General features: G+C 43.8%; 1 protein-coding gene across 6 annotated transcripts; it reads right to left on the bottom strand.

Moving 5' to 3' along the window:
* Positions 1–11,996: 11,996 nt before the first annotated feature.
* LOC146716732 (uncharacterized) lies at positions 11,997–43,622 on the bottom strand. 6 transcript variants are annotated; one of them, XM_085467835.1, is made up of 9 exons: positions 43,365–43,402; positions 42,950–42,983; positions 42,702–42,877; positions 42,256–42,366; positions 37,215–37,282; positions 36,951–37,055; positions 34,255–34,359; positions 27,100–27,166; positions 21,905–23,487 (listed from the first exon to the last, which is right to left on the bottom strand). In XM_085467835.1, exons 3-9 carry the CDS (start codon positions 42,791–42,793, stop codon positions 23,286–23,288), a joined length of 750 nt encoding a protein of 249 aa, XP_085323961.1. In that variant the 5' UTR covers positions 42,794–42,877; positions 42,950–42,983; positions 43,365–43,402; the 3' UTR covers positions 21,905–23,285. The 6 variants fall into 6 exon arrangements, with proteins under 6 accessions (XP_085323942.1, XP_085323961.1, XP_085323936.1 ...); XM_085467816.1 differs by lacking the exons at positions 21,905–23,487; positions 42,950–42,983 and adding an exon at positions 11,997–12,781 and having other exon boundaries at positions 43,365–43,503; XM_085467810.1 differs by lacking the exon at positions 42,950–42,983 and having other exon boundaries at positions 43,365–43,622.
* Between the last annotated feature and the right edge of the window lie 28,467 nt (positions 43,623–72,089).

Genomic DNA, 72,089 nt, shown 5'->3' with positions numbered 1-72,089 from the left:
GTTTAAGAGTTGTTCTCAATAAATGTTTTGTCTCACTCCCATTTCTTCTTGTTGCATGTTGTTAAGATCCATCCATGGAAAATGTGATTTTTCTTTTTGCCATTTTTCAAGTGATCTTAAACTTTTGATCGGGACTGTAGTCAGTTCTGTCTGCCTAAGTTTTTCTGTCAGTATTTCATCTCTGTCTTCATGTGTGTTGTGAGTCTTCTTATGGTCGTGTTTGATATGTTCCTGTAGGCTGTTCCTTCATCGTTCTTTATGTTTCAGTGTTAATGTTTGTATCAGTCCTAAGTTTTACTTTCCATCCTGATTTCCTGATTGCTCTCTGCTGTTTACTCATCTGATTTCTATTAGCTCTTGATATTTTTTAAAACGAAAGGTTAAAAAAATGCCACCAGAAGCTGTTTTTGATACGGGCGACACGGCCGTTGCCCGGGGCGGCATCGTGGTGAGGGGCGGCATCACGGGCACCGGCCAAAAAAAAAAAAAAGCTCGTTCTCATGCTGGCCAGCGCATAGCGGGGATGTCACAGGCACCGATCGGTTTTCTATCGCCCATTTGCTGGGAGTAAGGGCGCCCTCCGTTTGCGAGGTGCGCCTGCTGCTTGCGGCTCAGGGAGGAGAGGGCGGGGCGGCGGGGGATTCTCTGAGTGGCTGGGGCAGCGTCTAATAACCAACTCGCAAAATAAAAGAAAATAAAAACAAAACAACAAACACGAAAACACCAGACATCATGATACAGACTTATAATTTGCACCGATGTTTTTTTCGAAATTCTATACGCGAAAAGTGAGAAGCGAGCAACAGATGCAGGTAAGCAGATGTGTGATTGGATGATGGCAGGTCATCCTGAAACAATCAGAATCAGAATACTTTATTAATCCCTAAGGAAATAATGTGGGTTACAGTTGCTCCAAGAAGAAATGGTAAAAATAGCAACAGTAACAGACTAAACTCCAAACATTATGTTACAGATGTTAATATTAATTAGTCATTGTCAGTTGTTGATTTATCATGTTTGTCCCGTGTGTAGCAAGTGAAAATAAAATAAACAATAAAGACCAAGGTCAATCAAATGGACCAATACGGTAAGGCCGCGATGACCCATTTGGTAAAGTAAATCCGTTGGGCATCTTTGCCAGGTTGGGCACCTGTGCTCAGATGATTCAGTGCAAAAAATATATATAATTTTTTACACTGGCTGAAAAGCTGCGATTTGATTGGCTGATTCTATGTTACACCTATATGCGAAGGACCCCGCGGGGACATGATAGATTACAGTCACTGAAGTAATTCAGCAGGAAAAGGACAGACGCACAGACTAGATTGCATGACATCACTGATATCCCTCTCAGGCTCAAATTAAACTTTTTGTTGGTAATGCACAACCAAGTCCAGCAGTGGTACTTCTGAGTAAAAAAAACTAATAAAATATGTATGTGGGGTAATCAGGGTGTTCGTTTTTTAACTGTTGCAAATCGGCAACGCCTGCCTGGAGAGGGATATAAACGGTTATATCTACAGAAATTGTAAGTCAGGATATGTGACACTTCACAATCTATGCACTGTGATCCTGAACATGCATCGGTGTAACTTTGTGCTGAACATTGGGGGGGGGGGGTTAAGATCTCTGTCTAAATAAATAAATCTGGGTAAATTCCCAGATGATTAAACATGCAACTATTTTGTTGGTAATAACTGAAATGAGTAAAGAAAATCAACAGCCTATTTATGTAAGATAAGATAATTTTATTGAAGAGGTTATATTGGTTGGGTCTGATTATTTGGAGGAAGACCTCTTACACTTAAGTCAAAGTCAAAGTGCTGTTTTGAACAAAGGATTTGAGCTGCATAATAGCTAATAGAAAACATTTAACATGCCAACAGTTGAGCATACAGATGCAGCCCCAAAAGTTCCCAACATAAGTTATTAATTTCCCAGCATAAGTTATTAATTTCCCAGCATAGGTAACGATGCAGATTATTTCAAATATCATCCTCCAAAAGTGCTTGTGTGAAGAAAAATTGCCCTGCTCCCTGCAAAGGTAGGGGTGGGTAGGGTGTGCTGCTTGGCAGCTCAGTTATGGTACTGTTGGGTGGAAATGAGCCAGGTACAGCGTGTGGTGGTGGTGCACATGCATAGATGTGCCCACCATGGTGTGGTGGCAGGTTGAAAGGTTGTGGTGGTGGATGCATGACTTGTCTTAGCAGTAAAAATCCATCTGCAACTGAACTTGTCTCTCAAGAGTGACTTATAATTTACTGTGATGTTCAGAAGCTCGCCTCTCAGATGTCTCCATCATATCCAGAATTCTTTTCTTCATCTGTATGTCCACCTCTGCAACATTACGCAAATGTGTTTCAGTTGAAAGTCTTCTTTCAAGTCTGTCCTGTCTGTGGCCCTTGAGTTTTGCCTTGACAAAAGGTAGAATAAAACAATGAAAAACTAATTAACCACAATAAATGTTAAAAATAAATCAGTGGTGGAATACCAAGATTAATATTTACTTAAGTGCTACACTTAAATATTTTAGGTTAAGTGTTCTCTTTTCCTATACTTGTAAATTACAAGGAAGACCTCTTACACTTAAGTCAAAGTGCTGTTTTGAACAAAGGATTTGAGCTGCATAATAGCTAATAGAAAACATTTAACATGCCAACAGTTGAGCATACAGATACAGCCCCAAAAGCTCCCAACATTCCTACATGCTTTTTAGTTCTCAAGTAAGAAGCCAAACTTTTTATATTTGTTGTTATTGTTCTTAAGAAATAAAGTTGGAAGTAAAAAAAAGTTCCACCGTCTTTGTTGATGCTTTCCCGCCCTGGCTTCAAGACTTCCGATTGGCCAACATTTCTGCAAGGTTAGGATTATATCGCCACCTGTTGCTTTGGCGTGCTCATTACAGCGTTTGCCTTTGTTTTTGTTTTGTTGGAGGGGGGGTTACGCGTGGACTGAGATATTTTTCTCAAAACTTCACGTGTGGACGGGATTTTTTTAAACGGAAACGGAAAATCTCTGTTTTCAAAAATACCCGTGTACGTGTGGACGTAGCCTAAACAGTAGAGATGTTTGTAGCTTTACGTTAGCTGGACTGACCGGAAGCAGGGTCCATGCGTCACGACTAACCGGATAGAGTTTTGAATCGGTTTAGTCCTGCACGTGCTGGCAAAAGGGAAGGCAAGAGAAACGATCTCCTGGCCGCATAAGGAAATCTATTTAAATATCCGTGATATCCAGTCATCATGAACTCTGAGTACGAGGATAGCTCCGCGTTATCCCCCGTGGAATCTGGGGACGAGGAAGAAGAGGAGGAGGTATCGGAGGCAGAAACAGAGCAGCTGGGGTCCAGTTCCGACTCGGATGAAGATGAAAGCGAAGAGAAAATTGATGAAGCAGCAGCGGCTGGAGATGAAAACGGAGAGAAAATTGATGAAGCAGCATGGACGTCAAAAAATGGAAAAATATCTTGGTCTCCCACAAACGCTGAGACGTTCCGCTACATCCCAGCAGCCACTGGTCTGACCCCGGGACCTACACGCTATGCCACTCTCCGAATCGTTGACCCCATATCCAGCTTCGCGCTGTTTCTAACGGATGAGATCGTGAAGCATATTGTGTCCATGACAAACCTGCATGGGAATCGCAAAATTCCCGGCTGGCGAGATATAGACACAGAGGAGTTTCGGGCTTATGTGGGGCTGCTCGTTTTGTCCGGTGTTTACAGGTCAAAACACGAATCAACGAAGAACCTCTGGAGTGAAAAATGGGGACGGAGCATTTTCCGGGCTACGATGTCCGAGAAGAGGTTTCACCACATCAGCAGAGCACTGCGGTTCGATGATAAGCTATCCCGCCCCCAACGCCATGTTGACAAGATGGCTCCCTTCCGCAAAGTCTGGAATATGTGGACGCACCGCCTGGAGATGCTGTTCAGCCCAGACAGAGATCTCTGTGTGGATGAACAACTCGTCGCGTTCAAAGGCAGGTGTAGCTTCAGGCAGTACATGCCAAAGAAGCCGGCCAAATATGGTATCAAGATTTGGGCAGCCTGTGATGTCAAAACATCCTACGCATGGAGACTGCAGGTGTACACGGGCAAAGCAGCTCCAGATCGTGTTGAAGTCAACCAGGGGATGAGGGTGGTCCTGGACATGACAGAGGGGCTCCAGGGACACGTCGTCACCTGTGATAATTTTTTCACTTCCTGTGCACTGGCAGATGAGCTACTCAAGAGGAAAATGGCCCTGGTTGGCACAATTCGCCAAAACAAGCCTGAGCTTCCACCTCATTTGCTCCAGGCAAAAGAGAGAGAGATCTTCTCCTCCATCTTCGCTTTTACAAACACCCACACACTTGTGTCTTACATCCCCCGACGGGGCAAGAATGTGCTGCTACTAAGCACAAAACACCGCTGCCCAGACGTGAGCAAAGAAGGGAAGAGAAAGCCTGTAATAATCGAAGATTACAACAAATGCAAAGGAGGTGTCGACAACCTTGATATGGTAGGTGTCATTACGAACCAGTTATGCATATATTTATTCATTCTTGCTCATATTCATGTCTAATATATATGTATGTTTTATGCTTCTTTTTTTGTTAGGTTGTTGGCACCTACTCCTGCAGGAGGAGAACAAATTATTGGCCACTGGCCCTCTTCCACAACGTCCTTGATGTTTCACTTTACAATGCCTACGTCCTGTGGACATCAATCGAGTCATCCTGGCCGAAGCAGAAAGGACACAGACGGAGGCTCTTCATTGAAGAAGTGGGAGAAATGCTGGTGAACCCACACATAGCAAAGAGAGAGCGCCTTCCTCGCTCATCAGCCGCTGCAGCAGTAGTCACAAATCTGACTGCAGCGGCTTCATGGACCGCTCCCATCATTCAATTTAAGGGCAGGAGGCAGTGCGAATTTTGCAAAGACAAAAGAAGAGTTGTCAACACCTGCTGCAAATGTGAGAAGTATACATGCAAGGACCACAGTCTGTCCATTTGTAACGACTGTGCCGTCTGAGCAGGACTCTCACACCCAGACACATACTACCTCTCTCCCTGTCTGTCTCTCTCCCCATCCCCAACAACATAAATGTTCATGTTTATCTTTCTAAAATAAATGTTTTTCTAGTTCAAACTGAGCTTGTAATTTTATTTACGTTAGCAAGGTAATAAACATTTAGTGTGGAAAAAGTGAAAAACATCATATACCATTATAGGTTATGATTATTACATTTACTGTGCCCCTGCAAAAAAAATAATGATGAATCAAAATCAACCTTGGTGCCAATCTAAAGGCCTAATTATAATAGCAGTGAAATCTTTCTCGAAATGTATTTTATGGAAAAAATTTTATTTTTTAAAAATAAAGGTTAAAAAATGCCAAACACGCTACGGAGAAGCAAGACAGTCATAAGAGTTAGTTGTCAATACCGGCCACCAGAAGCTGTTTTTGATACGGGCGGTTGCCCGGGGCGGCATCGTGGTGAGGGGCGGCATCACCGGCACCGGCAAAAAAAAATGCTCGCACTCATGCTGCCCCGACGTCATGCCAGCGCATAGCGGGGATGTCACAGGCACCGATCGGTTTTCTATCGCCCATTTGCTGGGAGTAAGGGCGCCCTCCGTTTGCGAGGTGCGCCTGCTGCTTGCGGCTCAGGGAGGAGAGGGCGGGGCGGCGGGGGATTCTCTGAGTGGCTGGGGCAGCGTCTAATAACCAACTCGCAAAATAAAAGAAAATAAAAACAAAACAACAAACACGAAAACACCAGACATCATGATACAGACTTATAATTTGCACCGATGTTTTTTTCGAAATTCTATACGCGAAAAGTGAGAAGCGAGCAACAGATGCAGGTAAGCAGATGTGTGATTGGATGATGGCAGGTCATCCTGAAACAATCAGAATCAGAATACTTTATTAATCCCTAAGGAAATAATGTGGGTTACAGTTGCTCCAAGAAGAAATGGTAAAAATAGCAACAGTAACAGACTAAACTCCAAACATTATGTTACAGATGTTAATATTAATTAGTCATTGTCAGTTGTTGATTTATCATGTTTGTCCCGTGTGTAGCAAGTGAAAATAAAATAAACAATAAAGACCAAGGTCAATCAAATGGACCAATACGGTAAGGCCGCGATGACCCATTTGGTAAAGTAAATCCGTTGGGCATCTTTGCCAGGTTGGGCACCTGTGCTCAGATGATTCAGTGCAAAAAATATATATAATTTTTTACACTGGCTGAAAAGCTGCGATTTGATTGGCTGATTCTATGTTACACCTATATGCGAAGGACCCCGCGGGGACATGATAGATTACAGTCACTGAAGTAATTCAGCAGGAAAAGGACAGACGCACAGACTAGATTGCATGACATCACTGATATCCCTCTCAGGCTCAAATTAAACTTTTCGTTGGTAATGCACAACCAAGTCCAGCAGTGGTACTTCTGAGTAAAAAAAACTAATAAAATATGTATGTGGGGTAATCAGGGTGTTCGTTTTTTAACTGTTGCAAATCGGCAACGCCTGCCTGGAGAGGGATATAAACGGTTATATCTACAGAAATTGTAAGTCAGGATATGTGACACTTCACAATCTATGCACTGTGATCCTGAACATGCATCGGTGTAACTTTGTGCTGAACATTGGGGGGGGGGGGGGGGTTAAGATCTCTGTCTAAATAAATAAATCTGGGTAAATTCCCAGATGATTAAACATGCAACTATTTTGTTGGTAATAACTGAAATGAGTAAAGAAAATCAACAGCCTATTTATGTAAGATAAGATAATTTTATTGAAGAGGTTATATTGGTTGGGTCTGATTATTTGGAGGAAGACCTCTTACACTTAAGTCAAAGTCAAAGTGCTGTTTTGAACAAAGGATTTGAGCTGCATAATAGCTAATAGAAAACATTTAACATGCCAACAGTTGAGCATACAGATGCAGCCCCAAAAGTTCCCAACATAAGTTATTAATTTCCCAGCATAGGTAACGATGCAGATTATTTCAAATATCATCCTCCAAAAGTGCTTGTGTGAAGAAAAATTGCCCTGCTCCCTGCAAAGGTAGGGGTGGGTAGGGTGTGCTGCTTGGCAGCTCAGTTATGGTACTGTTGGGTGGAAATGAGCCAGGTACAGCGTGTGGTGGTGGTGCACATGCATAGATGTGCCCACCATGGTGTGGTGGCAGGTTGAAAGGTTGTGGTGGTGGATGCATGACTTGTCTTAGCAGTAAAAATCCATCTGCAACTGAACTTGTCTCTCAAGAGTGACTTATAATTTACTGTGATGTTCAGAAGCTCGCCTCTCAGATGTCTCCATCATATCCAGAATTCTTTTCTTCATCTGTATGTCCACCTCTGCAACATTACGCAAATGTGTTTCAGTTGAAAGTCTTCTTTCAAGTCTGTCCTGTCTGTGGCCCTTGAGTTTTGCCTTGACAAAAGGTAGAATAAAACAATGAAAAACTAATTAACCACAATAAATGTTAAAAATAAATCAGTGGTGGAATACCAAGATTAATATTTACTTAAGTGCTACACTTAAATATTTTAGGTTAAGTGTTCTCTTTTCCTATACTTTTAACTCTACAACATTCTTGAGGTAGGGATTCAACACCAACACAGTTACACTGCAGATTCAGATGAATATAAATCTGTCATTATGATGACTTCGTGTAGGTTAAGCTACACAGTAGTTAAAGAAATGAAGCCGAGCTGTATCATTACTAGGTCAAACCTAAAGGTGCTAAAGGCATCTATAATTGGGCTACTGAAATACAGTAGGGCATTCGTTTATACATGTATGGTAGGCTAACCTTATTTCCCCTGACAAGTCTCCCAGTCCACGTTTTCTTGTTTTGTTTTTTTTGCTGTTTCATATTCCAGTGTGATATTGAGGAATAATTCCACCTCACTGTCTGTCACATGTACGACTCAGTTCTGCTTCTATGCGATGTCTTATCGGATTTTGTGCTTTTTTACCAAAATGTGCTATTTGGCTATACTGACTCTAGTAGGAAAGACTCGAATGCTTTTAAGTTCTCAAGTAAGAAGCCAAACTTTTTATATTTGTTGTTATTGTTCTTAAGAAATAAAGTTGGAAGTAAAAAAAAGTTCCACCGTCTTTGTTTATGCTTTCCCGCCCTGGCTTCAAGACTTCCGATTGGCCAACATTTCTGCAAGGTTAGGATTATATCGCCACCTGTTGCTTTGGCGTGCTCATTACAGCGTTTGCCTTTGTTTTTGTTTTGTTAGAGGGGGGGGTTACGCGTGGACTGAGATATTTTTCTCAAAACTTCACGTGTGGACGGGATTTTTTTTTTTTAAAAACGAATACGGAAAATCTCTGTTTTCAAAAATACCCGTGTACGTGTGGACGTAGCCTAAACAGTAGAGATGTTTGTAGCTTTACGTTAGCTGGACTGACCGGAAGCAGGGTCCATGCGTCACGACTAACCGGATAGAGTTTTGAATCGGTTTAGTCCTGCACGTGCTGGCAAAAGGGAAGGCAAGAGAAACGATCTCCTGGCCGCATAAGGAAATCTATTTAAATATCCGTGATATCCAGTCATCATGAACTCTGAGTACGAGGATAGCTCCGCGTTATCCCCCGTGGAATCTGGGGACGAGGAGGAAGAGGTATCGGAGGCAGAAACAGAGCAGCTGGGGTCCAGTTCCGACTCGGATGAAGATGAAAGCGAAGAGAAAATTGATGAAGCAGCAGCGGCCGGAGATGAAAACGGAGAGAAAATTGATGAAGCAGCATGGACGTCAAAAAATGGAAAAATATCTTGGTCTCCCACAAACGCTGAGACGTTCCGCTACATCCCAGCAGCCACTGGTCTGACCCCGGGACCTACACGCTATGCCACTCTCCGAATCGTTGACCCCATATCCAGCTTCGCGCTGTTTCTAACGGATGAGATCGTGAAGCATATTGTGTCCATGACAAACCTGCATGGGAATCGCAAAATTCCCGGCTGGCGAGATATAGACGCAGAGGAGTTTCGGGCTTATGTGGGGCTGCTCGTTTTGTCCGGTGTTTACAGGTCAAAACACGAATCAACGAAGAGCCTCTGGAGTGAAAAATGGGGACGGAGCATTTTCCGGGCTACGATGTCCGAGAACAGGTTTCACCACATCAGCAGAGCACTGCGGTTCGATGATAAGCTATCCCGCCCCCAACGCCATGTTGACAAGATGGCTCCCTTCCGCAAAGTCTGGAATATGTGGACGCACCGCCTGGAGATGCTGTTCAGCCCAGACAGAGATCTCTGTGTGGATGAACAACTCGTCGCGTTCAAAGGCAGGTGTAGCTTCAGGCAGTACATGCCAAAGAAGCCGGCCAAATATGGTATCAAGATTTGGGCAGCCTGTGATGTCAAAACATCCTACGCATGGAGACTGCAGGTGTACACGGGCAAAGCAGCTCCAGATCGTGTTGAAGTCAACCAGGGGATGAGGGTGGTCCTGGACATGACAGAGGGGCTCCAGGGACACGTCGTCACCTGTGATAATTTTTTCACTTCCTGTGCACTGGCAGATGAGCTACTCAAGAGGAAAATGGCCCTGGTTGGCACAATTCGCCAAAACAAGCCTGAGCTTCCACCTCATTTGCTCCAGGCAAAAAAGAGAGAGATCTTCTCCTCCATCTTCGCTTTTACAAACACCCACACACTTGTGTCTTACATCCCCCGACGGGGCAAGAATGTGCTGCTACTAAGCACAAAACACCGCCGCCCAGACGTGAGCAAAGAAGGGAAGAGAAAGCCTGTAATAATCGAAGATTACAACAAATGCAAAGGAGGTGTCGACAACCTTGATATGGTAGGTGTCATTACGAACCAGTTATGCATATATTTATTCATTCTTGCTCATATTCATGTCTAATATATATGTATGTTTTATGCTTCTTTTTTTGTTAGGTTGTTGGCACCTACTCCTGCAGGAGGAGAACAAATTACTGGCCACTGGCCCTCTTCCACAACGTCCTTGATGTTTCACTTTACAATGCCTACGTCCTGTGGACATCAATCGAGTCATCCTGGCCGAAGCAGAAAGGACACAGACGGAGGCTCTTCATTGAAGAAGTGGGAGAAATGCTGGTGAACCCACACATAGCAAAGAGAGGGCACCTTCCTCGCTCATCAGCCGCTGCAGCAGTAGTCACAAATCTGACTACTGCTGCAGCGGCTACAGGCCACTCTCCCATCATTAAATGTAAGAGCAGGAGGCAGTGCGAACTTTGCAAAGACAAAAGAAGAGTTTTCAACACCTGCTGCAAATGTGAGAAGCATACATGCAAGGACCACAGTGTGTCCATTTGTAACGACTGTGCCGTCTGAGCAGGACTCTCACACCCAGACACATACTACCTCTCTCCCTGTCTGTCTCTCTCCCCATCCCCAACAACATAAATGTTCATGTTTATCTTTCTAAAATAAATGTTTTTCTAGTTCAAACTGAGCTTGTAATTTTATTTACGTTAGCAAGGTAATAAACATTTAGTGTGGAAAAAGTGAAAAACATCATATACCATTATAGGTTATGATTATTACATTTACTGTGCCCCTGCAAAAAACATAATGATGAATCAAAATCAACCTTGGTGCCAATCTAAAGGCCTAATTATAATAGCAGTGAAATCTTTCTCGAAATGTATTTTATGGAAAAAAATTTATTTTTTAAAAATAAAGGTTAAAAAATGCCAAACACGCTACGGAGAAGCAAGACAGTCATAAGAGTTAGTTGTCAATACCGGCCACCAGAAGCTGTTTTTGATACGGGCAGTTGCCCGGGGCGGCATCGTGGTGAGGGGCGGCATCACCGGCACCGGCAAAAAAAAATGCTCGCACTCATGCTGCCCCGACGTCATGCCAGCGCATAGCGGGGATGTCACAGGCACCGATCGGTTTTCTATCGCCCATTTGCTGGGAGTAAGGGCGCCCTCCGTTTGCGAGGTGCGCCTGCTGCTTGCGGCTCAGGGAGGAGAGGGCGGGGCGGCGGGGGATTCTCTGAGTGGCTGGGGCAGCGTCTAATAACCAACTCGCAAAATAAAAGAAAATAAAAACAAAACAACAAACACGAAAACACCAGACATCATGATACAGACTTATAATTTGCACCGATGTTTTTTTCGAAATTCTATACGCGAAAAGTGAGAAGCGAGCAACAGATGCAGGTAAGCAGATGTGTGATTGGATGATGGCAGGTCATCCTGAAACAATCAGAATCAGAATACTTTATTAATCCCTAAGGAAATAATGTGGGTTACAGTTGCTCCAAGAAGAAATGGTAAAAATAGCAACAGTAACAGACTAAACTCCAAACATTATGTTACAGATGTTAATATTAATTAGTCATTGTCAGTTGTTGATTTATCATGTTTGTCCCGTGTGTAGCAAGTGAAAATAAAATAAACAATAAAGACCAAGGTCAATCAAATGGACCAATACGGTAAGGCCGCGATGACCCATTTGGTAAAGTAAATCCGTTGGGCATCTTTGCCAGGTTGGGCACCTGTGCTCAGATGACTCAGTGCAAAAAATATATATAATTTTTTACACTGGCTGAAAAGCTGCGATTTGATTGGCTGATTCTATGTTACACCTATATGCGAAGGACCCCGCGGGGACATGATAGATTACAGTCACTGAAGTAATTCAGCAGGAAAAGGACAGACACACAGACTAGATTGCATGACATCACTGATATCCCTCTCAGGCTCAAATTAAACTTTTCGTTGGTAATGCACAACCAAGTCCAGCAGTGGTACTTCTGAGTAAAAAAAACTAATAAAATATGTATGTGGGGTAATCAGGGTGTTCGTTTTTTAACTGTTGCAAATCGGCAACGCCTGCCTGGAGAGGGATATAAACGGTTATATCTACAGAAATTGTAAGTCAGGATATGTGACACTTCACAATCTATGCACTGTGATCCTGAACATGCATCGGTGTAACTTTGTGCTGAACATTGGGGGGGGGGGGGGGGGGGGGGGGGGGGGGGGTTAAGATCTCTGTCTAAATAAATAAATCTGGGTAAATTCCCAGATGATTAAACATGCAACTATTTTGTTGGTAATAACTGAAATGAGTAAAGAAAATCAACAGCCTATTTATGTAAGATAAGATAATTTTATTGAAGAGGTTATATTGGTTGGGTCTGATTATTTGGAGGAAGACCTCTTACACTTAAGTCAAAGTCAAAGTGCTGTTTTGAACAAAGGATTTGAGCTGCATAATAGCTAATAGAAAACATTTAACATGCCAACAGTTGAGCATACAGATGCAGCCCCAAAAGTTCCCAACATAAGTTATTAATTTCCCAGCATAGGTAACGATGCAGATTATTTCAAATATCATCCTCCAAAAGTGCTTGTGTGAAGAAAAATTGCCCTGCTCCCTGCAAAGGTAGGGGTGGGTAGGGTGTGCTGCTTGGCAGCTCAGTTATGGTACTGTTGGGTGGAAATGAGCCAGGTACAGCGTGTGGTGGTGGTGCACATGCATAGATGTGCCCACCATGGTGTGGTGGCAGGTTGAAAGGTTGTGGTGGTGGATGCATGACTTGTCTTAGCAGTAAAAATCCATCTGCAACTGAACTTGTCTCTCAAGAGTGACTTATAATTTACTGTGATGTTCAGAAGCTCGCCTCTCAGATGTCTCCATCATATCCAGAATTCTTTTCTTCATCTGTATGTCCACCTCTGCAACATTACGCAAATGTGTTTCAGTTGAAAGTCTTCTTTCAAGTCTGTCCTGTCTGTGGCCCTTGAGTTTTGCCTTGACAAAAGGTAGAATAAAACAATGAAAAACTAATTAACCACAATAAATGTTAAAAATAAATCAGTGGTGGAATACCAAGATTAATATTTACTTAAGTGCTACACTTAAATATTTTAGGTTAAGTGTTCTCTTTTCCTATACTTTTAACTCTACAACATTCTTGAGGTAGGGATTCAACACCAACACAGTTACACTGCAGATTCAGATGAATATAAATCTGTCATTATGATGACTTCGTGTAGGTTAAGCTACACAGTAGTTAAAGAAATGAAGCCGAGCTGTATCATTACTAGGTCAAACCTAAAGGTGCTAAAGGCATCTATAATTGGGCTACTGAAATACAGTAGGGCATTCGTTTATACATGTATGGTAGGCTAACCTTATTTCCCCTGACAAGTCTCCCAGTCCACGTTTTCTTGTTTTGTTTTTTTTGCTGTTTCATATTCCAGTGTGATATTGAGGAATAATTCCACCTCACTGTCTGTCACATGTACGACTCAGTTCTGCTTCTATGTGATGTCTTATCGGATTTTGTGCTTTTTTACCTAAATGTGCTATTTGGCTATACTGACTCTAGTAGGAAAGACTCGAATGCTTTTTAGTTCTCAAGTAAGAAGCCAAACTTTTTCACCTTCAGGAAAGAAGTTGAACTCTATGTGAATACAATCCTTTCTTCTCACACCAAAAAACCTTTAAAAACCATCTATTTGTAATATGTTTAATGTCTTTGTTTGATTATTCAATGTCTCGCACCCCTCTCTTTTCTTTGCAGTACCGCTGCACATTCTCTGTTTGATGTTTTATATTTGTTATTATTGTTCTGACTCACTACTAATTTTTATAAATTCTTCTGGAAGGACCTAAGAACTTTATTGTTTGATGCATTAAAGGAATGGATAGAGAAAAAAGATCTGATGCCAAGCATGAAACAAGGGTTGATAACCCTGATCCCTAAATCGGGTAAGGATAAAAGAATTTTAGACAATTTAAGACCCATCACCTTACTAAACACTGACTATAAGATCCTGTCTGGAGCTGTAGCTGAGAGGCTAAAGAAAGGCATCTCAAACATTATCAGTGAAACACAATCAGGTTTTTTGAAAGGAAGACTAATGCATAACAATATTAGGCTGGTTTTGGACCTCCTTGAGTACAGTGAAATAATCCAAGAGAGAGGATACATCTTGTTCTTGGATTTTTACAAAGCATTTGACTCAGTTGAACATACGTTCATATTTAAAACTCTGCAGTCTTTTGGTTTTGGAGAGGAATTTATCAATGTTATAGAGATGCTATATAATGACATTAACAGCTCTGTTTTGCTATAACATGGTACATGTTCAAGGTTTGAGGTTAATAGAGGGATAAGGCAGGGATGTAGCAGCTCACCACTTCTGTTCCTCATGGTTGCTGAGCTGTTGTCTATTTTGATTAAAAACAGTCACATTGACGGGTTAACTGTGATGGGTGAACAGATAATAATCAGTCAGCTGGCAGATGATACCACCCTGTTTTTAAAAAATGAGGACCAGATTCCTTTAGCCTTAGAGGTGATCAACCACTTCTCCAAAGCTTCTGGCCTACAGCTGAATATTAATAAATGCGAAATTCTAGCTCTGCACGAGTGTCCCCTGCAAGCAATAAATAATATACAGATCAAAAAAGAGGTGAAGTATCTGGGCATTGTAATTTGCAAGGATAAGACATCAACAGAAAATAAGAATATCTGTGCCAATATAGAAAAGTGTAAGTCTATTTTAAACAGGTGGCTGCAAATGGACATAACTCTGTTTGGGAGAATCTTGCTAACCAAAATGGACAGTCTGTCCAGACTAATCTATCCAGCCTTTTCTCTGCCCATATCTCCAAAACTAATTAAATCTATATATAATCTTGGGTGGAATAGACTTTTTGTTACGTTGTGACTTTGCAGTTCGTTACATGTTAAACTCTCAGGTTTCCATCAGCAGGTCCTTCTCTACTGGAAATTAATCTATAAACATAACTTTATTCCTCACAATACCCTATATGGAACAACAGGTATATCCGTTTGTGTAGGAAATCTGTGTACATGGATGAATGGAGATCTAAAGGGATTTGGGCTGTAGCTCATTTTATGGATGATAATGGGGTCTTATTAATACATGAGACGTTTTGTGAGAAATTTGATGTAAGATGTACTGCTAAGAGATATAAATCCCTAGTGAAAGCCATCCCAGTCCCTTTGAGATCAATGATAAAAGAAGATATTGTGCACTCTAAAATTTCTCCTGGACTGAGGCAGCTCTGCATAGCTGGAGTTGAATTTGGTGACAGCAGGTTTACAAACAAAGTGATCAGGAATATTTTGATAAATGAAATTTGCCCAAATCCGGTTAAAAGAAATTATATCCTTAAAGAATTTGAGACCATGGAGGTTAAGGCGATAAGAAAAAAGTATATTTCACTTCCTCTTTCTCCTAAAGTAAAAGAGGTTCACTTTAAAATCATAAATGAGGTTTATCCAACCAATGAATTCTTAAGACGGAAATTTAACGTAGATGTGAACGCATGCATATTTTGTGAAAATGATATTGAAAGTCTGGATCACTTGTTTTTCAACTGTGAATCAGTGCACTCCTTCTGGACTGACATGTGGAGCTGGCTACAGTCCAGGAGAATTCAGTTACCGCATTTGACGGTGACAGTAATAAAATTTGGAATATTTGCTGAGAATGCAGATTTTGACCTGTTGATTAGGACGTTTTTGTTAATGGGAAAATTTTTTATTCACAAATGCAGATACTTAAAAGCTAAACCATGTATAAACAGATGGCTGAATGACTTTAAACTCTGGGCTAAATTGCTGAAACTTGTGAATAACATGAAAGCCCATAAACTTGTTGTCAAAAGAGCTTGCAAAGAAAAGCGTCTGGACTTCTTTAAGTTACTTGAAGACGTTTCAGCTCTCATCCGAGAAGCTTCTTCAGTTCTAAGATCAAATGGTGGAGAGTCCCAGATTGACCTTAGAACTGAAGAAGCTTCTCGGATGAGAGGTGAAACGTCTTCAAGTAACTTAAAGAAGTCCAGACGCTTTTCTTTGCAAGCTCCTTTGACTACGATGACCTGGATGACTGAGAACCTTCACAGACATAAACTTGTTGTTTTATTTAACGAGTTTAATCTATGTTAAAAAAAAAAGAAACCTCCCTATTTTGTAATCATGACTGCCCTTTTTTGCTCATGTTATTGTAACGTTCGCAAGAACCAGATGGTTGGATCTCAGTTTGTCCGTTTATTCGGTAACACAGGCCGTTAACTCTGGGGAGAGTGCACTCGTACAACCCCTCACTTCAGCCCCGCACAGTCACACAACAACAAGGACCCCCTCCCCTTCCTGCACACATTAACTCCCTTTTTCCTGCAGCACAACCAAACATGTATCTTAAAGAAATAACAACAGTGTGCAGAGATAACCAACATGTCACTGTAAAATAACATTTAACCATCGTTACACTGCCCCCCCAGCAATAAGTTCCTCGTCCCCGAGGGAACAACACAGTCTCTGAGGCGTAGTTGCCTACGTTCCCTCCTTGACCTCCTGAGCCCCTGGGGTGTACACGGAGCTTCGGGGCTTTGAGGTGAAGAGTCCGAGGGAGGGGAACGCAGCTCTGGCCGGGGGCCCCTCTGAGCAGGGTCATGGGAGCTCTGTACACGTCCCTCAGGGAAGGAGGGGAGGGACTGCCCTCTGTAGGGGGCCATCCGGTCTCTGTGCAGCGCCACTTTCCTCCCTCTAGGAGGCAACTGCACCCTGTAAACAACTTCCCCCACTCGCTCCAGGACGCTGCAGGGCCCCACCCAGCTGCTATCCAGTTTAGGACACCGTCCTTTCTTCTTTTTGCTGTAGACCCACACCAGCTCCCTAGCACGGAAGTGCCTCCCCTTAGTGGTGATGTCATAATTCCTCTTTTGGCGCAGGCCTGCCTTCGCCAGCTGCTCCCGGGCGTAGGAATGTGCAGAATCCAGCCGGTCCTGCAGATTCCTTGCGTAGTCCCGGCCTGGTGGTGCCTCTGGCGCATCCGGGGGCTTCCCAAAAGCCAACTCTGCAGGAGTTCTCAGCTCTCTCCCTAACATGAGCAGGGCAGGCGTACATTGGGTGGAGTCTTGCACTGCCGACCTGTAGGCCATGAGGATAAGGGGAAAATGGTAGTCCCAGTCCCGTTGGTGTTCTGAGGTAAGGATGGCTAGCTGCTGGGCCAGCGTCCTGTTAAACCTTTCCACCAGTCCATTGCTTTGGGGGTGAAGTGGGGTGGTGCGGGTTTTCTTAGTCCCAAGGCGTTCACACATGGCAGCAAATGCCTTGGACTCAAAGTTACGCCCCTGGTCACTGTGGAGGGTCTCTGCTGTTCCAAAGCGGCTGAACATCCCCTCCACTAATACATCAGCGACAGTCTCAGCCTCCTGATCTGGGATGGCATATGCTTCCAGCCACTTGGTAAAATAGTCCATGGCCACAAGGACATAGCGGTTTCCTCTGTCTGTGCGAGGAAATGGGCCCATGACGTCCACAGCTACTCGCTCCATTGGGGCTCCTGCTGGTTGCTGCTGAAGCTGCGCCCGGGACTGGTCCTGTGGCCCTTTGTGCGAGGAACATGCATCACAGCTGCGGCAAAAGTCCTCCACATCCCTCCACTGCTGACCCCAGTAGTAGCCCTGGCGGAGGCGGCGGAGGGTCTTGGAGACCCCAAAGTGGCCGGAGCCAGCGCTCCCATGGCAGGCTTCCAGCACAGCTGACCTCAGCGACCTTGGCACCACAACCTGCCACCTCTCCTCCCCTGTGGCAGGATCCTTCCAAGCACGCTCCTACACCCCCTCCTTCAGCCTGAGAGCTGCAAACTTGGCCCACAGCCCCCTGGTACAGATGGAAAACCCAGTGACCACTCCCAAAGGGGTTGCTCCTCCCTCTCCAGCCACTGCAGGACTGGCAGCAGGTCAGTGTCTTGTTCGTGCCGTGCCCTCCACTCCACTGCATCCACCACCAGAAGAGCCCTGCAGGCGAGCTGTGTTGCTCCGTCTATTGTTGTAAGTTCCCGCTCTATCTCATCTCGCTTCTCACAGTAACGGCAGCCAGCTGCAGCACATGGGCGGCGAGAGAGGGCGTCTGCGTTAGAATGGTGCGTCCCTGCTCTGTGTTCCACAGTGAAATTGAAGGCTTGGAGCTCCTCCAGCCAGCGAGCCACCTGTCCCTCTGGCTCCCTGAAAGACATCAGCCACTGGAGGGCAGCATGATCAGTTCTGATAACAAATGATGTGCCACACAGGTAGTACTTAAAGTGTCTCACCCCTGCCACCACGGCCAGCAGCTCTCGTCGTGTGAGACAGTAGCGCCACTCACTCCTGTTCAGGACCCGGCTGAAGTACGCCACCACCTTCTCACCTTCCGGCCCAACCTGCGACAACACAGCTCCCAGCCCCACATTACTTGCGTCAGTGTCCAGGACAAAAGGCAGGGTGGGGTCAGGGGGGGCAAGGACTGGGGACTCTGTCAGCGATCTGCGGAGGGTGTTGAATGCCTGCTGACAGTCCAGATGAAGTTGTGGTCCTTCTGCAGCAGGCGGAAGAGGGGTGCAGCTATAGAGGAAAAGCCCTTCACAAACCTCCTGTAATAAGACGCCAGTCCTAGGACGCTTTTGAGCTGTTATGGTCTGCTGGTGTGGGCCACTCAGTAATGGTGTGAATTTTTTCCTCCAAAGTGCTGATTGCCTCATGACCCAGCTTGTGGCCCAGAAACTCCACCTCCCTCCTCATGAAGTGGCACTTGTCGGGATGCAGCTTCAGGCCTGCAGCCGCTACCCTCCCCAACACTTGTCTCAGGGCATCCAGGGCAGCATCAAAGGAGCTCCCGTGTACTAGAAGATCATCCAGGTAAACCAGACACCGTTGCTGTGGGACGCCAGCCAGCACACTGTCCATAAGCCTCTCGAAGGTAGCAGGAGCGTTGCAAAGACCAAAGCTCAGGACTTTGAACTGCCATAGTCCCCTGTTAGTGCAGAAGGCTGTCTTCGGTCTGGATTCAGGGGCCAGTGGCATCTGCCAGTAGCCACTCCGCAGGTCCAGGGTGGAGAACCAGGAGGATCCAGCTACTAAATTGAGAGACTCATCAATCCTGGGAAGGGGGTAAGAGTCCTTTTTCGTCACTTTGTTGAGTGGTCTGTAGTCCACACAGAAACGCATCCTTGGGCTTTTTTTCTTAGGCACCATCACCACAGCGGAGGCCCACGGGCTATCAGATGGCTCTATGATGCCCGCCTTCATCATTTCACACAACTCTCTGTCAGCAGCCTCCTCATGAGCCAGGGGCAGGCGGCGGGGGCGCACTTTAATAGGCTGGGCATCCCCGGTCTCAATGACGTGCTCTACCAAGTGTGTCAAGCCAACATCACTTTCTTTCAGGGCAAAAATGTCACTAAACTCTCTTAGTACCTGCCATAGACTCTCTTGCTGCTGTGGAGTCAGCCCCTCACAGTTCTTTGACCAGATGCTCCTCACTGCTGAGAGCCTCTCCTCCTCCCCCGCTTGCTGTTCTGCTGGCGGGTCTGCGGGGGTCTCCGAGGTGGAGGTGGACGCCGCGGCAGATGCTGGGCAGACCGGGGGAGGAATAAGCTGCACCTTCTTCCCATCAGGGAGTATGAGGAAGCCTTTGCCTAAGTCCAGTACACCACCAATGGCTCGCAAAAAATCCAGCCCAATGGTAAATGGCCTGTATTTATATAGCGCTTTACATATCCAGTCATCCACCCATTCACACACACATTCACACACTGGTGATGGCAAGCTACATTGTAGCCACAGCCACCCTGGGGCGCACTGACAGAGGCGAGGCTGCCGGACACTGGCGCCATCGGGCCCTCTGACCACCACCAGCCCAAGGATGCAGGCATCCTGCACGTCAGCCACCCAGGCAGCATAAGGCACACCGAAGTCCCCAACCTTAAACTGGAACACTCCCCTCCCTCTAATTGGGGCCAGATCACCGGTCACAGTCTTAAGTCGCACATTAGTTGGTTGCACAGCAGCTCTGGTTGGGACGACATCGGGTCGGACCAGCGTTGCATTGGACCCCGTGTCCAGAAGGGCCGTAGAGGACACCCCCGCAATCATCACTGGAACATGGCAAAAGTCGCCAACCTGGGTCCAGCCCACAGCGATGACCGCACCAGGTGGAAATGGCGGTGGTGTGGGGATGTCGATCTCCCTGGCCCGTGTACTCCCACCTACACGGGCCCTTGAGCGTTTCCCTGAACCGCTGCAAGCTTGGGGCACTGCCTGATGAGGTGTCCGACTTGTCCACATCCCCAGCAGCTCTGTGGTCGGCGGCGTGGTCCAGCCCGAGGGGAAGGCGAATGCCGAGAAGCCGTCTGAACCAAACTGCTCAGGCCCGCTGGCATCTCCATCTGCTCCACAGGTGCTGACATAGCCCTCACCACATGTGTCATCAGCGCCCCCAGAGGATCCTGCAAGCATCTCCCTCTCCAACGCTAGCTCCAGGGCTGCACTTAGTGTGGCCGGTCGAGCAAGCTGAGTTTGCATACGGAGCTCTTTAGGGCTCAGGGCCTGCAGGAACTGGTCCCGAGCTAACTCCGCCTGCACTGATGGTGGCATGCTGTCATACGCCCTCCGGCAAAGACACTCGACTTCATGGGCCAAAATGCGAAGGGGCTCTCCTGGCAATCTGCGTCTGTTGTGGAACTCTGACCTCAGCAGCACTGGTTGGTTATACTGCCCGAAACGTCTCTGAAGTGCCCCAACCAGAGCATCATAATCTCCCCTTTGTTCCTCGGTCAGCAGCAGCAGGCATGCAGCTGCATCCTCACACAGGCACAAAGCCAATTGGAAAGCTTTATGTTCCTCAGACAGTGCAATAAACACTTCCCATGGCGTCTTGCCGCTGAACTTAGGCGTTTTTATATTCGCCGCAGCTTGCTGGGCGCCGCCATGCTTGTTTACATCACGTGACGGTGCGCCAAGCGAGGTCGACTCCCTCCCACCGGAATCGCGGCGACTGTGCGAAAAGTTCCCGAAAAAATCCAGGCTCAGCAGACAGCCGCATCGCTGTTTCCCTCACTCTATGGGCAGGCGAGCGCGGGCGAACCTCCCTCTCCTCCGTCTCCTTCTTAATCTTGTCCGGCAACATCCTCGTGTCTCATGACGGTCAGCGTCGCCAGCAACAGGGTGTCGGGCGTTTTCTGCGTTTTTTTTTTTTCTTCACTTCTGACACCAGTGTAACGTTCGCAAGAACCAGACGGTTGGATCTCATTTTGTCCGTTTATTCGGTAACACAGGCAAACGGGCCGTTAACTCCGGGAAGAGTGCCCTCGTACAACCCCTCACTTCAGCCCCGCACAGTCACACAACAACAAGGACCCCCCTCCCCTTCCTGCACACATTAACTCCCTTTTTCCTGCAGCACAACCAAACATGTATCTTAAAGAAATAACAACAGTGTGCAGAGATAACCAACATGTCACTGTAAAATAACATTTAACCATTGTTACACTATTTTTTGCCTTTGGTTCAAATCCTTCAATGACTGTTCTTTCTTTTTGTACTAACTCTTTCAGTTCCACCGTCTTTGTTTATGCTTTCCCGCCCTGGCTTCAAGACTTCGGATTGGCCAACATTTCTGCAAGGTTAGGATTATATCGCCACCTGTTGCTTTGGCATGCTCCTTACAGCATTTGCCTTTGTTTTTGTTTGTTTGGAGGGGGGGTTACACGTGGACTGAGATATTTTTCTCAAAACTGCACGTGTGGATGGGATTTTTAAAAAAAAAAAACGAAAACGGAAAATCTCTGTTTTCAAAAATACCAGTCTAAGGCTACGTCCACATGTACCCGGGTAATTTTTAAAACGCAGATTTTTCTATTTTCTTTACACCCTCGCCCACACGTAAATGCCGTTTTTGGTCACTGAAAACTGAGATTTTTAAAAACTCTGGCCAGGGTGGATATTTTTGAAAGGTGTGCGCCTTTTTTGACGTCACACAGTGTTATTGTTTCAGTGAAATGAATTTCGACAATACTGTTACTGTTACTTGTACTCTCTGCAGTGTTTATATGCTTACATATAACCAAAATCAAATCAAATCAAATCACTTTTATTGTCACATCACATGTGCAGGTACATTGGTACAGCATATATGAGTGAAATTCTTGTGTGCGAGCTTCACAAGCAACAGAGTTGTGCAAAATACAATAATGTAAACAAGCAAAATACAAGAATGGCTACATCTGAAACTAATAAATATATGTACAATATATAATAGTATATGCATTTCTGGATGTGTATACTAAATATTTTTCTGTGTGTGTGTGTGTGTACACATATTTTACAAATTAAATAGAGTAAACAATAAATAAAATATATAAAATATACAAAGTGAGACATGTGCAAAACAGTGGCATTACTGTACAGTATGGAGTGCATAATGTTAAAGTTCCAGTAGTGAAGCTGAGGTGTCTATAACGTGTTCAGCAGTCTGATGGCCTGGTGGAAGAAGCTGTCTCTCAGTCTGCTGGTACGGGACCGGATGCTGCAGAACCTCCTTCCTGATGGAAGCAGTCTGAACAGTTTATGGCTGGGGTGACTGGAGTCCTTGATGATCCTCCCCGCTTTCCTCAGGCACCGCTTCCTGTAGATGTCTTGGAGGGAGGGAAGCTCACCTCCAATTATCCGTTCAGAGCACCGCACTACTCGCTGGAGAGCTTTGCAGTTGTAGGCGGTGCTGTTGCCATACCAGGTGGTGATGCATCCAGTGAGGATGCTCTCAATGGCACAGTGATAGAAGGTCCTGAGGAATCTTTTCAGTCTCCTGAGAAAGAAGAGGCGCTGCTGCACCTTCTTCACTGTTTTGTTTGTGTGTACTGACCACGTAAGATCCTCAGCCAGATGTACACCAAGGAACCGGAAGCTGCTCACTCTCTCCACAGCAGCGCCGTTGATGGTGATGGGGGTGTGTACTTCTCTGCACCTCCGGAAGTCCACTATCAACTCCTTTGTCTTTGCGACGTTGAGGGTGAGATGGTTGTCTTGACACCAGTGGGTCAGGGCGCTGACCTCCTCCCTGTAAGCCGTCTCATCACCGTTGGTGATAAGACCCACCACTGTAGTGTCGTCCGCAAACTTCACAATGATGTTGGAGCTGTTAGTGGCTGTGCAGTCGTAGGTGTAGAGTGAGTACAGGAGAGGGCTCAGTACACACCCCTGTGGAGCACCAGTGTTCAGTGTGATGGGGGATGAGGTGATGCTGCCCAGTCTGACCACCTGGCGTCTGTCAGACAGGAAGCTAAGGATCCAGCTGCAGAGGGAGCTGCTCAGTCCTAGATCCTGCAGTTTCCTGTCCAGCTTCGAGGGAACGATGGTATTGAATGCTGAGCTGTAATCTACAAACAGCATTCTCACATACGTGTCTCTCTTCTCCAGGTGTGACAGGGCAGTGTGTAGTGTCAGGGCTATGGCATCATCAGTGGTCCTGTTGTGGCGGTATGCAAACTGTAGAGGGTCCAGTCAGTCGGGTAGTGCAGAGCAGATGAAGTCCCTGACCAGCTTCTCGAAGCATTTGCTTACGATGGGGGTCAGGGCTACAGGTCGCCAGTCGTTCAATGAGGAGATGGTGGAGGATTTGGGTACAGAGACGATGGTGGCCATTTTGAAGCAGGCTGGGACTACAGACAGAGAGAGGGAAAGGTTGAAGACACATATACACACACAGTTACTGTCCCGTAACACAGCGGTCCCCAACCTTTTTTGTGCCACGGACCGGTTTATGCCCGACAATATTTTCACGGACCGGCCTTTAAGGTGTCGCGGATAAACACAACAAAATAAAACTAGTACCGGTACCAAAAAAAAGAAGATTTATTCATAACACACGTGAAAAGACCCAGGAAAACCGAGTAAACGATAAGAATGATAACAAAATAACGCTGAAGACCAATTAAAAACCCTGAAAACTATACATTTCACACCTGAGCCTCGACTCTCGCGGCCCGGTACCAAACGACTCACGGACCGGTACCGGTCCGAGGCCCGGGGGTTGGGGACGCTGCCTTAACACATATGACTGGGTTCTGCTTCTATGCCCCAGCTTTGTTTACTTTTTCCCGCCGAGGCTTCTAGACTTCTGATTGGCCAACATTTCTACACGGTTAGGACTACATCGCCACCTGTTGGTTTGGCATGTTCCTAGCAGCGTTTTCCTTCATTTCTGCCTTCACGTGTGGACGGGATTATTTTTTAAAACGAAAACGGAAAATCTCAGTTTTTAAAAATACCCGTGTACGTGTGGACGTAGCCTAAACAGTAGAGATGTTTGTAGCTTTACGTTAGCTGGACTGACCGGAAGCAGGGTCCATGCGTGACGACTAACCGGATAGAGTTTTGAATCGGTTTAGTCCTGCATGTGCTGCCAAAAGGGAATTCAAGAGAAACGATCTCCTGGCCGCATAAGGAAATCTATTTAAATATCCGTGATATCCAGTGAAGAGAAAATCTCCGTCCCGGTTTCCCTCCAAGGCGTGAGCACCGATAAGCAGAGTTTTGTCCTTTCCTTATAAGATTCCTAATTATTCAAAGTAACGCTCAAGTATGCTGTTCAGCTGGGTTAGTTACAGCGCCGGGAGTAGCTTGGGAGAACAAGGAAACACAGACTGCTTCAGGTTGCCTTCCCAAACCAACTCAAAGGTTTATTCAGTACAAAACAGCTTATATAGAGGAAAAAAAGGTTCGTGTGTCAGCAGGTTCTCAGTTCAAACCGGTACAGACCAAATAAGGAAACGTCTTCCTGCCTTGTGAGCAGAGAAGTATCCTTTGTATAGTTCAGCTTCAGTTACAATTTATGGTCATCCCAGCAAAATACACTCCTAGACATAGAATACAGAGTTCTTTCATTAGTGAATTCTGAAACAAACCACCTGGCCTTTAACAAGCTCTTTTCTAAAAGATAAGGAAGGGAGGATGGGAGTAAGGAAGTGGTCTCGTCTCTGTGGTATTTTCGACCTTGGGGTATCAGCCTGTGATTCTTACACATCAATTCTTGGGTCAGAGAGAAAGAGAAAAACAACTAGTAAATGGGCCTTATTGAGTAACAGTTTTCCTGTATAATATCACAATAAAACAATATCCTGTAAATGCTACCATGGTATCAAAATATCACAACAGTCAGTCATCATGAACTCTGAGTACGAGGATAGCTCCGCGTTATCCCCCGTGGAATCTGGGGAAGAGGAGGAAGAGGAGGAGGTATCGGAGGCAGAAACAGAGCAGCTGGGGTCCAGTTCCGACTCAGATGAAGATGAAAGCGAAGAGAAAATTGATGAAGCAGCAGCGGCCGGAGATGAAAACGGAGAGAAAATTGATGAAGCAGCATGGACGTCAAAAAATGGAAAAATATCTTGGTCTCCCACAAACGCTGAGACGTTCCGCTACATCCCAGCAGCCACTGGTCTGACCCCGGGACCTACACGCTATGCCACTCTCCGAATCGTTGACCCCATATCCAGCTTCGCGCTGTTTCTAACGGATGAGATCGTGAAGCATATTGTGTCCATGACAAACCTGCATGGGAATCGCAAAATTCCCGGCTGGCGAGATATAGACGCAGAGGAGTTTCGGGCTTATGTGGGGCTGCTCGTTTTGTCCGGTGTTTACAGGTCAAAACACGAATCAACGAAGAGCCTCTGGAGTGAAAAATGGGGACGGAGCATTTTCCGGGCTACGATGTCCGAGAACAGGTTTCAGAACATCAGCAGAGCACTGCGGTTCGATGATAAGCTATCCCGCCCCCCACGCCATGTTGACAAGATGGCTCCCTTCCGCAAAGTCTGGAATATGTGGACGCACCGCCTGGAGATGCTGTTCAGCCCAGACAGAGATCTCTGTGTGGATGAACAACTCGTCGCGTTCAAAGGCAGGTGTAGCTTCAGGCAGTACATGCCAAAGAAGCCGGCCAAATATGGTATCAAGATTTGGGCAGCCTGTGATGTCAAAACATCCTACGCATGGAGACTGCAGGTGTACACGGGCAAAGCAGCTCCAGATCGTGTTGAAGTCAACCAGGGGATGAGGGTGGTCCTGGACATGACAGAGGGGCTCCAGGGACACGTCGTCACCTGTGATAATTTTTTCACTTCCTGTGCACTGGCAGATGAGCTACTCAAGAGGAAAATGGCCCTGGTTGGCACAATTCGCCAAAACAAGCCTGAGCTTCCACCTCATTTGCTCCAGGCAAAAAAGAGAGAGATCTTCTCCTCCATCTTCGCTTTTACAAACACCCACACACTTGTGTCTTACATCCCCCGACGGGGCAAGAATGTGCTGCTACTAAGCACAAAACACCGCTGCCCAGACGTGAGCAAAGAAGGGAAGAGAAAGCCTGTAATAATCGAAGATTACAACAAATGCAAAGGAGGTGTCGACAACCTTGATAAGGTAGGTGTCATTACGAACCACAGGGCTTGCGATATCGCTAGCCCGACGTCCCGGGGCTAGCGATTTTTCCAGTCAGGGTACCAAAATCTATCTCTGCCCTGCCCGTCGGGCTGTCAGAGGAAGGAAAAATATATGTCAGTGCTTTTGCATTCTTTCGGAAATGTAGCTGGGTAATTATGTCATTGGGTGAGCCACTGTCAATATGTGACATATTGAAATCGCGTTTGAATTTGCGCTTGTTTTTTGCTTTCACTTTGCAATCGTGCGAACTGTGTATAGAGAGCGACAGCACTGATTGGTGAGTGATGATAATTTGTGCACCAATTCCTCTGACATCGTCTTATTAATCGTTAGCTTACTATGCAAACATTACAAGTGAAATCTCCCCCAGCTTAAAACCCTCAGAGGTCCTTAGGGACATTTATGGTATTTTGCATTTTTAATTTTAAACCATTTTCACTGTGTTGAGTGGAATATAGCCAAATTTGTCAAAGAATTTTCTTTTTAATTATATTTTATAATTGTGGTGTAAATTTAGTTTTAGTTTGAACTAGGGGCCTTAGAATTGTAATTTTCTTATTTGTCCACCGGGTGGCGCCCTTGCTTCACATTTGACCCCTGCTGGAAAACAGCGGGCTGCTTAGACAGACCTGCGGGAAAGGAAGCCTGATTCCCGGCGTGCAGCAGCGGCTTCGCCCGCTGATCGGGCGGGACCATTTTCGGTCCCTAGGGCCGTGAGACGGTGCATTTTTTTTTAATCAACAGGAAATGACGTATTTGTTGTCACGTGGTGTGTGCTGTAGAAAGGAGTCCCCAGTGATCGTGCCCTGGTGATCGTCGCGACTTACCCCGGGAAGATGCACTTCTTTCGGCCTAGAGCAGCAGCATTGGCCGCCTGGGGACCATTTTCTGGTCCTGAAAAAAAAAAAAAAAGGCGATCGAAATGAATGTTGGTGCCAATCTTTAGTCCATCTAAAGGCCTAATTATAATAACAATTGAATATTACCTCAAATGTTTTTTTTGGAAAATATTCAAGTTTTTTGTTTTTTGGGGCAAAAAAAGCAGTGCGCTCATGTGACGAAACCGGGATATAAAGGGTTAAAATCCGCGAAATGTAATTAAAACTTTATATGAATATTTCAGGGAGAAGTAGTTTTAAAAGACTGACCAATTTAAAGTGGAAAAAAATATGAATATATAAAGTTTTTATAGCACTTTTTGGGGAATTGTCCTTAGGCATAAAGGTGGATGCATTTTTTTTAAATCTGCTCCTACAAAAAAAATAAAAGTGGATCGAAAGGAATGTTGGTGCCAATCTTTGGTCCATCTAAAGGCCTAATTATAATAACAAACAAATATTACTTCAAATGTTTTTTTTGGAAAATATTTAGTTTTTTGTTTTTTGGGGCTAAAAAAACAGGACGCTCATGTAATAAAACTAGGATTTAAAACAACGAAAATATAATTAAAACTTTATATGAATATTTCAGGGAGAAGTAGTTTTAAAAGACTGACCAATTTAAAGTGGAAAAAAATATTAATATATAAAGTTTTTATAGCACTTTTTGGGGAATGGACATTTATGTCCATTAAAAGCAAAGGTGGATGTCTTTTTTAAGGATCTCCAAGGGTTAAACATGTAAGAGGTTGATGGCGCAGAGAATCGCTGACCGTTATGTGAGTCCGTGTGTAAATGCAGCAGGATATGTATTTTAGTTCTGCTGAGCCAAATAAGACAGGTCAGGGTGAAGAAGTGACAGCCAAAGAAAAGCTTACCACAAAACGGAAAAGTTATGACAAATCAGACTATAAGGCAAAAAGAAAGTGCAGCTTTATGGTTTCATGGACAAAATAATTTCTGTGGCTGCGATATGATGAGCTAAATAACCAGGGCTGCACATAAGTGGTCCGCAGGTGTGCATTCGCTGTCAAAATAAAAAACACGCACAAGATAAGAAGTTGCAACGCGTGTTTGCGTACATAAGATTTTCTGGAGGAGGACAGACATTTGTTTAGAACTTTTCAAGATGTCGAAGAAGCTCCTTTAAGCAATTGCTTTGGCGTTCCTCCACCTCCAAACAAATGTCAGAAGGAGTCCGAACCACAAAAGAAGCACGTATTCTCGGAAAAGTGGTTGCAGGAGGTGAGCTGGCTTCAAACAAATGATGAACGCACAGAGATGTGGTGCAGAATGTGCCGTCAAAATCCCACTCTAGCGGACAAAAACTGCTTTTTATATGGACGCAAACGCGCGTTGCAACTTCTTATCTGGTGCGTCTTTTATTTTGACAGCGAATGCGGCACCTGCAGACCTCTTATGTGCACCCGTGTAAATAACATAATGTTCTGCCGGGTGTGTTGTTGGTTTTCCCTGGAAAGGCCCCCATTAGAACCCATGAGAAATGCAAGAAATGCATTATTGCTCAGTCTGCAATATCTTTCCCAGAACAAACACCAATTGCAAATAGAACAGCGTACTATGTTGCAAAGAGTGAACTACCACTGGCACAATTTAGCAGTCTTTGCAAGCTTCAAAAAGCAAATGGCCTCGATCTTGGTTCCACTTGTCTCTTACCCGTGACTTCAGTGGAAATTTCAAATTCTGATCTGACACAGACTGATTCATGTCCTACACAGTTCTTACAAGTTCATAGAAATTTCTGTTCAATTAGAACCAAGTATTTGAGTTGATGATTGTAATTTTTATACAATGTTGTAATTTGTGTTTCAACAATTTTTTGTTTAATGTTTTGTTTCCGTTACAATATTATACTTTAATGTATAATATTGTAAAGGAAACTAAACAGGAAACAAAACATCAATCAAAAAATTGCTCTCTTCTTTATTCGGGCTACTTAAATTTATTTTGGGCTACCAAAAACTGAAGAGTCCCTGCCCGAAGGGCAACCGGGGATTTTGAAATTTTGCTAGCCCTGAACCAGTTATGCATATAGTTATTCATTCTTGCTCATATTCTTGTCTAATATATATGTATGTTTTATGCTTCTTTTTTTGTTAGATTGTTGGCACCTACTCCTGCAGGAGGAAAACAAATTACTGGCCACTGGCCCTCTTCCACAACGTCCTTGATGTTTCACTTTACAATGCCTACGTCCTGTGGACATCAATCGAGTCATCCTGGCCGAAGCAGAAAGGACACAGACGGAGGGTCTTCATTGAAGAAGTGGGAGAAATGCTGGTGAACCCACACATAGCAAAGAGAGAGCGCCTTCCTCGCTCATCAGCCGCTGCAGCAGTAGTCACAGATCTGACTGCAGCGGCTTCATGGACCGCTCCCATCATTCAATTTAAGAGCAGGAGGCAGTGCGAACTTTGCAAAGAAAAAAGGAGAAGAGTTTTCAACACCTGCTGCAAATGTGAGAAGTATACATGCAAGGACCACAGTCTGTCCATTTGTAACGACTGTGCCGTCTGAGCAGGACTCTCACACCCAGACACATACTAGGGCAGGGATAGCTCAGTAGGTAGAGTGGTGGCCCCATGATTGGAAGGTCGAGGGTTCGACTCCACTGAACGGCTACCCTGAGGTACCCCTGAGCAAGGTACCGTCCCTACACACTGCTCCCCGGGCGCTGCATGGGTTAAATGCAAAGGAACTATTTCCCTATGGGGACTAACACGCACAATTTACTTTACTACTTCTCTCCCTGTCTGTCTCTCTCCCCATCCCCAACAACATAAATGTTCATATTTATCTTTCTAAAATAAATGTTTTTCTAGTTCAAACTGAGCTTGTAATTTTATTTACGTTAGCAAGGTAATAAACATTTAGTGTGGAAAAAGTGAAAAACATCATATACCATTATAGGTTATGATTATTACATTTACTGTGCCCCTGCAAAAAAAATAATGATGAATCAAAATCAACCTTGGTGCCAATCTAAAGGCCTAATTATAATAGCAATGAAATCTTTCTTGAAATGTATTTTATGGAAAATATTTTAGTTTATTGGGTTTTTTTCCAGTTAAAAAACAGTGCAGCTATGTAAACATACTGGCCTTCAAAGGGTTAAACCCCCAAAATATAATTATACTTGATACGAATATCTTAGGCAGAAGTAGTTTTAAAAGACTGACTCATTTAAAGTGCAAAACAATATTAATATATAACAGTATTACTGCACTTTTTGGGAAGCTGCCAGTTTTTGTCATTAGGAACAATTCAGGATATTTAAGGATCTCCTTTGGGTTAAAGGGGACATGCAATGCTACACATAACTGACATAGACGTAACACCGTGTGTGGAGCTGGATTTAAGAAATAAGTGCTTAAAGTTTTAAAAACATGTTTACTGCCATTTTCTGTCAGTGGCGACCGTGACATGTGGTTTTTGTGGCTTACTGACTAGTGATGGGAAGTTCAGGTCTTTTCAGAGAGTCAGCTCTTTTGGCTCCAAAATGGCTCCTAATTTATTATCATCCGTAGCCTCATATTTTAGCTTTACTAGGTTAATATGAATGCTTTGTGTTTTGATAAACCCTTTTGCATTTAGTGTTTTTTATGAGAAGTCTTATAATTGCCTAATTTTGTTTATTTGTTCTGTTACAAAAGCAGGCATTCTTACTTTTGTTTAGTATTTTAATCAAACTTTTAATTTCAGTTCAACAGACAAACAAAACACTGCAAACAAATCCACAGAACAGAAACAGAACCAAACTCAGCAGCCAGACAGTCTGTCCTCAGTGCAGGTCTACATTCAGAAAGATCAAATGCCTTAGCTGATTACTACTAGTAAAAATTACTTAACAGTTTGGACATTCAAACTTGTCAAATTTCTTTCAACTAAATCATGAGTAAAAACCAATCAACAGCGTAAGTTTGACAATAGCAGTGGCAGTGTTATTAAGAACTCTGTTAGTGGAGGTTTTGTTGAGGTGTGGATTCTGACTTCTTTTCCTCCACAGGACACAGTTCTGTAAAGGGAATAAAGATTCACAGACAAACAGGAATAGATCGTTCTGGAGAAGTGACATCAAATGCAAATCCTTAGGTCCTCCCCACCTCCAAGTGTCCTTTACCCTCCATTAAATGCTAAATATACAGATTACCTTTCTCTCCAAGGGGTCATGTTCTTACACAATAGATGGCAGTGGCTGTAAATTCTATTGTTTCTCATCCTGTCTTACTTTAACTACAATGGCACAGATTCTTGTGATGAGATGAACTTTGGAGTCATTAACATTGTGAAACATGCAAAGATAAGTTTGCTGTAGTCTTTCTTACTTCATGTTTATATATGTTTTTTCTTTAACTTTCATCTTGTATTACCAGATACTGCTATAACATGGAAATCATCCAGCAACTAAACTGCAACCAACAGCAACCAGCAACTGCATGACAATCTTCTTGAGAAGCTTTGCAATCTTAGCTTGGATTGGGGACAAGCAGGGTCCAGAGTGGTATTTGAGAAAGCTGAAGTGCATTAAGAAATGTGGGAGTAAAACAAATCTTAGCTAGTCGGCCATTAATTCTGCTACCCAAAGAGCTCCATCTCCATTCACTGTGTTTTTCACTGCCTGTCCTTCAACATGATTCCCAAGATGTGTGACTGACCAGAGGGCCGACTGGATGTTACAGTGACTCACTGTAACTATCAGATTTGCATTGTGTTTGCAGTGGAGGTCGGTATAAGGATCAACATGCATTTGTGTGCACATTTCAAGTGAAAGATCAAATAATTGGGATGTTATGTTTTTCATGTGCAAGCAATTTATTTGGTAAGTCTTTCACTAGCTGGGCCCACGTCCTCATTATAAGTTGGACAGCGTTTTAGTAGTGAATGCTTTGACATGAATTGAGCTGCGGTTTGGGGAAGGCCTCGAAGGGGACTGGCAATGGCTCCCGGGCCTGGCAGATCCCCATGTACTAAATAGGAGTGAAGAAGTTGAAGAATGGAGTAGAAGGAGAGAGTGAGGGTGGGACACGTAAACGAGAATGATCAGATTGCAGAACTAGGGGAACCTATATAGATGGCAGCCGGAAGGAGCGTGTTTGGAGGTGTGGTCCTCCTCCTGAAATTCTGATACATAATCTCCAATTCTCGCTGGCCGTGAACTCTAACTCTGGTTGGAGTTGTTGGAGTGCAGACTATTGTCATTAGCTACAATTAAAGGTGGTGGAGTTGGTCCCTCTGTCTGGTTGCTCCCTTGAAACCACCACAACTGCTTGGCAAGTACATGTTTTTGTATATAGCGCTTTTCTACTATACCTGAGCGCTCAAAGCACTTTATAGAACTTGTCTCATTTGCTTTCTTTCTGTTTTTTCTGTATAATTACTTTATAACACCAACGGATCCATCAGAGAGTTATCACCTTGTCCAAGGATGCAGACTGGAGCAGGCATGGCTCAAGCCACCATTCTTGTGATAAGTAGATAACCTGCTCTACTGCCTGAGCTAAACCAACCCATTGAACCTTAAGCCTATGTGCTAACTGGCTAGCATGTTATTTTCATCTGCAAAACAATAAATCATCCATCAATTCACTTCCGCTTATCCTTATGAGGGTCACAGGGAGCCTATTCCAGCTGTCACAGAGGTGGGGTAGACCCTGGACAGCTCACTAGCCTGAAGCAGGGCTAACGCTTAGAGAAAGACAACCATTTAGACCTATGGGCAATTTAGAATCACCAATTAACCTAACCCCAATGACAGCATGTCTTTGGACTGTTAGAGGAATCTGGAATTTGCTGCCCATCACAATAAATCAACAATAAATCTTTAGAATTATTTTATTTATTATCCTAATGCATGGACAGATTCTTATATATAATCTCTACTCAAGCACTATATACAATATCCCTCACTGGATGCATCCCTCATGTATTGGAGAGCATTTAGTTTCTTCACCAAGGATACATTGCATAGGCTACTGATTAGAGCAAAAAAAAAAAAACCCTCCCAACTATTAGATGACATGCTGTACTTCCTGAGTTACAGCTACCAAATAATCTAACAAAGCTTACATTGTATTGTGCCTTTTCTTTATAGACCTCCTTATGTTAAGTTTTACTTCCTCACACTCAACCTGCCTACCCAAGAAGATAGATTACATCACAAACTGAGAAATTGTCCATGATGTATGAGATGATTTCTTTCAGCCAAAAAATGATTAGACCCCCATCTTCCAGCACCTCTGAAGCTTTATTGTACTCATGAACCGAAATGCTAAAACAAGTTCAGGGATAACCTGTTCTACAACACCATTTTCAGTGTGTGGTAACTGTCAGGTTTATATTATTAGGTTGTCATTTATGCTTAGAAATATTTACTCATATATGCTTAGAGTTTTATAATCAATTGCATATTGATAGAGGTTTGATCCTTAGCAGTCTGTAAAGACTCTGTGTGCCTTCCAGAGTGTTCTGGCAAACACACTCACATCCTGGGGTCACGAGAAGAGGTCGTACCTTCTTTTTTTGTTTCATGGTATAGCAAACACAAGTATATCTGTTTTAGTCTAACTGCCTTTTGTTTAGATGAACGGCTGGACTTCCAGACCCAGCAGGATTAGGGAATTCATTTATGGGGTCACATCTTGACCACACACACACACACACACACACACACACACACACACACACACACACACACACACACACACACACACACACACACACACACACACACACACGGTACTCTTTGTCTACATGTAAACATGTATACCTATGTAAGACTCATATGTTCATTCATGTAACCTCAATAAAAGAGCAGTGTTACGAGGGGGCAGACGAGAGCAACCTATGGTCAAGCGAAGGAACGGCGCTCGTCCAGTCCTCTCCCTCATGCATGAGTAACACAAAGAACTTTGACTACTTGTGTCTTGCTTTTGCTGTGTAGTAGAATTGTCTTGAACGTTCCAGCCAATAGGTTTATGCTACGAACCTATCAGTAACTTGCTCACTGGGCAATCTACTGCATTTAAGTTATGTAGCAGATTGATTTCATATTCTATTTCAATGTAGACGATATGTGGTGCTTACCATTGTTAGGGTTGTAGTTAAACTTGGGTGTCGTGGGAAACCTGAGGCATTCACCTTGTTTTCTGAAGGTCTCTAAATCAGAAGCTGTCACAGTCTTGTTCCTCGCTGCAGAGAACAACAGCAGGAAAAGCACCATTAGAATGTATTGTGCTCACACTAGTGTTCGAGGATGTTTGAATCCTAAAGCGTATTTTGTTTGTTTCGTGTGATCGGGCAGCTGCCTCCTTAAAGAACTACCTCCACTACTTAAAAGAGTTTACTCTATGTTGCACTTATTTGACAGCTTCAGTTAGCCTGCTGGTTACTTAAATGTTACAATATCTGTTACAATATAAACCTGCTACAATTAACACAGATGTGTTGTTTAACAATTTTATGAAATAACAACAAACAGAAGTCAGACATGTTAGCTAAATGTATTGGCCAGTACTCAGTCTGTATAGCACATGGAGGGCAGTCTGCACAGCCAGGTGTAAAAACAACCTTTTGTTTGTCCTTTTCTCACTCTTTTTTAAGTGCGTTGAGACAACTATTGTTGCAATTTGGCACTATATAAATAAAAGTGAATTGAATTTTGCTAAATAAAAAAAAAATGACAGGGAACTTTTTAAACCCAGAAATGGAATGTAATTGTGTTTTTGAAGTACTGTGACTGAGTATCGGGCACAAAGGGCGATGGTGACTTTTAGTTTTTATGTTTTTTTGTAACGGTATAAACAATGACAGGTGGTCGATTGGCCAATTGGTCATGATCGACTCTGGGCTGGAACAATTACAGCCGAGGAGGTCGGATACACTCTCCTCCTTGTTTGGGCAACGGCTCTGAAAGCAGTCTCATCACATTCAAACAGAAGAAAATGGTATTGAGGCGAAAAGGAACGCAGTTTGTCCCGTGCTTCAGCTAGAATAAAAAAACAGACACAAAACTGGAGTTAATCTGTGTCCTCCGCTGCACAGCTTCTTCTTCTCTCACTCTCTCCCCCTCCCTCTCCTGTTGCTACTTCAGTTATGAAACTGATCAATGATCAGCTGATCGGCTTTTCTGTCTCAGGTCCCGTCTCTCTTGTTTGTTTATCGCCCACTTTGCGCCAGAAAGAGGAAACCAGCGGATGTTGCGCTAAACATACATGCAGCATGTTAAAGCCTGATAAGTTGTTTATTTAATTTATTTATTAAATCATTTATTTAATTGATTTAATATTACTTTCTAGGATCTGCTGATGTTTGTTGGAGCCACAGCCGTAAAGCTGCTGGTCATGATGTCAGGTTGGTTATCTGGTGAGAGGGAAACATGAAGATGAAACCAGGAGATGTCCTTACTGGATCATCAGAGCTGAACAGGTGATGGAGAAACATGATAGGTGACATGAGTGAAGGGAAGTTATGAACTGTTTCTGAGAGACCAATAACACCAGCATCCTTTTTTTTAATGTAGCTGACAGCTGGTAACTGTGCAGGGGCGGGTCTAGCAAAGTTTTGCCAGGGGGCCAAGTAGAGCATTAACAGGGAGAGGAGGGGGGCACAAAGAAATACTTTTCTTTCTTATTCTCATTTAAAATGTCTGAATCTTACAACTGTGGGAGACAACGCTGCTCTCTCCGATCCTTTCGTGTTGGTAGAGATCATGCAGAGATGTTTCCAAGTTTCACACAATCCTTTTGTTACCCATTTTTCCTTACAGATACATCTGGAGATCAGCACACTGCAGTCCTTTGCAGTCCTATTCTAAAGGCTGATCTCAAGAATTCAACACAACAGCTACAGTTTTAGTCTCTGGTATCCTCCCCCTATAGTAAACACCCCCACAATGGAAAAACACTGGTACAGTAGCCAGGGGTGCTGACACCCTGACCCCCATCTCCTTTTAAGGTAGTGTCCTTTTGTTATTTGTCTGCCCCTCACCCTCAGTAACTCTTGCAGTAACTCTTGCTTCTGTCCTGGGGGTGGGGGTTAATTCTTCTCCTGCCCTGCACCCCAGTTCATTGTTCACATTCCAGGCCTTTTCTGTTTGTATTCTTACACACTAGCAAACTCCATATTATAATTTTGCAAGCCACCCTAAAATACAGTCTCTTTAGCTCTAATGTATATTCAGCAATCTATTATTCTCAAAACAACCAAAGTGGTCATCTGATGCAAAATGTATAGAAATCATACATATATACCAACAAGACAGTGTACATCACTGTCACAACAGCATTTGTTTTCATTCAAAGGTTTTATGTCTTTGTGGTTCTCTAGTCAAAATGCCCAGGACGATTTTTGTCCCAGTCCAGCCCTGATTGAATTCAAGCTACTTTGTATTCAGACATGGCTACAATTTAGATGGAAGACAATTATAGTCTAGTTGATGAATATTAAAATGATTAATCACTTGATCAGTTAACTTGTTGAAGAAAAATCCATTTGCAAAAATCCATACTGGGCTCTACAACTAGTTTCTCATTGGTTTGGGGATTTTTATATTCTTTTCTTACTTCTTCACAAATAGGAAAGTGAGATACTAAAAGAAATGATGAGTTGAATGCCAAAGTGGTCCACCCTTCCACCCTTATTTGAAATAGCCAAAGAATTGTCAGTTGACTACAACTCATTAGTTACAGTTAAAATATACAATGAATAGTCCATCAAGTAAATATTTTACTGTTTTACTTGTCAGTTCTTTTAGTAAATGCTCCATCACTGCTCATACTTACCAAACAAGTAGAACAATTGGTGATTGGCTACTTTATCGTAGGTGTGCATGAGCAGACAGTCAGGGCAGGTCTGCAGGAACCTGTGATAGGAACTGGCAATTTTCACTGTGCAACAAAACACAAGCATTCATGATGGGAGGATAACAATTCTGATCAACTGAGCATGCAAATTGTACTGTGACAAACATCACACACCTGAGTGACAGATGTAACTGATGTGATTACATGTGTACATGCTGTATGTTGTTCACTGAAGCAACTTACTGTAGAACTCTAAGTCTTTGCCATCAACTAGGGACATGTTCTGAACATTCCTGAGGCAGCGATCCTCCCTAAAACAATGATCAAGCAGAATGGAAGTGGAAAATGGCAACATTAAAATTTCATCTGGATTGATAATGAGACACCAAAAGAAATATTGACTTGCACACCATGACGTTTTTCTCATCTGAATGCATCCTTGACCGACACTTTCAAACCTGATTTGACTTTAATAATAGAAGACTGAGTTCTAAACAGAGTAATCTGTGGCATTTTTTAATCAACACAAATGAGGGCGGCATGGTGGCTCAGTAATGACCACCGTTGCTGTTGCTGTTCCTGGGTTACCCCAGAGTGGACCTCTTTGTGTAGAGTTTGCTTACGTGGGTGTTCACTGGGAGTTCTGGTTTCTTCTGCCACTGCTCTTACTATAGATACTCTTAATCTGAAGAGTTTCACTTTCTGATTAAACTAATATTTTGAAGAATATAAAAATTGCATGATGCAACCACACTAGTTTTTATATAAAGTTGCAATCAGTTCATTTCAGTATCAACCAGCTTTCTGCCAACAGTATAGCAAATTGGAAGTATTGGAATTTCAGGAGTGGGACCACACCTCCAAACATGCTCCTTCCGGTTCTGATCAATGTCCGGTCGTTAAGCGATGACGTGACGAATCCTACTTCCGGGCCTAAAGTAGTCTGCGTTTAATATGGCTTTTGTGTTGTTAACATGTTTAATGTTTTGTATTTTCTTCTATTTAATCTCAAAAAGCTCCTAAAACAGTCAGTGATCACCGTTGACCTCCCTCGGCTTTTATTACCTCTAATCATTTATTTAAGCTCAGTTTTTAAAACCTTAGGATGTAACTACAGCAGACTGAACGACCGGATATGTTCCCCCAGTTCACACCCTCCCTCGCCTTTTCAACTTCTTCTCTTCTATTTTGTACATCGGGAGCCGTCACCAGTCCCCTTCGAGGCCTCCCCCAAACCACAGCTCAATTAATGTCCAAGCCATTCACCTTTATCTACTGAAACACTATCAAACGTTAAATGAGGATGTGAAATTTGAGGTTAAAAAACCAGCAGACCTGTTGACGCAGCGCGAGGTAGGGAGTAACATGCTAGCCAGAATAAAACAGTGTAAATGCAGCTCTCTGAGTGAGAGTTGAGAAACAGGTGGAGAATAGGATATATCCAGAGAACAGCTTTGCTATCAAAAACTATTCCACCATTATCTCCGCCATTATGATTTGTAGAACAGCACAATACATCTCAGTTAATCTGATCACCTCTCAGATGAATGAGCTCCTCACCCTACAGTTAGGTCCATGATTGAAGGCTGCTTCTAACAGCTTGGACGAGTTTACGGACACTGTCACCTCCTATATCCACTTCTGTGAGGACAGCATTGTGCCATCACGCACCAGGGTGAGTTATAACAATGACAAACCCTGGTTTACTCCTAAACTCAAAAAGCTGTGGCTGGAAAAGAGTAAGGCGTTCAGAAGCGGAGACAGGGACTGCTACAGAGAGGCCAAGTACAGGTTCACTAAAGAAGTGGACATTGCTAAACATCAGCACTCTGAGAAGATGCAGCAGCAGATCTCAGAGAATGACTCGGCCTCTGTGTGGAAAGGTTTTAGGAATATCACCAACTACAAGCCTAAAACCCCCCACTCCACTGATGACTTGCTCTTAGCCAACACCCTTAACGACTTCTACTGCCGTTTTGACGAGCCATCAGGCAGCCTTCACACCTCCAACGGCCCCAACAATAGAGACACTTTGGACACTCATTCCCCCACCTCTCCCCCCTCCATAGAGCCATCACCCCCATCAAACACTTCACCTACAACACCTCCCTCCAAACCCCACACCAAGGAGGATTTCACACCACCTCCTCCCACCACAACTCTTCATATTCATGAAGCAGATGTGAGGAAGCAGTTTAAGAGTGAATGCTCGGAAAGCTCCTGGCCCAGACGGTGTGTCTCCTGCCACCCTCAGACACTGTGCAAACGAGCTGGCCCCAGTGTTTTCTGGCATTTTCAACTCCTCACTGCAGGCATGTCATGTGCCTGCCTGCTTCAAGTCCTCTACCATAATCCCTGTCCCCAAGAAATCTAGGATCACTGGACTAAATGACTACAGACCCGTGGTTCTGACATCTGTGGTCATGAAGTCATTTGAGCGCCTGGTTCTCTCCTATCTCAAGACCCTCACGGCCCCCCTCCTGGACCCCCTGCAGTTTGCATACAGAGCCAACAGGTCTGTATCTCGGACGGGGATGAGTCTGCCTACAGGAGGGAGGTTGAACGTCTGGTGTCCTGGTGCAGCCACAACAACCTGGTGCTGAATGCCCAGAAGACAGTGGAGATTATTGTGGACGACATCAGGAAGCACACAGCCCCACTCCTTCCTGGACTCATTCCGCTTCCTGGGTACCACCATCACCCAGGACTTGAAGTGGGAGCCCACCATCACCTCCGTCATCAAGAAAGCCCAGCAGAGGATGTACTTCCTGAGGCAGCTGAAGAAATTCAACCTGCCAACACGGACGATGATGCAGTTCTACACTGCAATCATCGAGTCCATCCTCACCTCCTCCATCACCGTGTGGTACGCTGGAGCCACTATCAGGGACAAACAGAGACTGCAGCGTGTTGTGCGCTCTGCTGAGAAGGTGATTGGCTGCAGACTCCCATCTTTGCAGGACCTGTACACCTCCAGGACACTGGGGCGTGCAGCTCGGATCTCAGCTGACCCTTCTCACCCTGGACACAGTCTGTTTGACCCGCTCCCCTCAGGCAGGAGGCTCCGGTCCATTCGCACCAGAACCTCTCGCCATAAGAACAGTTTCTTCCCCTCTGCTGTTGGACACATGAACAATAAACGTATGACTGTTCCCACCACTAACACATGACCCTACGCTGTGTTCACTGCATCATTCCATGTTTGGCACTGATCACCACCTGCACTCATGCATATATCTTTCTACGTAGCACTTTTAATTCTTATTTTTATTTTTATGTCTATTTAAGCGTAATTTATGACAGTATTTATAACAGTATGTTTTAGAGATGGCACGATACCACTTTTTTATGTCCGATACCGATACCGATATCATAAATTTGGATATCTGCCGATACCGATATGAATCCGATATAGTGTTTTTTAATCAACAAAACTGTTTTTTAAATATCTTGCTGCATTTTGTATAAGTTCATACTCAAGTTTAAAACAACAACTACACTAAAGCTATTCTGTTATACCTGTATGCAAAAAAAAAAAATTTCATATTTCAGCAATACTGATCAATCTAATAAACTTAAACCTACACCATCCTCCCTATTCTGGTATTTTAAAGAGTACTTAGCATAAATATTAAGCAACCTAACTAATAGGGTTCCAACTCCCAGCAACAACAAAAATAAATAAATAAAAAATAGGGAACCACCCCTCACGCTCCACCTCATGATGCTTAATCGCCGTAATCAACCTTAATTTGATGCAGTGTGAAAAAAAATGCACAGAAATCAATTATTTTTCAAGAAATATTAAATAGATTCAACATCTTTCTTCAACAAAATTGCAGACTGCACAGATGGTACCTTCCCAAAGGAAAAAGTACTATAGCTTACTAGGGTATATATATTAGACTTAATAGTCACTATATACAGTAATGGACTTCTATTCATTTTACATCAAATTAAAACTTTGGGTGTCAGATAATTATTTATTAAAAGCTCGACATTTTAAATGAGAATAAGAAAGAAAAGTATGTCTTTGTGCCCCCTTTTCCCTGTTAATGCCCTATCGGCCCCCCTGGCTAAACTTTGCTAGATCCGCCCCTGCACAGTTACCAGCGTCAGCTACATAGAAAAAGATCCTGGTGTAGAAAGTAATATTAAATAAATTCTAACAACAGCTGATCAAGCTTAAATGTGCTGCTGTTGTTCAGCCGCTGGTTTCCTCTTTCCGGTGCAAAGTGGGCCAAAAGCAAACAAGAGAGAAAAGCCGATCAGCTGATCGTTAAGCAGTTTCATGATTGAAGTAGCAGCAAGAAGAGGCAGTCGCTTGTTAAGCTTAACGCAGGAATGCTTTACAAACATTCAGAGATGGACTTACACACTTGCTTTACTTCTCTCGGGATAACTTTGTCGGAGATGAAATGCCGGGTTGCTAGCGAAGCTCCACATGCTATCCAGACCACCGACAGGTCCCGCATGCCACAGCCGCTCTATCACGTGATGCACACTGCTCCGACGTGCTAACGTTCTGAGGTGAGTTACGGCGTGTTGCAAGTTTTGTGAGGTGCTTTCGTGATATTTAATGGATCGGATTACATTTTTTATTTTTCTCCGATATCCGATCCAGTAATTTAGGTCAGTATCGGACCGATACCGATACGTAATATCGGATCGGTCCATCTCTAGTATGTTTGCACTGAAGCACCGCAGCAATTTCCTAATGTTGTAAACCTGCTCAACATTTGGCAATAAAACCCTTTCTGATTCTGATTCTGATTGGTTGGACAAAGACACAGTTTTCTTAGTTTTGCCTCTGTGCACACAGTGGGTTTTTAATTAAACAATCTACTGTTCAGCTACCTGTGTCTACTATGAGAACAGCTGTCTTACCTCAATTTTCTCCTGACTTGTGGTGGCTATGGTAGCTATGATGAAGCTATGCACAAACAACAACAACTCACCTGTGTATAACACATATCACCTACCTGCCTCATAACACCCTTAAAAAATCCCTCCAGAAATGTGACATTGATGAAAAACTTTGGGAATTCAGTTCTGAACAGAGGTTAGCGATTTACAAAGGAACAGATGTATGTAAATGAAAGACAAAGGCCAGAGCCAACATTGCAGAGAGTTGCTTGGAGCGTGGTTGCCTGTGTGCAGCAGACTTTGGCCTTAGATCCCACACCAGAGCACACAAATAAAAAGTGGTTGTTGTTTACTTTGACTAGTAAGTGATGAAGGTAGGGTTTAATTCTCTCTTAATAATATTAGAAGCATGGCTTACTTCATGACCAGATGGGGTGTGGAACTGCTGACAGGGTGGGAGCTAAGGTTTGAAGAAAGCTCAGGTCCCTGGGAATTGGTTGGGATGGAGGCATCCTCCATCTTTGGAACTCTAACGTCAAAATGTAAAGAATTAGCTCAATATGCAAAAAACATGTAATTTTAGTCTCTGTAAATTACAAATATAGGTAAGTTAAATGTATTGGTATTGACACTGATATAAGAGATATATCACTTTTTTAACAGAAGCCCATGTAGGTTTGGATTTTCTTCTCCAGTGTCTCGTGTTTCCGTTGAAACAGTGTCATCATCTAGTTGTCTGCCTCAAGCAGTTTTTGACTTATGGCCATTTGCTTTTGCCAGGATCACCACTGCTATCTGAATATTTACTGCCCCCCCCTCCCCCTCCAGATTAGAGAACAGGGAAAAATACTTAAAAATACTTACTGTGGCTGAACAGACTGGTCCAGCTGTTGAACCACTCGGCCAGCTATCTCTGCCTGCAGGGTCCGACTGTCTGATGTTGTATTCAGCACCATCCATGTACTTTCCAGAAACCTCAAAGTGTCGCCCAAGCTACCGTTACCGGCAAGCCCCTGAATAAAGATCCACCTACCCAGGATCTATTCAGAGTGAAAGAACATACAGTTAGGTTCAGAAAGGTTTGAATATGGATACAATTTTTGGTATTTTACCTCTGTATGTCACTGCAACTGCTTTCTTATGAAACTGCAAACAATAGCTGCTTTTAATGAACTTCAAAAATTAAAAAAGAGGAAAAGATATTGCATTAGCTGTTGTGAAATAACAGCCACTTTTCTACATTGTCTCACTTTTCGGGTCTCAAATGTATATAACATTACAATATCATCATGAATAAAATGCTGCCTGTCAGTATCTTGCAGACTGGAGCAGCCTGGGATCAAACCACCAACCTTCTGGTTAGTGGCTGACCTGCTCTGCCAACTGAGCTACCGCCACCCCAATCAGCCCACTACATGGCAAGGTGTGAAGAGCCAAAGCTGGGAAAACTGACAAAACAACTCTGGGCCTAATTGTCATATTGTGAGGGAAAAAGACAGCTGAGGTTAGAGGTCAAGGGACCTGTACCTGGTGAAGCTCGTTAGCTTGCAGAGGCTGGGTCAGCTGATTGCAGTCGTCTACTGTTGGTGCTGCTGCGCTGAAGGACAGCAGAGAGATGAGAGCAAAAGCCCGGTGTGTTGCAGGCATGGTGGATAGCTGTCAGCTGCTGTTTTCCCTCACATCTGAAATACCTGGCATTTAGAGGCTATTACAAAACCTACTATGTTGTGCTGTACTTTGCTCTGTATAGCAGCTAAAAACTCCACTGGATTGAAGAATTCTGGAAAGCTGAATTGTGCAAACATGGTGGAGGCACATAAGCAAACATGTCACTTATCAGCTGTTTGAGTAATGTCTGCATGTTGTTTTGCCAACATGTATTGGCCTGCAACAAACTGCCGAGCATAACTAAGTCCTCCCGGGTTTCCCTGCTACAGCTGTTTTCACATAGTGAGCTTGTGCTCATACTTCACATTCTTTTAAACATTTCAGCACAAAGTTGGGCATGCATAAACCGAAAATACATGCCTGTTCATAGTGAACGGAAGGCAGAAAACAGCTTTGGTGTGTACAAAGTTTATAGGTCTACAGAATTATTTTGGCATTTGAATTTTATTTATTCATTTATTTAGGACAGTGCATGTTAATGAACATAAATGTAAAAAAAGAATTACATGAATGTAAACATACCAGATTATAGCCAAGGGCTAATTTTCATCTGTTGTCCTTAAGCATAAAAATAGACAATAATTCATAAAAATTCATCATTCATTCATAATAAAAACTCCGTCACCAAACTTACACATACACACCATTCTGTTCCCAAATAAAACATTAAAACTATGCAACTCATACATGATCACAAACTTGATTTGTCCATAACCAGTTTTTAACCTTTGCCTTAAACAAATTGAATGTCGAGCATTCTCTAATGGGTTGAGGAAGACTGTTCCACAGATGGCCACCCTGGACAGAAAGGACGTTCTGCCCAAATGCTGTCCGTCTGTGGGGTATAAACAAGTCTCCTCGGATTGTAGCTCGTGTGGTCCTGTCTGAGCTTTCTTTATGCCTAATGAACTGCTTTAGTGGTGGTGGAGCAAGGGAGTGTAAGACTTTATATATTAAACTCACTCTTTTAAGTTTCACTAAGTTATTGAAGTTCATATGAGAGATGATCATTGAGTAAAAATACGTTTTTGCTACATTCATATTTAAATTATTACGTATATGATTAAAATTTCGATTATTAAATTTAAGTACCTGGGACACTTTATTTATGTGATAGTGTTGGGAAGCTGGGAAGAAGGCAAGAAAAGAACAGTTGCTTTGGACACAACCCTCCACACCTAGCCCTGGAAAAAGAGCCACGTGTCAGGTCAAACACAAATGCAAGAATAATCATGCCACTGTGCGATGTGTTCGCTGCTACAGATACACATGTGGTAAATGCAGACTACAGATACCATGGCAGTGCCAGGATTGTGAGTGATTGCTGAAAATGTTGAAGTGTACTCACTCACTTTTTATTATTATTTGTAAATATGTGTACAAATGGTTGGTTTTTTGTACTGTTTTTATCAATAAATCTCAGCAACAAAGGAAATACACCCATATGTGTTGATTTCTCCCTAAGATGGCAAACTGAAACACAAGTTTCCTTGTAGCTCAGGAAACTAACCACTCCAAGTGGCTCAGCATGGCCCCACCTTATTTACATAACAAAAGCAGCTGTTCACAGGTGATTAAGGATATTAGCTAAAAGCCTACCAGCCATTTGAGTGTGAGTGTGAGTGTGAGTGTGAGTGTGTGTGTGTGTGTGTGTGTGAGATATATATATATATATATCCATATATATCCATGCATTAGGATAATAAATATGTCACGGCTGCCGAGGCGAGCCGTGTGGAGTTGGAAAAAGGACCCAAGAGCAAGCAGTGTATGAAAAGATTAGTGGAGTTTATTTACAAGGTGTCAGTGGCAGGAACAGAAAACGAATAATGAGACAAACTAACGGAAACCTAAACTGGGAAAACTAAAGAGCAACTAGAAATCCACAGGACACGGGGAGAAAGGCAGAGAGACGCAGACTGACGGAGGATACAAAACCGCAGAGAGACACAGATGAATGCAGAAAAGCGCGGACTTACATGGAGTAATACAGACGAACCGGCAACAGGCAGGAGAACACACAGGGCTTAAATACACACACCAGTAATCAGGGGATAAGAGACAGGAGGGCAACACAGCTGGGAGGAATCAGAGCTGACGGGACAGGGGAAATGTAAACTGAACACACTCACATCAGACATGAACCTTCAGAATAAAACAGGAAATTAACAGACAGAGAACCAGACAGGACACTGAACTTGACAGGCAGACTCATGAGCAGACACAAAAACACCATGGACAGACAGAGGGAACACAGAAGTGGGAGCAGGCAGGCAAAGAACAGAAACCTAACAAATGGCAAAATAACAACAGAATACACACTCGGAATGAACAAAAGCATAAGGAAACACAAAACACTGAGTCCTCAGACTCAGGACCATGACAGTACCCCCCCCTCAAGGGCTGGCACCAGACAGCCCAACAGAAACACAAAAACGGACCAAAACCAAAAAAAAAAAAAAAACCCCCACGAACCAAAAAACAGAAAACGACCCGACCAGGGCGGGTGGTGGGGGTCCAGGACGGAGGGACACAGTCCGAAAAGGCCCAGACGGACAAGGTCAGGGGGCCGACCCGGAGGCCAAAACAGTTCAGTTCCGGGGGCCGACCGTGTGAAAGGCAGCGGCAGTGGGGCAGGTCCGGAGGCCGGCCACGCAGTAGGCAGTGGTGTGGAAACAGTTCTGGGGGCCGACCGTGCGGACGGCAACAGCGGCGTGGAAACAAGTCCGGAGGCCGGCCACGTGGAAGGTAGTGGCGGCGTTCAGGAGGGCGTCCACGGTGGCGGAGATGCCCAACAAGCGGCCTGGCAGATGACCGACGATGTGGAGGTGGTAGTAGGGGACCTGAAGGCTGCGTGGCCCCTGCAGCCCCAGACGAAGCTGCAGAGGCTGGACCAGACGAAGCTGCAGAGGCTGGACCAGACGAAGCTGCAGAGGCTGGACCAGACGAAGCTGCAGAGGCTGGACCAGACGAAGCTGCAGAGGCTGGACCAGACGAAGCTGATGAGGATGCAGAGGCTGGACCGGATGAAGCCAAAGCAGACGCTGGACCAGGCGACGAGGATGAAGCCAAAGCAGATGCTGAAACCGGACCAGGCGAGGCCGAAGACTGAGGCCGCAGCAGGCGAGGGTGATGAGACTGCAGCTGGTGGCTGGACGGGCTCCTCGGGCCCCCCCAGCTGACGAGGCAGATGGCTGGACGGGCTCCTCGGGCCCCCCAGCAAAAACAGTCTCAGAACCAGTGGGCACTGGAGCCCCTGGCACACACAGAACAGAACCAGCAGGTGCGGAGACCTCTGGCAGGAACACAACAGAACCAGCAGGTGCGGAGACCTCTGGCAGGAAGGCAACAGGACCAGCAGGCACACGGGCCTCTGGCAGGGACAGAACAGGACCAGCAGGCACACGGGCCTCTGGCAGGGACAGAACAGGACCAGCAGGCACACGGGCCTCTGGCAGGGACAGAACAGGACCAGCAGGCACACGGGCCTCTGGCAGGTACAGGACAGGACCAGCAGGTGCGGGGACCTCTGGCAGAGACAGAACAGAACCAGCAGGCGCGGGGACCTCTGGCAGAGACAGAACAGAACCAGCAGGCACAGTGGCCCCTGGCAAACACATAGCAGACTTCAGCTGCCCAGAGCGTTGACTCTGCTCAGGCAGTGACAGCTGGGTGCAGTCCTCAGCTGGCTTCTTGACCTCCAGGGATCCAGAGTCAGCTGGGGGCTGAACCCCGGCCTCTGGGGAGGCCCTGGAGTGTGTCGCAGTCTCAGAACTGGTCAGCTTTTGAGGACTGTTGACAGTATTGTTAGATTTGTCTCTCTGCTTGGAGTGGATGGGCGAGGAGCAGTGTCTTTCGGGTAGAATTGACTTGTATGGTTTTACAGGTGGAACTACTGACACAGGATGCAGGGCTGGTGGCTGCTGAACAGGAGGCTGAACTGAGGGTGACTGACATAGTGGTTGTGATGACAACGGTGGTGGAATTAGAGACTGAGCTTGAGGCCGTGCGGCTAACTGAGCTTGAGGCCGTGCGGCTAACTGAGCTTGAGGCCGTGCGGCTAACTGAGCTTGAGGCCGTGCGGCTAACTGAGCTTGAGGCCGCGCGGCTAACTGAGCTTGAGGCCGCGGTTCAAATGAATAAACAGTCCTAGTATTATCAGAGCTGGTGTTAATGGTCTCTGGGTTATATGTCACAGTTTTAGCAGACCCTGGGTTGGCTGACACGGGTTTAACAGTTTCAGAAGAACAACAGCCCTTTGCTTTCACTGAAGTCTTAAAAATGCCAACCTGGGAGAGATCGGTTACCACGAAGGTAGGTAGGCTTAGCGAATTAGCTCCCACTGACACACCCCGAACAATCCCGGAAGAAAAAGTCTTAAGGTCCGAATTGGAACTGTTATCCTTCCTACTCACCTCAGTCGGCCGCTCTGATATCCTGGGGTCCGACTGTGGCGAGGGGCGTCGACGGCGTGAGTGCTGATCCCCATTTGAAGGCTGGACCGACGGGCCGGGCAGGACACTCTCCGTCGGGTCGGGGAGTGAAGCATGAGTTGCAGGGTGGGTGGTAGCAAGGGGGAGAAGATGAAGCTCGTTCAGAACAAAATTCTGTGTGAGCGGGTGAAGTGAGCTGAGCAACCAGGGGAGACCAGAAAGTAAGCGCTGTAGCCGAACAGCTATGCTTTGGCGGAATTCTCTCCCCTCATGCTCCAGCCATAGGTTAATTAATTTGTCCACTGAGTACATAATGTCCTTCCGGAGCTCCTCGGGCGGGTTGACTGCTGCTGGGTCCATAGTGGCCGGTTCGTACTGTCACGGCTGCCGAGGCGAGCCGTGTGGAGTTGGAAAAAGGACCCAAGAGCAAGCAGTGTATGAAAAGATTAGTGGAGTTTATTTACAAGGTGTCAGTGGCAGGAACAGAAAACGAATAATGAGACAAACTAACGGAAACCTAAACTGGGAAAACTAAAGAGCAACTAGAAATCCACAGGACACGGGGAGAAAGGCAGAGAGACGCAGACTGACGGAGGATACAAAACCGCAGAGAGACACAGATGAATGCAGAAAAGCGCGGACTTACATGGAGTAATACAGACGAACCGGCAACAGGCAGGAGAACACACAGGGCTTAAATACACACACCAGTAATCAGGGGATAAGAGACAGGAGGGCAACACAGCTGGGAGGAATCAGAGCTGACGGGACAGGGGAAATGTAAACTGAACACACTCACATCAGACATGAACCTTCAGAATAAAACAGGAAATTAACAGACAGAGAACCAGACAGGACACTGAACTTGACAGGCAGACTCATGAGCAGACACAAAAACACCATGGACAGACAGAGGGAACACAGAGAAGTGGGAGCAGGCAGGCAAAGAACAGAAACCTAACAAATGGCAAAATAACAACAGAATACACACTCGGAATGAACAAAAGCATAAGGAAACACAAAACACTGAGTCCTCAGACTCAGGACCATGACAAAATAAAATAATTCTAAAGATTTATTGTTGATTTAAGATAAGATAAGATAAGATAAGATAAGATAACCTTTATTAGTCCCACACGTGGGAAATTTGTTTTGTCACAGCAGGAAGTGGACAGTGCAAAAGTTATGAGGCAAAAATTAGAATACAATAAGAATAAATACAGTACACAACTGTACAGAATAGAATAAAATAATATACTATATACAGTAGAATAAAATAAAATAAATATACAATAAGATAAAAATAGAATACAAATACAAATACTATATACAACTGAGTAAAAATACAACGATGACAGAAAGGATTATTGCACTTAGTATTATTGCATATGTATGGATGTGTGTGCTTGATCAGTTAAAGTCTTTATTATGGAGTCTGACAGCAGTGGGGAGGAAAGACCTGCGAAATCTCTCCGTCCCACACCGTGGGTGCCGCAGTCTCCCACTGAAGGAGCTGCTCAGTGCTGTCACAGTCTGCTGCATGGGGTGGGAGATGTTGTCCATCAGGGATGACAGCTTAGCCGCCGTTCTCCTGTCACTCACCACCTCCACTGGGTCCAGAGGGCATCCCAGAACAGAGCTCGCCCTTCGGATCACCCTGTTCAGTCTCTTCCTGTCCCCAGCAGAGATGCTGCCGCCTCAGCAGACCACACCATAAAAGATAGCAGAAGCCACCACAGAGTCATAGAAGGTCTTCAGGAGTGGGCCCTCCACCCCAAACGACCTGAGTCTCCGCAGCAGGTACAGCCTGCTCAGCCCTTTCCTGTAGAGGGCGTCTGAGTTATGAGTCCAGTCCAGTCTATTGTTCAGATGAACACCAAGGTACCTGTAGCTGTCCACAGCCTCAATGTCCATACCCTGGATGTTCAGTGGTTGCAGTGGAGAATGCTTGTGCCTGCGGAAGTCTACCACCAGTTCCTTGGTTTTACTGGCGTTGATCTGGAGGTAGTTCAGCTGGCACCAGTCCACAAAGTCTTGGGTCAGACCTCTGTACTCCTTGTCGTCCCCATCAGTGATGAGGCCGACTATTGCAGAGTCATCAGAGAACTTCTGCAGGAAGCACTGGGTGGAATTGTGGGAGAAGTCTGCAGTGTAGATGGTGAAGAGGAACGGAGCCAGAACCGTTCCCTGTGGGGCCCCCGTACTGCAGACGACCCTGTCCGACACACAGCCCTGAGTCCTCACATACTGTGGTCGGTCGGTGAGGTAGTCCAGGATCCAGGTAGTGAGGTGATGGTCCACTCCAGAGTTCACCAGCTTGTCCTTTAGAACCGAGGGAAGAATGGTGTTGAAGGCACTGGAGAAATCAAAGAACATGATTCTCACAGTGCTTCCAGCGGTCTCCAGGTGAGCGAGGGAACGATGTAGGAGGTGAATGATGGCATCATCCGCTCCAATGCCAGGCTGGTAGGCAAACTGAAGTGGGTCCAGTGATGAGCTTGTTAGGCGCCGAAGCTGAGCCAGGACCAACCGCTCCAGGGTCTTCATCAGGTGGGATGTCAGAGCCACCGGCCTGTAGCTGTTGAGGTCCTTGGGGCGTGAAGTCTTTGGCACTGGTACAACACAGGAGGTTTTCCAGAGCTGTGGGACTCTTCCCAACCTCAGGCTCAGGTTGAAGAGGTGCTCCATCACCCCACACAGTTGGTCTGCGCAGGACCTGACGACCCTCGAGCTGATGCCATCTGGACCCGCTGCCTTCTTGCCATTAATCCTCCTCAGTTCCCTCCTAACCTGGGTGGTTGAGAGAGACAGGCTGGAGCCTTGTGTTGAGTGTGTATTGGATGCTGTTGTTGGGGGTGGGGGGGAGTGAGCAGGGTGAATAGAGGAGGTGTGAAGTGTCTGAGGTGGAACAGCAGCAGTGGGGGTGGGTGAGTCTGCAGCCGATGTTGCAGACTGCCTCATGGCTGAGTCAAATCTGTTGAAGAAATGATTCAGTTCATTTGCCCATCTCACATCCCTCCCAGGCAGAGAGTTCTGCTGTTTGTGGCCCGAGATGGTTCTGAGGCCTCTCCAGACTTCACCAACGTTGTTTTGTTGAAGCTGGTTCTCCATCTTTATTGTGATGGGCAGCAGATTCCAGATTCCTCTAACAGTCCAAAGACATGCTGTCATTGGGGTTAGGTTAATTGGTGATTCTAAATTGCCCATAGGTCTAAATGGTTGTCTTTCTCTAAGCGTTAGCCCTGCTTCAGGCTAGTGATCTGTCCAGGGTCTACCCCACCTCTGTGACAGCTGGAATAGGCTCCCTGTGACCCTCATAAGGATAAGCGGAAGTGAATCGATGGATGATTTATTGTTTTGCAGCTGAAAATAACATGCTAGCCAGTTAGCACATAGGCTTAAGGTTCAATGGGTTGGTTTAGCTCAGGCAGTAGAGCAGGTTATCTACTTATCAAAAGGATGGTGGCTTGAGCCATGCCTGCTCCAGTCTGCATCCTTGGACAAGGTGATAACTCTCTGATGGATCCGTTGGTGTTATAAAGTAATTATACAGAAAAAACAGAAAGAAAGCAAATGAGACAAGTTCTATAAAGTGCTTTGAGCGCTCAGGTATAGTAGAAAAGCGCTATATACAAAAACATGTACTTGCCAAGCAGTTGTGGTGGTTTCAAGGGAGCAACCAGACAGAGGGACCAACTCCACCACCTTTAATTGTAGCTAATGACAATAGTCTGCACTCCAACAACTCCAACCAGAGTTAGAGTTCACGGCCAGCGAGAATTGGAGATTATGTATCAGAATTTCAGGAGGAGGACCACACCTCCAAACACGCTCCTTCCGGCTGCCATCTATATAGGTTCCCCTAGTTCTGCAATCTGATCATTCTCGTTTACGTGTCCCACCCTCACTCTCTCCTTCTACTCCATTCTTCAACTTCTTCACTCCTATTTAGTACATGGGGATCTGCCAGGCCCGGGAGCCATTGCCAGTCCCCTTCGAGGCCTTCCCCAAACCGCAGCTCAATTCATGTCAAAGCATTCACTACTAAAACGCTGTCCAACTTATAATGAGGACGTGGGCCCAGCTAGTGAAAGACTTACCAAATAAATTGCTTGCACATGAAAAACATAACATCCCAATTATTTGATCTTTCACTTGAAATGTGCACACAAATGCATGTTGATCCTTATACCGACCTCCACTGCAAACACAATGCAAATCTGATAGTTACAGTCGGCCCTCTGGTCAGTCACACATCTTGGGAATCATGTTGAAGGACAGGCAGTGAAAAACACAGTGAATGGAGATGGAGCTCTCTGGGTAGCAGAATTAATGGCCGACTAGCTAAGATTTGTTTTACTCCCACATTTCTTAATGCACTTCAGCTTTCTCAAATACCACTCTGGACCCTGCTTGTCCCCAATCCAAGCTAAGATTGCAAAGCTTCTCAAGAAGATTGTCATGCAGTTGCTGGTTGCTGTTGGTTGCAGTTTAGTTGCTGGATGATTTCCATGTTATAGCAGTATCTGGTAATACAAGATGAAAGTTAAAGAAAAAACATATATAAACATGAAGTAAGAAAGACTACAGCAAACTTATCTTTGCATGTTTCACAATGTTAATGACTCCAAAGTTCATCTCATCACAAGAATCTGTGCCATTGTAGTTAAAGTAAGACAGGATGAGAAACAATAGAATTTACAGCCACTGCCATCTATTGTGTAAGAACATGACCCCTTGGAGAGAAAGGTAATCTGTATATTTAGCATTTAATGGAGGGTAAAGGACACTTGGAGGTGGGGAGGACCTAAGGATTTGCATTTGATGTCACTTCTCCAGAACGATCTATTCCTGTTTGTCTGTGAATCTTTATTCCCTTTACAGAACTGTGTCCTGTGGAGGAAAAGAAGTCAGAATCCACACCTCAACAAAACCTCCACTAACAGAGTTCTTAATAACACTGCCACTGCTATTGTCAAACTTACGCTGTTGATTGGTTTTTACTCATGATTTAGTTGAAAGAAATTTGACAAGTTTGAATGTCCAAACTGTTACGTAATAAGTAATTTTTGGTTCAGGTTTTGACTCGCCCACTAGACTCTATGTGACTCCTGATTGCTTAGCCAACATGAATGGGACAGGAAAGTTATGTTTACGTATCTTCAGTGTCATATCCATCCATCAACCCATCCGAAGCTTGGATGGTCAGCTTGATATCTAAAAAAACTGAGTTAATTATAAACAACAACAAAAAGGCATTTAATGCCATTTTAACCCAAATTGACACCATTAATCAACTGCATAAACCACTTTGAGGGAGGAATGGTTTGCACACTTGATCAATACTCACCCATTGGCTGTGAGCCAGAGAGGGATCTTCCTGAGAAATTGATCAAGTGATTGTATGACTTGCTACAGTTATATAGCAGCAACCTGAAGATCAAGCTGAAAGCATACGCTGCTTTACTGTCCATTTAGACTGTAATGGGTTATTTTCTCATACATCACAAAATAACCATGATGTATACTGTCTTCACTAATACCTGAAACCAGAAAATCAAATAACAAACTCTAAATAAATGATAAAATTTGAAAAGTTTCTGACATCAGTGGTCATGGAAACCAAAGGCAAGACAACTGGCCTTTTTTTGGAACCACAGCAGTTGCACCACATTGGTCATTACAAATACTTCCAGTTTATACAGGGCATGAGTTGTTCCTGATATGTTAACCATGTGTTTGGGCAAAATAATTTGAGACAAGAATCTGTCAGAACTTTTGTAATTATATTTCTCTGTTATTGTGTTTTGTTTCACCAGTGCATGTGTGTGATTTATTTCCCCCCTGTGCATTTCCAAACCGATGATTAAAGTGGCCGGTATTGTCAACTAACTCTTCTGGCTCTCTTGCTTCTCCGTAGCGTGTTTGGCATTTTTTTTAACCTTTCGTTCTAAAAAATATCAAGAGCTAATAGAAATCAGATGAGTAAACAGCAGAGAGCAATCAGGAAATCAGGATGGAAAGTAAAACTTAGGACTGATACAAACATTAACACTGAAACATAAAGAACGATGAAGGAACAGCCTACAGGAACCATCAGCACCGGCTCCCCTCAGGGCTGTGTTCTTTCTCCTCTGCTCTTCTCCCTGTACACCAACTGCTGCACCTCCACCCACCAGTCTGTCAAGCTAATCAAGTTTGCAGATGACACCACCGTTATTGGGCTCATCTCGGACGGAGATGAGTCTGCCTACAGGAGGGAGGTTGAACGTCTGGTATCTTGGTGCAGCCACAACAACCTGGTGCTGAATGCCCAGAAGACAGTGGAGATTATTGTGGACTTCAGGAAGCACACAGCCCCACTCCCCCCCATCATCCTGACTGACACCCCCATCACGTCTGTGGACTCATTCCGCTTCCTGGGTACCACCATCACCCAGGACCTGAAGTGGGAGCCCACCATCACCTCCGTCATCAAGAAAGCCCAGCAGAGGATGTACTTCCTGAGGCAACTGAAGAAATTCAACCTGCCAACATGGACGATGATGCAGTTCTACACTGCAATCATCGAGTCCATCCTCACCTCCTCCATCACCGTGTGGTACGCTGGAGCCACTATCAGGGACAAACAGAGACTGCAGCGTGCTGTGCGCTCTGCTGAGAAGGTGATTGGCTGCAGACTCCCATCTCTGCAGGACCTGTACACCTCCAGGACATTGCGGCGTGCAGCTCGGATCTCAGCTGACCCTTCTCACCCTGGACACAGTCTGTTTGACCTGCTCCCCTCAGGCAGGAGGCTCCGGTCCATTCGCACCAGAACCTCTCGCCATAAGAACAGTTTCTTCCCCTCTGCTGTTGGACACATGAACAATAAACGTACGACTGTTCCCACCACTAACACATGACCCTACGCTGTGTTCACTGCATCATTCCATGTTTGCACTGATCACCACCTGCACTCATGTATATATCATGTATATATCTTTCTACGTAGCACTTTTAATTCTTATTCTCATGTATATATCTCATGTATATCTCATGCATACATCTTTCTACTTAGCACTTTTAATTCTTATTCTTACTTTTATTTTTTCATGTCTATTTAAGCGCAATTTATGACAGTATGTTTGCACTGAAGCACCGCAGCAATTTCCTAATGTTGTAAACCTGCTCAACATTTGGCAATAAAACCCTTTCTGATTCTGATTCTAAATGACGCTCCGCAACGTGATGACGTCATTCGGGGCGACTGGAATCGATAAGGGAATCGTTTGCAAAAATGGCAAAAGATTCCAAGGAATTGAAACAGTGGGAACCGGTTCTCAACAAGAACCGGGTTTCGATACCCATCCCTACTGCCAGTATTAACCTGGACTGGACAGAAAATTGGGCATTTTGACTAGAGACCGGCCCACCAGGTATTAAAGCCATAAAGACTTTGAATGAAAACATGCTGTTGTGACAGTGATGTCCAGTCTTGTTGGTATATGTATGATTTCTATACATTTTATGTCAGATAAAAACTTTGGTTGTAAGATTTAGATAATTATTTAATAAAAGCGAGACATTTTGAATGAGAATAAGAAAGAAAAGTATTTCTTTGTGCCCCCCTCTCCCTGTTAATGCCCTACCTGGCCCCCTGGCAACACTTTGCTAGATCCACCCCTGCACAGTTACCAGCTGTCAGCTACGTAGAAAAGGATCCTGGTGTTATTTGTCTCTCAGAAACAGTTCATAACTTCATAACTTCAACTCATTCATGTCACCTAAAAGGTAAACCTGTTTCTCCATCACATGTTCAGCTCTGATGATTCAGTAAGGACATCTCCTGGTTTCATCCTCATGTTTCCCTCTCACCACATATCCAAACCATATCATGACCAGCAGCTTTACAGCTGTGGCTCCAGCAAACATCAGCTGATACTAGAAATTAATATTAAATAAATTCTAGCAACAGCTGATCAAGCTTAAACGTGCTGCTGTTGTTTAGCGCGACATCCGCTGGTTTCCTCTTCCTGGCGCAAAGTGGGCGATAAATAAACAAGAGAGAAAAGCCGATCAGCTGATCATTGATCAGTTTCATGATTGAAGTAGCAACAGGAGAGGAGAGAATGAGAGAAGAAGAGGCAGCTGTGCAGCGTAACGACAGAATAACTCCAGCTTTGTGTCTTTTTTTCATTATAGCGAAAGTCCGGGACAAACTGCGTCTCTTCTCAGCTCAATACGAAACGTGTAATATTTTCTCTGAATGAGGGACCATTCCATTTTTTTAAGGAGCCGTTGGCAACTCTACTAACTAACCTTATGAATAAAATAAAGTTCACTATCAATAACATGTTTTGCCTTTGGGGCGGCACCTGGGGTGGCCAGTCTGGTTGGGGGGGGTGGCCTGTGCCCCCCCAGGCCACCCCGCTGGACACGCCACTGATCAGGGATAGGCACGATTGTGGCACTGATTCAGTCTTTAGCACTACGGTTACCCCGGTGTGTCGGCCAGAACACCACCTAAGGCCAAAATGTCCCAGAGTATGGAAAAAGGAGCTTGAGGTTCGGTTTGAGGCACTTTATTGTCACAACTCAGTTCCCGTGGCTGTAAAAACAGTTGCATGTGTGTGGTTTTTCTACAAAGGAAATACACAATACAAATAAATGATAAATAAGATGAATAGATAAGTGACATATTCAGATATAGACATAATACAATATAGTATAACCATACAAAGATCAGAGCAATGTAGCAAAACTTCTGCCTAAACTGTGCAAGTGAACGGCATTGCTGCGAGGTTAAGTTATCGACAGTACTCCCGATAGTTGCATAAAATAAAAGCTTCCCTATTATAACTCCGCCATAATGCTCTTATTGTGAAGAGCAAGCGGGAACGTGATACTTCCGGTCGAACTACGATCGTCATTTAACAATCCTCATAACAAATTGTCCGCTACAAACTCCGTATTATAAAGCAAACAATCACAAGCACCAGATACAACATACAGAGAGGCTCTGATAATACAGAAATGACATGCGAGCGACCGTACATGTGTCAACTAGAGCTAAACCAGGATAAGCTAAAGCATAAATTAGCATATGAAATGAAGGTGAACTCACGCGTTGCATCCTATACCGCTCCAACTACGAACTACATTAGCTTCTAAATGGTAAACATAGTACAGTATCAGCATAAACAAAGGCAAAATGCAACACAGGTTAATACTCGTGTGTGATAATATTAAAATACAGAAAAAAATTAAAAGTAATGTAAAATTAAACATCATGGCTCTCGTCACTGAGTATTTAAGTCAGTGCCTTATATAATATCAAAATATGCAATTGAAAATTAATTTTTACACATTTGTTAAGTGAGGCTTGTGGCCATCATCAGGGTCATCTGACCATCATGACCCTGATGAAGGCCACAAGCTGAAACACATCGGTCAATTATTAAAGTTGTTCATCTTCCCTCAAGTGTTGCTGGAGTTCCTGCTTTGTGAATTATTTCATCCTCTCCATGCACCTTGGAAGCACGTGAAGTTGTGCCAGAAATATCTTTTTGCTGCGATAACAGATATTGTTTCCAGGTGGAGGAGATGACAATGGGACAAAGAAATGCTCTGTCTTATGCAGGTGCTCTTTGAGATTTTTGGATGAAAATACATGGGCTTGGGGTAATGGTGAGGATCGGTTTAGAGAGTTTATGAACTCTCATGATGTTTCGATTAAGCTGAAATCTGAAACTAGACATTTGGAGGTCATTTATTTGGATACCACAGTGTTTTTGAAAAGGGATCAGAAGGCAAAATGATGTTAACAAAAGTTTAAGCCAGTCTGATGTCTGATTGCACGGATCGAGCTATCATTTGGCCCATACTTTTTGAAATGTGTAATCATTGTTGTGGACCTGGAGACCAATCTGGGCTGGTCCACAGGGCAGCAGATGTTGTGGGAGAATTTGGATCGGAAAGCTTGGCACATATGAACACAATGGTTTGAACAGATTGTGTAACGGTTGATTGTTCTTAAATTGATAGGTATATCTTAATATACCTGTCGATTTAAAGTAAATGTTAATATGATGATATATTAATATATTAATATATGAAAATGTGTGTGTGCTGAATTTGCTTATATAAAGGAAAGAATTTAATTTAAAAATGCAAAACATCCAACACCTAAAACAAAACATCTGTTATAAATAAATGCACCTTGAGAATGATTCTTAAATTTGCATTATTTTATAGTTATTATGATTTCAGATTTAAGCAAGTTTATTTTGTTTTTTTAATATAATTTCAGCTTCATTGTCAAAGTTTTAGATCTTTTTTTTTTTTATTGATTGGTTTGGTGGGAGATGTTTATGAAAAAGGAATAGAACACAATTTTCCCCCTTAGTCCTGGGAAAGTGCACCTGAATTCATTCGAAATAAACTAAATAACACTTTCTAACATACCTAACCCTAACCCTTCCCCCTCCCCTAATCCCTGAAACCCTGACCTCAGGGTAAAAGGAGAGATCAAAGGGGATCCGGTGACTAAGTCAGGTGACTTCTTGCCGACACCAGGTGGGAAATAGAGGTGCAAAAGATGGGAGCAGGAATGGCCTGTGCATTGCATCCCTGTCGTCTTCTTCCATTCCTCCAGGAGATGGCAGTAAAAGCCTGCATATGATGAATGATGCTGTAGTGCCAGGGCTGCTGTTGTTTTGTTAAAAGCTAAAACTTGTCATTTAAAATGCATGGATATTTAAACAGCAGTGGAGCAGGACAAGACCTCACTACACTGCCAAAACACACGAGTTCAAGCCTGAAAAAGGCAAATGTATCCCGAAACGTCGCGGCGAGCTCAGTGGATGCAAACGGCCATTCTAAACCCAAGTTAGACAAGATTTAGAAGATTTGGTGCCCCCACAATCGTCAACAGATTGTTATCTGTTGGCGAGGCTCTACAGCAGGGTGGGAGGTGCTGCAACCCAACCCTACCCCTTTCCCTCCCCTAACCCCACAAAGCCTAATCTCAGGGTGAGTGATTAAATTTAAAGGGGGATGAATAAACCAGATAGAAGTGCCAGAGCCTGGAGCAGGATCCTCGATGATAAATAGTTTTTGACATCATGCAGATAGTGTTCTTGTTAACCCTCTGACCTCCACCCTTCCCTTTTTCTCCCTCTTTCTTTACCTCTCCCTGGACATTATGATGTCATGTCTCTCCCCTGCAGCCTCCCCTCCCCCCAAATCCCATGGGAATATAACCAATTAGCCAAAGTGCTGTCCTCCCACTGAACCTCTTAACTCTCCAAACCTCCTTCAAACTTCTGATCTGTCATCTCACTATCATCTGCTTGGCAACATTCATCTGACCCCTCCAGAGGGTTCAGAGAGAAAGAGTCAGAGAGCTACACTACATAGGTGGAAAGAGTATCTTTGTGGTGGCTTAAGTGGAATTTATATTCCAGCAGAGGTAACACGTTTGCTATCTGCTGCCTGTATTCCTGCAGAGAACTGTTGCTAGATGGAGCCAGTGTACAAAGAATGTGGTACAACTGATATGTGGGACCTTTTTGCCTGTGCTGTTGGTAGTCCATGGAGAAGAGCAAAATTATAATATACAAAAAGCTGGAATTCAAAATATGTATTAAAAACAATGAAAAGTTCCCACTGGAGCAAATGTCTGTGCTTTCTGCAACATGAATGGTATAAAAAGCATAAAAGATGTAACAAAGCACAGACATTTGCTGTCTAAAATTTGCTGTTTGGCGGTTCTCCCGTTTCCAGTGAATTTGGCTTTTACTCTCCTTCCTTAATTCGACCATCTTATCAGCCAGTCAGCATTCGGTATACGTACATCTGCTTCCAGTAATGCTCAGTTAGGATCTTGGAGGACTGCACAGGAGCATTTTTGGGTGAAAACCCCTCTCGCCACAGTGTCAGAACAGACTATGTGCACGCAGATTGACCATATATTATACTTTATTTATTCTGGGAAATGAGTGAGTGAATCCAAGCATTGTTGTGGGTCACACCCAAGAGCTTTCTCACTTATATATAAGTATATTTTGAATGAGTACCAACAGTTTAGTCCTATAATCACCAATAGTTGAGCCAACACTGTGGCTAATAATTCGATTATAAAAATAAATTATTTGCTTTTGTCACCCTTTCTAATTGAGTAGTCAGAAATAATCAAATCCACAGTAATCTGTCATCTAAGGTCAAATAAAAGTATCTGAAATCTACTCTGTTTGGTTCAATTAGGATCATAAGGAGACAGGCAGTGGAAACTCAGCTTCAGGAAAAACCTCCACTCAAAATGAGACACTGACGACTTAAAGGGGAAAAAAAAGTAAAATGAGTGTATTAAAATTTGAAACATTTAAATTGCCCCAAAAATGTAGGCATGAACCAAAAACATTTAAATCCTTTCAAACATTTAGTTCGACTCAATAATTCGCCCTTCAAAATGTTCAATACCGTCCCTTTAAGTGTCCACAAATGTACCAGGTACGCTGTCCATATCAGTGGAGTGCACTTATTGTTCTCTATTTGGTAAGTATTTCAACATTATTTGGATTGTCGTTAGTTCACAGTTTTTCCCTCTGATGTGTCAGTTTATGTTAGGTGGTATCAAGCCTGACCCAAAAAATAAGGTAGCAACATAAGGCGCTCTGAGAGCCCAGTAAAAACGTGAATCCTGTTCCTTCGGATTGGGAGCGTCCTTTGTAGACATCTCGAGTGGCGTCCAGTCCTTAGATGACACCGCTCAGTCCTTCGCAGCAGATTTCTTCCATCTAGAAAAAAAAAAAACAGCTCACACACAAATGCTCAGTGCAATCACTTGTAAAATAAAGCACATATTTCTACCAACTCATTGTTCCTGTATCCCATTTGTACAAAATCTAATTTCTCTAAGTGTTATCTTTTGTCTTCACATATCACTCATCTATACAGTTCTTATTGGTCAATAAAAATATTTCAATAACAAAAATACATTTCAGTGCAAATAAAATGAAGCATGAAAAGTGTCTCATATCGTGTATTAGCTAAAACCTCACATACAGGTGCATTAGCCCAGGGAGCGCATGCTTTCTACAGGGCTAACACAGCTAAGAAATCATTAGCAGCTTCTACAATCACATTTCTAACAAAATATCATATCCTGACTGGTTTTATACTCAGCCAGACTGTGAATCACAATCCGATTTGCAAACATACGAGACTCACCAGGTTCTCTGTCATATCGAGGCTATCTCTACACTCCGTTACATATTTTTATGTACGGATTACGGGGTATGACCCCACCCCACAGGTAGTGGTGTGTGGATACTTCTTTAAGACGCTCAGCTAGCCCGGCCACACCCCATAGCTTACGCATAAAACTACTGTGCAAATGTGAAACCAGTGATTGTTTGATCTCCACAGGTTTGTGTTTGTGGTTGACTGGTGGTACCTACGTGTGTGTGTGGCAGTGGTGTCCGCTCGTGGGAGCCTGTCTCGGCAGCCTCCCTGGACGCTGCCTATCCCCGAGCCCCTATCCCTTTAAAAACTAAGGCAATCAAAGCTGCTGTGCTCGAGTGGCTCCTGTAGGCTGTGTTCCCCTGGCGTATTGCCCGTGTCTGCCGGCTTACATGCCAGTCGGACCTCGCTGTGGTGAGTGAGAGTTCTCCATCCTACTTAACTGGGTTCTTGTCTGGCATATTGCCCGTGGTTCGCAGGTTTACACAGCCAGTGGGGCCCCACTCATTCGCTCAGCAGTTAAGTTGCCTAACTTTCTAAGCACTCCACACACCAGTAAAAAAGAAACAAAGACCTAACACACTGTGTTAGCTTACCTGAGAGTCAGTGTTTTCCACTGAAGTGAAGGCAGAGCATGCAGGCCCGTGGACGGGCTTTCCTCCCCTGCCTGCTGATTTGCTAGGCCCTCCCCACAGTGTTTCCTGGAGTACTGGAGCTGGCCCTCCCTGAGGTCCCTGCCACAGCAACCTCAACGTTTAATGATGTCACTCTGCTGCAGCCACTGCTTCCAGATTTTCAGGACCTGTATGCAGGGAGTTTGAGGCCAATGGTGCTCTGCATCGATGGTCCCCTGCCTGCATACAGTTTGCTGCCATGCATGGCTTCTCAAACCACATACTCCTGCTAGAACACTCAGATCTGCCACTCAACTACTTCTGACCCAACCCAGATCTCGACTGAAGTCCCGGGGTGACCGTGCGTTTGCTCTGGCTGCCCCGGTACTGGAATACCCTTCCTCTCGACCTCCGCGCATCTGATTCCATTGCACTGTTCAAATCACGATTAAAAACCCACTTATTCAATCTTGCCTTTCCCTCTAGTTAATATTTCTTTTATGATTTTATATCATGCACTTTTATGCTCATTTAAATTCTTGTTTGCTCTGTACCTGTTGCTTTCCTATGTATTAGTGACAGTTATCTGCTTGTATATTTAGTACTTGCTTTGGTCCTATTTCTATTATCCTCCTCCTATACTCTATCTTACTTGTTAAGCACCTTGGCACACCCTTGGTTTTTAAGTGTGCTTTATAAATAAAGTTTTTTATTATTATTATTATGGCCAGGAGCAGATTGCCCGCTGGTCGCACCTCGGGCACCTCGGGCTCCTTCCTGGAGAGGGCTGCATGTCTTAACAAGGACCTGAGGGTGATGGACTATCTGTTGGCCAAGCTGCACAGAGCCAGGGCCACTCAGTCTTGTCCAACTCGACGGCCATTTTGTTGCTCCACTTGCAACAACTGGCTTGTCAGTTTCAGGCGAGCTCTGGGGACCCAGTGGAGCTTCTGGCTGCTTCCTTGCCAGAGGCGGAGCCAGACATTTGAAACACCCGGGGCTTAGCCCTAAAGGGTAGTATGCATGTGGAATACATTTTTTTTTTTTGGGGGGGGGGTTAGAAATGACTGAAAGATTAATTGGCTCTGTTTTGAGTTTTGTTCAAAAAAGAATGACTTCATAGAGGGAAAAAATATATATCACATGTGCAGGACACCTTAAACTAGTTTTTTAATTAAGCAGCGAGGCAGAACAAGATCAGGGCTGTATCAAGACATCAGGACTAAACCCCAATTCAACCAGACCCAAAACTGATCCAGAATTAAAACAGGACTACAACAGTTCAAAATCAGGAGGACTGAGGACTTAACCAAGACAGAACCAGAAAGCTAGATGATAGCAGCACTAAAATCATCATAGACCTGCACTACACTTGTTTTTTTTAATTCTACCAAAGTACAATATTTAGATTGAGAAAAGTTTATATAATTATTTAGCCTTGTTGTGCAAACAAGCCTGCAAAACTTAATAAATATAGAATTTGAACAGTAACAAACCTAAAAAGAAACACTAGGTACCAGATACATGAGGACCTATGATACGGTGATACTTCTGGTAAACAACCATTTGACTAACAGGCGTGTCTCACCTGCTCTTGTTCATCTCTGTTCTGTCCTCATTCTCCATCTCCCTCTCTGCTCCTCTCTCTCCCTCTTTGTGCTGACAATCATCAAATATACAGTTGAAACCAGATATTTACAAACTCTTCAGATCAAAACACAAACACTTTTTTAATTGTAAGATCAAATCAGACTAAATGTTTATTTTTTTTGATTGATAAATATAAAAAACACATTTGTTAACTTTAAGAGTAAAGAGAGAAACTATCTGTATTTCTTAATTGTAAATGGCACCAAATTGTATTCAAAATTGAGCCACACTTATGGAGCTCCACAGTTCTGTTCCTGGTGTTTTGGTTGACATCTCTTGATTTTCCCATGTCAAAGAAACAGGCTCTGTGTTTTGCCTTATATGCATCCACAGCTGTGCCACCAATTTACTCACATGGACTCTACTAACCTATCAGAAGCTTCTTCAGCTCAGAATGGAATCGTCTGGAGTTTTCTTATTAATTAACAATAAACTTAGTGTACATGTACTCCTAAATTTGATGAAAGTGATAAAAAATAAACAGCTCTGTCTCTCTTTATTCTGACATTTAACTAATTCAAAATATATTTCAATATTTATTTATCCAAAACAAAACAAGTTTACTCTAAATTGATGTTGTACAGTAAAAAAATGTTCTTGTGTTTTCCATAAAGTGTATGTAAATATCTGTTTTAAACTGTGGATATCCTGCTGTGTATTCAAATTCTTCTTGTTTTGCATAGAAATATACTGAACAACATACAAAGCATAATATATAAAATACTACCAGAGTTTTTTCTTTGAAAGAAGCCCCTTATGTCCATTCTTGCATATCAGTGCATTACTGAAACCGATTTATTTAGCTGTGGAGGGAAACAACTGAAAATATGAAATAAACACACATGTAAGCTAAGACTCTCTAAAGAAACAGCTTTGTTGTTGTTCGGCTTTTCATTTCGCCATTTGTTGATTCACTTGAAGAGCAAGTAACGTAATATTGGTCAAGTGATCAGTTTGATATCAATCTTTCGTGATTCACCGCAGGGGTGGAGCGTGGGGGTGGCTTACTGGGCTTAAGCTCGGGTTGTTTTGTCAGAAGCCCGGGGTCTTTTGGAGTGTAATTTTTTCATAGTTAGATGCCTGGCTGACAACTGTATAAAACAAAAAGTACACACAATATTCGAAGCACATAGTGCACACTGTGGGAATTTACGACTGTGCGTGAATCCCCCCTGATATTGGTATGATCCGAGCTCAGGCACTAAGCGACTGAGCGAGGGGGCGGGGCAGCTGCTACCTGTGAGTGCGCTGTTGGAGAAACGGAGCCAGCCATACTAAGGAGAGCTTAAGTTTGAGCAGTATGGGCTCAAAATGTGGTCATAAATATTTTGTACTTGTAAAAAAGATTTGTATGTGTAAAAAAGATTTGTGTGTGGACTTAGAAAAAAAACCCTGCAAGTTACAAGTACGGATTTTGACCCTATTTTTCTTCCTTTCATCTGATTGGTCAATGTCATGTCAATCACAAATGTTCTCAATGAACCCAAAAAACTCATTAATATCAAAGCTGAATGTTTTTGGAAGTAGTTTTTAGTTTGTTTTTAGTTTTAGCTATTTTAGGGGGATATCTGTGTGTGCAGGTGACTATTACTGTGCATAATTATTAGGCAACTTAACAAAAACAAATATATACCCATTTCAATGATTTATTTTTACCAGTGAAACCAATATAACATCTCCACATTCACAAATATACATTTCTGACATTCAAAAACAAAAGAAAAACAAATCAGCGACCAATATAGCCACCTTTCTTTGCAAGGACACTCAAAAGCCTGCCATCCATGGATTCTGTCAGTGTTTTGATCTGTTCACCATCAACATTGCGTGCAGCAGCAACCACAGCCTCCCAGACACTGTTCAGAGAGGTGTACTGTTTTCCTTCCTTGTACATCTCACATTTGATGATGGACCACAGGTTCTCAATGGGGTTCAGATCAGGTGAACAAGGAGGCCATGTCATTAGTTTTTCTTCTTTTATACCCTTTCTTGCAGCCACGCTGTGGAGTACTTGGACGCGTGTGATGGAGCATTGTCCTGCATGGAAATCATGTTTTTCTTGAAGGATGCAGACTTCTTCCTGTACCACTGCTTGAAGAAGGTGTCTTCCAGAAACTGACAGTAGGACTGGGAGTTGAGCTTGACTCCATCCTCAACCCGAAAAGGCCCCACAAGCTCATCTTTGATGATACCAGCCCAAACCAGTACTCCACCTCCACCTTGCTGGCGTCTGAGTCGGACTGGAGCTCTCTGCCCTTTACCAATCCAGCCACGGGCCCATCCATCTGGCCCATCAAGACTCACTCTCATTTCATCAGTCCATAAAACCTTAGAAAAAACAGTCTTGAGATATTTCTTGGCCCAGTCTTGACGTTTCAGCTTGTGTGTCTTGTTCAGTGGTGGTCGTCTTTCAGCCTTTCTTACCTTGGCCATGTCTCTGAGTATTGCACACCTTGTGCTTTTGGGCACTCCAGTGATGTTGCAGCTCTGAAATATGGCCAAACTGGTGGCAAGTGGCATCTTGGCAGCTGCACGCTTGACTTTTCTCAGTTCATGGGCAGTTATTTGGCGCCTTGGTTTTTCCACACGCTTCTTGCGACCCTGTTGACTATTTTGAATGAAACGCTTGATTGTTCGATGATCACGCTTCAGAAGCTTTGCAATTTTGAGACTGCTGCATCCCTCTGCAAGATATCTCACTATTTTTGACTTTTCTGAGCCTGTCAAGTCCTTCTTTTGACCCATTTTGCCAAAGGAAAGGACGTTGCCTAATAATTATGCACACCTGATATAGGGTGTTGATGTCATTAGACCACACCCCTTCTCATTACAGAGTTGCACATCACCTAATATGCTTAATTGGTAGTAGGCTTTCGAGCCTATACAGCTTGGAGTAAGACAACATGCATGAAGAGGATGATGTGGACAAAATACTCATTTGCCTAATAATTCTGCACTCCCTGTATTGTTTCAGAGGAAAACAGGAACACGGTGTACAGTCGAGTCTTAATAGCTTACTTACAACTGGGCTCGTCAGGCTCTCTTCTTGGCTGCAGTGGTTATTATTATATTTACATGCTTCCAGCTCCCGTTTCTGCTCGGTGACAGCTCGTACTTTTCCTTTCTCTCCCTCCCTCGCTCACAGACACATCACGGGTATGGCAGTCCATTCTCCCTGCAGCACGGACTACACTGCCCATCAGGCTGCATTCTTTAGGGCGATGCCTGTAACACTCTGCTATTGCCTTCATATTAAATCACTTTTGTGAATAATTTAAAAAAAAAATTCTTCACTTCATTTTGCGGGCAGCAAATAGAGGTGACATGGGCCGCAAGATTGAGACACAGACATTAGAGACTCTTAATGCGCATTTTGTTTGGGTTTCCACCACCGTGGAAACCCAAACAGTACATGGGAAAACTCAGTACTGAACATATAAGTAACACTTAAAATAAAAATAAAATACCATTGCGAATAAATTAACCATGTGTTATATGTTGATTCTTCGTTTAATGCATAGCCCTGTTGCGCGCCGCTGTCCCCGTGTAAACACGAGTGCCTCACCCACATTTGTGACTAAAAGCAGCCCTACAATAAAAAGTATTTAGGAGCAGTGTATGAATTAAATGTCTGAAGACATTAAAGCCCACACAGAATCCAGGTGTTCAACAAAAAGACTGATAACACAACAGCAGCAGTGACGATGACACTGGCAAGGTTTAACATGGAGCCTGCTGACACACACAGACTTTAGCTCTAAGCTATTACCGAGATCGTGAGCTCAGGTCATGTGAAAAAGCATGTTTCTAGTGTCCAAAACAGTGCCACCTTATTCTGTAATCATGATTAAAACCTTTACTGGGAAAAAGCTAACTAGAGGATGTCTACAGGAAGGGCCAGAGTCGTCTCTCATTTCCTGAGATGGCTGAGATCTTTTAACATCTGTCAGACGATGCTCAGTATTTATTGCGAGTCTGTTGTGGCCAGTGCCATCCTCTATGCTGTTGCATGCGGGGCAGTAGGTTGGGGGTCGCAGATGCTCCTCGGCAGAGGCCAAAGAGCATTATCAAAGCCAACCATGGGCACCAAGCAGACATCAAGAGGATCCAGGAAACAGAGACATACACAATCTTGGGAACAATCCATGTGCTGGTCGGAGAACAGCAGAAAAAAAAATCCTTATTGAAAACTTTGGCTTCCTCAGCGTACTGCTTTGTTTACCACGGCACCGATGATGTCAAGGTAGCGTGAGAACCCATTATGGGTAACCTGGGATTTCCGATGCAATTGGGGCCAAGGGTTGCTGCTCTCCAGCACCAAACAACACAAAGTTATGGACCAGAGGTTGGAGGTCCAGTAGTGTCTGGCTATCAAAGCTCAGCAGAGACTTTGTTTCATGAATGACACAAGTCAGAAACATTAGAAAGAGAAACAAGCTTGGGAGTGACACACCGGCGCCATCATGGATCAGTGCCATATATTAGTCCAGCCATCCATCCATTCGCTTCCGCTTATCCTTTTCAGGGTCACGGGGGGCGCTGGAGCCTATCCCAGCAGTCATAGGGCAAGAGGCGGGGTACACCCTGAACAGGTCGCCAGTCTGTCACAGGGCTAACACACAGGGACAGACAACCATTATCACTCACATTCAGTCCCGCATTCACACCTATGGGCAATTTAGATTTTTTAATTAACCTATCCCAACAAAGTGTATGTCTTTGGACTGTGGGAGGAAGCCGGAGTAAACACGGGGAGAACATGCAAACTCCACACAGAAAGACCCTGGCCTGATGGTGGAATTGAACTCAGGACCTTCTTGCTGTGAGGCAACAGTGCTATTTCTTATATTTGTAAACTTTGTAATGTACTGTATTATTTAATTAGTTTAGTCTGTTACTGTTATTGTCTTGGAGCAACTGTAATTTCCTTAGGGATTATTAAAGTATTCTGATTTTGAGAGTCCTCCATGAAAGCACCTGATCACAGCAAACTTTGTAGCTGACAGCAGCTGTCCAATTTTACATAGACGCAATACCTTTTTCACAAGCCAATAAAAATGTACATGAACAAAAAGTCATAAATATGGACACACACCTCATCCAGGAGATAAAATCCCAACTCTATTAAAGCCTCCAAGAAGACAGAGGAAACATACATTTTTTTATGCCTTACTTTAGATTGCATATATATTTAATTTCATTTGACCTTGCCTTGGACTCTACTTGAGATTATTATATGATTTGCATCAAAACACAGGACTTTGTTTACAGACAGCATTTTAATCATGATTTTATAGGCTGCAGGTTGAAGCCATTGCTCTAATACACTGCATATAAATGCTGGTCCTTATAGTTTAAGTACACTCAGAGGTTCAACTCTTTATTTCGCAGCAGAGCTCCTTACATTCTATGGGGTGGCTGTAGCTCAGGTGGCAGAGCAGGTCAGCCACTAATCAGAAGGTCGGTGGTTCGATCCCAGGCTGCCTCCTGGCTGCATGCCAAATATCCTTGGGCAAGATACTAACCCCGTGTTTGCCTACTGGTGGTGGTCAGAGGGCCTGGTGGCGCCAGTGTCCGGCAGCCTCGCCTCTGTCAGTGCGCCCCAGGGCAGCTGTGGCTACAACGTAGCTTGCCATCGCCAGTGTGTGAATGGGTGAATGACTGAATGTAGTGTGAAGCGCTTTGGGGTCCTTAGGGACTAGAAAAGCGCTATACAAATGCAGGCCATTTACCATTACATTGAACAGCATGGCTAATTTGTATTTTTCTCTCCACAGACCAAAAGACTCATGGAAATGCTAAACAGGATAGCCAATCTGTTAGCTAATCCTATAGCAAATCCCGTAGTTAATACCAAAGCTAATACATGTGCTAATATCAGAATCAGAATCAGAATACTTTATTGATCCCTGGGGGAAATTATGTTTTGTTACAGTGCTCCATTTTAAACCAACATTAAGACAAGACAGACAATACGCTAACTAAGAATAGTACAATAATATACTGTAAGAACTAATTAATTATCTAACAGGAAAGGGAAATGTAGTGAGGAAATGGATTTGAGGAGTGGAATTTGTATTTTGAATGTCTCTGTGAAGGTTCTCAGTCTCAGTCAAATGGTGGAGAGTCCCAGATATATATATCTGGGACTCTCCACCATTTGACCTTAGAACTGTAGAAGCTTCTCGGATGAGAGGTGAAACGTCTTCAAGTAACTTAAAGAAGTCCAGACGCTTTTCTTTGCAAGCTCCTTTGACTATTTTGAATGTCAAAAAAATCTTTGATTTTTGAATCAGTTTAACTATTTATGAAATTCAAATTGTCAGGTTTAAAAGAGCTTTGAAAATCTGTTACCTTGGAATTTGAAAATTTAAAAAGGGGTTTCATAATTGCTCTTTTCATTTTCCGTTTATTTATTATTATCATCTAAATAAATAAAAGTATTAAAAATGAATTTGTAAATACATTTACTAATGTATATTTTATAGCACAATTCATTATTCAAACACAGAATACTTGATGCACGTTACTCTTCTGGTGCTTCATGCTGGAGACCTGAATGTTTCTGTCCACTTTCATAACCAACTGGTCAGTATTATATTAGTTTATAGCTCTGGACTCAAATGTTTACTTTCTGCTTGCTCTCAGGTTACTCTGATTACTAGCTTGTATTGCAGTATAGCGTCTTTATTTGTACCTTCTGCAAAGTCTGTTTAACTATTCCTCAGCCTCCTTTTAGTAATAATGGCACTTGCAATAAATGTAGACTGTTTGTTACTCAATGAAGATGAAAGGCCTTGCAATGCACCCTTGTAAATCCTGTAGCTCTCCAGGCCCCAGTGGATGTAATGGTAACAACTGCTAGGTTAGCATTAGCAACCCCAACAGATTGTCCTAAGCAGCTGGAAAACAAGGCCAGCTGGCTCATGAGAGGAGGAAGTGTAACCCTAACCCTGGTACCAACCTTTCACATTTCAAAGTTTTCCCCGCTTTGCATATGTTCGCCAATGTAGTGAGGAACAACATTGGCGAACATAGTGAATTGTCTTCCAGGAGCCAGAGCAGGGGACACTGAAACAAACCACTGAAACACGGAAACTTCTGGTTTACGATAAATGTAGATTTCATAAAACTACATATAAAAAGTCTAATAACACTTGGTTGTGTCAATTGTAGCTTACCAGAATTAGTAGTGAGAATTAGTAAGTCTGTGTGTAACAATGTCAGATGCTGTCACCTCCCCTGGCACAGAATGCTGGATGAACAGCTGGATTAAAGGGCAATGTGAGATACATTTTTTTTAATTGCCTAACTTTCATACTTTATGTGATGCTATGGTATACATGACTACTATACATATACCCCTGACTTGACTGTTCTTTTAAAGGTGGACACACCTTCAAGCACATTCACAGTGAGAATTCAGTGTTCAGAGACATGCTAATTCTGCATCAAATAGATGCAGCAGCCTGGAACAGTTATTTTGCTTTTAGGATTCTGTAACTCAGGAAAACACTTATTACATGCAGCATGTAATCAGTGAAGCAAAATAGAGGATCATGCCACAAACAAGCATGGCTGAATGAGTCTTCTGCTGGATTGACTTCATGACACTAGTTTGAGAGGTTCCCTTTTACTTCAGGTCTGTGCATCTAAAACGACCATGAACATGTGCTAAATTGAAGGTGTGAGATTGAGGGAAGCATATCTAAGTAAACTTATTTTACATGAGAAGTGTATGAGAACTGTACTAAGCAGGATTGGACTTCATCATTAATGAAAAATACACAAGTGTAACAAATATCATTAACAATGCTTCCACTATGTATCTAAGTCAGTCATGCCTGTGAGCAACCATACATCATGTTCAGTAAATAAAAGACAAGTGGAAAGCACTGATACTGACAATACCCTTTCTTTTCTTGCTTCTTGGAGCTTAATCAAGTTTTTTTCAGCCTATAGTCAAACATCCTGCTGGGATCGCTTAGATTCACACAAGGTATCTGAGAGACAACAGACCCCAGTGCCCTTTAGCACTGATCGGTGACATAGCAGGTTGTGGTGTCGCATCTCACATTTTTTGCTAAAAATCTCTAGGTTGAAAAATTATGGATTTCCTTTCTCAGAGTTCCGTTAATTTCAGAGAACCAGAAATCACAAGAGAAGAGCAGAGTTTGATGCCAGCTGTTTTATTGAACAGGCAGGTTCAGCAAAAACATAAAGAAAGCAAAAGCTCCCCTGCGGATGAAGATGGATGGATGGATGGATGGAACAGGACCCTCAGTTCACGCAGAAGATTTTGTTCAGCGATGAGGCAAACTTTTATGTGAATGGTGAAGTTAACAAACAAAACCACCGCTATTGGTCTGACACTAACCCACACTGGATGGATCCCTCCAAGACTGTTGGAACTACAAAAGTGATGGTTTGGTGTGGTATATGGGGCACAACGATAGTGGGTCCATTCTTCATCACTGGAAACCTCAAGGCTGCTGGATATTTGAAGTTGCTACATGATGATGTGTTTCCCTCTTTATGCACTGAAGCTGGCACGTTCCCTGAGTTTTTCCAGCAGGATGGTGCACCACCACATTATGGGTGCCAGGTCCGAGCATTCCTAGATGAACAGCTTCCTGGAAAGTGGATTGGTCATTGTGGGCCAG

The sequence above is a fragment of the Copadichromis virginalis genome, linkage group LG2 (assembly GCF_057382275.1).
Source record: "Copadichromis virginalis isolate Kocher_CV1m ecotype Utaka linkage group LG2, C_Virginalis_male_GT1.1, whole genome shotgun sequence".
In the NCBI taxonomy this organism is placed as follows: Eukaryota; Metazoa; Chordata; class Actinopteri; order Cichliformes; family Cichlidae; genus Copadichromis; species Copadichromis virginalis.
This window is presented reverse-complemented; position numbering and strand designations above follow the sequence as displayed.

What these genes read in the sequence shown, in the direction of transcription:
- LOC146716732 (XM_085467810.1), bottom strand. Translation starts at nt 43,484, where the DNA reads ATGCCTGCAACACACCGGGCTTTTGCTCTCATCTCTCTGCTGTCCTTC. An exon ending in ACACCCCATCTGGTCATGAA is followed by an intron (nt 37,283 to 42,255) that starts GTAAGCCATGCT and finishes TCATTGTTTTAG; the next exon opens with GGAGGATCGCTGCCTCAGGA. An exon ending in TAACTACAACCCTAACAATG is followed by an intron (nt 27,167 to 34,254) that starts GTAAGCACCACA and finishes TTTTTTTTTCAG; the next exon opens with GACCAGAAAATGGTCCCCAG.